The sequence below is a fragment of the Meriones unguiculatus genome, chromosome 7 (genome assembly GCF_030254825.1).
Source record: "Meriones unguiculatus strain TT.TT164.6M chromosome 7, Bangor_MerUng_6.1, whole genome shotgun sequence".
Taxonomy (NCBI): domain Eukaryota; kingdom Metazoa; phylum Chordata; class Mammalia; order Rodentia; family Muridae; genus Meriones; species Meriones unguiculatus.
The window spans coordinates 66,392,177-66,464,265 of NC_083355.1; the positions used below are offsets into that span (position 1 = coordinate 66,392,177).

The following is a 72,089-nucleotide window of genomic DNA, read 5'->3' on the forward strand; positions in this document are numbered from 1 at the left end:
CCTAGTTGATTATATTTTGCAAATTAGTTGTTACAGTGAATTGGTGGACCCTAACCAGAAAGAACTGACAAGTATCTTGAAGCCAGAGAACTTTGAATTTTAGCTGTTCTTAATCTAATTATTCAAAAGAGAGTCCTTTCTATTGTCTGTAACTTAGTATTCCATTTCTTGGTTTTTTCCCCCATTTTCTCCTTGAACTTTCTTGGAGAAGGCATGGAGAAGAGCCATCATCATTAAACATATTGCCACTGGATCCATGATTATGACAACCAAAACAAAGCCAAAAGGAATTAAAACACCGTCTGTCATGGCACTTTTTTTTTATTAATTTTTCATCAATTACACTTTATTCATTCTGCATCCCCCCATAAGCCCCTCCCTCCTCCTCTCCCAATCCCACCCTCCCTCTTCCCTCTGCATGCATGCCACTCCCCAAGTCCACTGATAGGGAGGTTCTCCTCTCCTTTCTGATCTTAGTCTATCAGTTCACATCAAAAGTGGCTGCATTGTCCTCTACTATGGCCTGGTAAGGCTGCTCCCCCCCAGGGGGAGGTGATCAAAGAGCAGGCCAATCAGATTATGTCAGAGGCAGTCCCTCTTCACATTACTATGTAACCCAATTGGACTCTGAACTGCCCTGGGCTACATCTGTGCAGGGGTTCTGGGTTATCTCCATGAATAGTCCTTGGTTGGAGTATGAGTCCCTGGGAAGTTCCCTGTGTTCAAATTTTCTTGTTCTGTTGCTCTCCTTGTGGAGACCCTGTCCTCTCCAGCTCTTACTATTTCCCAGTTCTTACATAAAATTTCCTTCACTCTGCCCAACAGTTGCCCATCAGGCTCAGCATCTGCATTGATAGTCTGCAGGGCAGAGGCTTTCAGAGGCCTTCTGTGGTAGGTTCCTAGGTTGTTTCCTGTTTTCCTCTTCTTCTGATGTCCATCCTCTTTGCCTTTCCGGATGGGGATTGGACATTTTAGTTAGGGTCTTCTCTCTTGCTTAGTTTCTTTAGATGCACAGGTTTTAGTGGGTTTGTCCTATGTTGTATGTCTATATGAGTGAGTATATACCATGTGTGTCTTTTTGCTTCTGGGACAACTCACTCAGGATGATCCTTTCCAGATCCCACCATTTACCTGCAAATTTCATGATTTCCTTATTTTTCATTGCTGAGTAATACTCCATTGTGTAGTTGTACCAAAATTTCTGCATCCATTCTTCAGTTGAGGGGCATCTGGGTTGTTTCCAGCTTCTGGCTATTACAAATAAAGCTGCTACAAACATGGTTGAGCAAATGTCCTTTTTGTGTACTTGAGCCTCTTTTGGGTATATGCCTAGGAGTGGTATGGCTGGATCTTGAGGAAGCACTATTCCTAGTTGTCTGAGAAAGTGCCAGATTGCTTTCCAGAGTGGTTGTACAAGTTTACATTCCCACCAGCAGTGGAGAAGGGTTCCCCGAAGTCAAAGACTTGTATGAAAAAAATTTCAAATCTCTGAAGAAAGAATTAGAAGAAGATATGAGAAGATGGAAAGATCTTCCATGCTCATGGCTTGGCAGGATTAACATAGTAAAAATGGCCATCGTACCAAAAGCAATCTACAGATTCAATGCAATGCCCATCAAATTACCAACACAATTCTTTTCAGACCTGGAAAGAAAAATTCTCAACTTCATATGCAATAACAAGAAACCCAGAATTGCTAAAACAATCCTCTACAATAAAAGATCTTCTGGAGGTATCTCCATCCCTGATCTTAAGCTGTACTATAGAGCAACAGTTTTAAAAACTGTATGGTACTGGCATAGAAACAGAATGGTGGATCAATGGAACCGAACAGAGGACCCAGAAATAAACCCACACACTTACGGACACCTGATCTTTGATAAAGACGCTAAAACCATTCAATGGAAAAAAGATAGCATCTTCAACAAATGGTGCTGGTCCAACTGGATGTCTACATGTAGAAAAATGAAAATAGATCCATACTTATCACCCTGCACAAAACTGAAGTCCAAGTGGATCAAAGACCTCAATATAAAACCAGACACATTAAATCGGCTTGAAAAAAACGCGGGAAATACCCTAGAACTCATTGGTACAGAAGAAAACTTCCTGAACAGAACACCAACAGCACAGGCTCTAAGAGCAACAATCAATAAATGGGACCTCATGAAACTGAAGAGCTTCTGCAAAGCAAAGGACACCGTCATCAAAACAAAGCGACCGCCTACAGATTGGGAAAGAATTTTCATCAACCCTTTATCTGACAGAGGACTCATATCCAGTATATATAAAGAACTAAAGAAGCTGAAAAGCAGCAAACCAAGTAATTCACTTAAAAAATGGGGAACAGAGCTAGACAGAGAATTCTCTGTAGAGGAATATCGAATGGCAGAGAAGCACTTAAAGAAATGCTCAACCTCACTAGCCATTAGGGAAATGCAAATCAAAACAACCCTGAGATTTCACCTTACACCCATGAGAATGGCCAAGATCAAAAACTCAAGTGAAAACACATGCTGGAGAGGTCATGGCACTTTTTTTAGATGCAGTTTTAGGCCAACCTGTGTCCAGAGTTCTGTCTGCCTCAAGTTCTTTTCTTTCCAGCCATGGCTGCTGACCTGAACCAGCCACAGTATAAGGAAGCCATGCCTATGTACCTCTCCTGTTAGACTGTGGTGGCAGCCAGTTTTGTTATGTTAAACTCAGGTCTGCCCACAGTAGGCTGTTTGCTCCTGGGCCTGTTTAAGTGTCTCCCTTAAAGAGACAGTAATTGGCCTGGGAGATTTTAGGTATTAAGTTTGGGTTGTTTAGGTTGTTTTACTGGGAGCTTATTTCCCCCACCAAATTATGATAAACTATGATTTAAAGGGTGTGGATACTTAGATTAGTTGGTTGCCATTTGTTGTAGGTTATTATTATTTATTATTGATTTATCTTTTAGTTAAGCAGAAGTCGTTCCTAAACAAGCTGTATACCCAAATTATCAGACAGAGACTCGGATTTATTTAATTAACCTAGAGCACAATGCTGGGCAATAGTTACTCCATCCTCAATCTTCACACCAGCATAGTTTTCTAACATTCAGATTTCACCCATTATATTTGCTTTTAGTCAAATCTCACGTCTGATTCATCTCTCTACGTGGTTCCAAAACCTCTTCTGCAGATTCTCCACCCTCCCTCTTGCTTCCTCTCTCTCCCTTCAGGACCAGTATGTCCCACCCTATACTCTCCATTGCTCGGCATTGGGCTAGTTGTTTAATTGACAATATGGAGAACAAATGGTGGCATGTTTACACAAATTTGAGACAGGTGATGCTTAGAATGATCATCACAATGCAATGTCCAGATTGAAACAAGATAGTGGGGCAGAGAAATCAGCATTTGAATGAACAAGGGCAAATTGTATACATTCCACAAGAACATTACATGAACAAAAGTCCTAACCTAAGGATATGTACATACAAGAAACATACAGAACAGCAAATAGATTGGATCAAAAAAGAAAGAATTCCAGCTACATAATAATCAAAACAATAAATGTACAGAACAAAGAAAGAATATTAAAAGCAGCAAGGAGGCCAAGTAACATATAAAGGCATATCTATCAGAATCACACCCACCTTCTCAACAGAGACTCTAAAAGGGAGACAGACCTGGGCATGTATATATTGCAGACTACTATTGCCAGAAAAACTTTCACCACAGATGGAGAAAACAAGATATTCCACAACAAAACAAAATGTAAACAATATCTATGTACAATCCCAGTCCTACAGAAGATACTAGAAAGAAAACTACAACTGAAGGAGTTTAACTACATCCAAGGAAACACAGAAAATAAGTAACCCTACACCAGCAATACCAATATACATGGGCGTGCGCGCGCGCGCACACACACACAGACACACACACACGCACACATACTTTACTACCACCAACATCAAAATAACAGGAATTAGGAAGCATTGGTCCTTAATATCTCTCAACATCATTGGACTCAATTCCCCGATAAAAAGACACAGGTTAACAGAATGGATGTCTAAACAGGATCCGTCATTTTGCTACATACAAGAAACACACCTCAGCAACAAGATAGACATTTCCTCAGAGGAAAGGACTGGAAAAAGGTTTTCAAGAAATGGACTCAAGAAACAAGCTGGAGTAGCCATTCTAATATCTAATAAAATAGACTTTCAACCAAAATTAATCAAAAAAGATTGGGAAGAACACTTCATACTCATTAAAGAAAAAATCCACTAAGATGATATCTCAATTCTGAATATCTATGCCCCAGTTGAAGGGGACCCAAATATTTATTTTCTGAGACAGGCTTTCTCTGTGTAGCCTTGGCTGTCTTGATCTTGCTTTGTAGACCAGGCTGGCCTTGAACTCACAGAGATCCATCAGCCCCTACCTCCCCGAGTGATAGAATTACATGCATGTGCTAGCACTTGCCTGGCTGGGCACCCCTATTTGTAAAAGAAACATTACTAAACTTAAATCACACATTGAACCCCACATATTAATAGTGGAAGATTCAACACTCCTTTCTCAGTAATGGGCAGGCCATCAAGACAGAAACTTAAAGGAGAAATAATGCAACTAACTATTGTTATGAATCAAAAGGACCTAACAGATATCTACAGAACAGTCTATCTGAACATAAAAGAATACATCATCTTCTCTACACCTCACAGAAGTTTCTCTAAAATTGACCAGGGTCAGTCACAAAACAAGCCTCAACAGGTACAAGAACATTGAAATACCTTCTTGTATCCTGCATCTGTGTTCATAAGAGGAATTGGTCTGAAATTATCTTTCAGTGTTCAGTCTTTGTGTATTTTAGGTATCAGGGTGACTGGCCCAACTTAAGACCTACTGCATGGAATAGAGCCAAACCCTATCAGTGTTAATGATACTCCCCTAGGCTCACAGAGAGGAGGCTAGCAATACTATCTTCTGAGAGGCTTCATCCAGCTGCTGATTGGAAACAGATGCAGCAACGCACTGTCAAACAATAGGAGGAGCTCAGGAAATCTTATGAAGGAAGGTCAAGAAGCATTGAATGAGCTAGAAGGGTCAAGACACCACAGGAAAACCTACACTGTCAATAAACCTGGATCCATGGGGCCCACAGAGACTGAAGCACCAACCAAAAAACATGTGTTTGCTGGACCTAGGCCCCCTTATGTAGCTGATGTACAGGTTGGTCATCTTGTGGGTCCCCTAACAATTGAAGTGGAGGCTGTCTCTGACTCTACTGCCTGACTCTGCATCTCTTTCCCTTAGCTGGGTTGATTGTCTAGCCTCAGTGGGAGAGGATAGGCTTAGTCCTACTGTGACTTGAGGTGCAGGGTGGGTTGGTACCAATGGGGGTGCTTCCCCTTCTCTGAGGAGAAAAGAAAGTGGACAGAGGGAGAAGGTGTGAGCATGCACATGGGCCTGGGAGGAGAGGAGGCAGGGGCATTGGTCAGGCTGTAAAGTGATTAAATTAATGAGAAAAGAAAATATATCTATCAATTATGCTAGAGCAAAACAAAACATTTATTTCATATAAAAATATGTAATATAAATATATATAGTATAGAGTATTGCAATATATGTATATATATATATATATGCATATAATGAATCTGGAAAAAGTTATGTACTTATATGTCCCCAAATAATTCTAGAAGATTTAAAATTCTATGTAACATAGATTATAGAACATTTGATATGTAAAGAAAATGTGTTTATGTTTATTATAGCTATAAACTATAGGACATACATTTGTGTACTTATGTGTGTGCATCTATATCAGAGAACATGATTTCTTTTTTTAGAATTTTGGTGTTCCTGGTATAGGAAAAAGAACAATCACTATAGAAGGTATGCTTAAGTCATTATAGAAATGCATTTTCTCTCAGATAAAAAATAATTGAGTATAATAAATTTGAATTCTACAATTGGATATTATATTTTAAGTAAAGTCTGTATGGTTCATATCTAGTAATATAACAGAACGGTATATGAATTGCAAGTGTCTTGGGATGATTCTACTGCCACTAAGAAATACAGACCTAGAAACTAGAAACCTGTTGGTCTCAGACATCTCTGTTGTAGTAAATTGCGATATTTATACCCACTAAGAGAACAGCCAAACTGCTCAAGTAATTTTCTTAGAACTCATTCAGTCAAGTCAAAACTACCCAAAACTAGGAATTGAGATGGAGGAAACAGTATTGTTTTACACTGAACACAGTCAGTATTGACAAGAGAGATGATGGTGGAGAGCATGATGAGTGGCCCCACTCAGGGAACGCCTCTGTTTTGATGCAGTCTCACAGGCTTGGAGGGTTAAACACAGAATCTGATGCCCAGTTCTATAGAAAAGTGAAAACATCAACTAGAAACAAAAGTCTGGGGAGCTGTGATACCTAGAAGACTTCAAACCATTAACCAAATTAGCAACAGTGTCCACAATGAGCTATGATTGGTATTCAGTTTTACTATCATGTTTATTGTATGACATCACAATTTAATATATTTTAATATCTAACTTAATTTGGATACCACATTTGAATACTTTCCTCACATACTTTATATATTATAACATAGAATGCCTTCCAGACATTTATAGAATAGTCTATCTTTATATGTGTTGACACTGTAAAAAATATTATGCTTTCTCTCACACATACATACACAATTCAGAAATATGTTGTTCTGAAAAAAATAAAAACTATGAAATTTGCAAATAAAATACAGTCTTTCTCTGGTATCCAAGAGGAATGAGATTTGGATTCCTTCTAAAAGTGGCAAACTATGATAATTTCTGTCCTGAGAAATGAAGGCATGGTTGAAAAGGATGACAAGTAAAGCTTCTATGCTCTCTACCTTGGATTATTCATTTATGAATTAAAGGTGAAAATAATAAGAATAAGCAGCCAAATGAAGTTGCTAAACTAAAGAACTCTGGTGGTAGGAAGTTGACCTTGCAAGTATTTTGGAAGTTGAGGTAGAAGATTTTATTTTTGCTGGAGGTTGTACTACAAAGATTGTTAAATATCCCACATAGAAGCAGTGAGAACACTTGTTTCTCTCCTTGGGAGGCTGACTTTAGATCTTTCCACCTAGTCCCAGGTGAGACTTGCTCTGAAGTCCCTCACAACAAAGTAAGTGACTGAAAACATGAGAGATGGAAGCATGTATGCTATTGATCTTGGTCACAGGAGAAAGTCTCGCAGTAGTTGCGAAGACACATGGTTCTCGCATTTCAATAGAACAGAAAAATCCCTTGTGGCAGGTGGATAAATTTGTATTGATTCCTAAGAGATTTGGATTTTGAGGACTTGGATTTGTGGGAACGGGCATGAGCATAGGCATGAGAATTTGCATAATAATTAATGCTGACATTGCTTCCTGCACAGATCCTATGTGAATAAATGCTAATCCATGGTAACAGCTCCACACAACAATTTCTCTATTTGCAAAATGAGCAAAACTATCTTATAATTTTGTAAGGCCATGAGAAGATAATGATCAGAAACATAGTTGTGACTATGAAATGAAACTACTGTGAAACATGGTACATGTAAATATGTAATAAATGCCATTTTAGTAAAATTAGACTCAAAACAGGGTGACAAACTGTGAGTTTGAACAAAATATAAACAATAAGTTATATAAATTTGTTTACTGAAAAGTGACTAAAAATAATTAAAACATTCATACAGTTATTATTAGCCTTTTATATCATTCCTACTCAAACTTCCCCACACTAGGAAACTAGGCTAATAAACATAATTATTTTCACGATAAAAATAAGATTTGAAGATGAAGACATCCAATAACTTTATGGCATTCTCTGCTCGTTATATTATAGACAACTGCATCTTTATATTATTCAGGATGTGAAGTACCTATGAATAGCATTGATCATTTCATTACAAATTGATAAAGAATATTTCTCGATCTGCTGAACACAGAAGGTTTATATACATGTGTACATGTATATATGTATATATATATATATTTATATAAAACAGAATGTTAGGAAAAGAAAGATTTGAGTGGAAAGTACATTGGAAACAGTGAAATCTCTGAGATTTATAAATCTTTATTTCCCTTAAAAGTGAAACAAAGCCTATGCTGTAGAAAAGATAAATTCTTATGGAGCTTATGCAAAAGAACCCCAGAAAGGAGGCATGTGCAATGCTGTCCATGTCCATGTGGCTTCTGTAGGCTTGCTACCATGAAAGATGCACACATTTGGAAGGACTTTGCATCATCCATGACTTGGAAGGCAACAAAATAAAGCATAGTCTGAAGCAGAGGATGCTCTAGACATGGCCAGTAAACTTATTGTAATTATATGGGTGCACCAAAAAGATCAGATGTGTGGAAAAAAATATTCCTGATTGCATATTGAAATCTCAAAGGCACTCAGATGGCTGAGACTTTAATTTTGTAACTACTAGACACTCTACCTAAAACTACTATTGGTAGTCAACTAATATCATATCCCTTTAGTAAAAAGAGAATGCTAGAGTATTAATAAAACATTCGGTCCTTACTATATACTGGGAATCCTTCTAATCCTTTTATGTGTGATAAACCATTTAGTTACTGTTCTAAAATTGTGTGTTCATATGTGGATGTGCGTATGTGTATGGGCATAGTGCATGTCTGTCTGTGCATATGTGCATGTCTGTGTATACCTGTGTGCATGTGCCTGTATGTGTGGGAGCATGTAGGCCACATGAGGACATTCCATCCCCTAAAGATAGATCTACAGGTGCTGCTTGATGTGGGTGCTGGAAACTGAATGCTGGTCCTCTGGAAGAGCAGGAAGAGTGCTTAACCTCTGTGCCATCTCTCTAGACCTTCGATTTCCATCTTGGTGTAAATACTATTACTTTCTGAAGTTGCCAGATAAGAAAAGTGAGGCATGGTGCAGCTGTGTCTTGTCTAAGAAATTTTGAGCCTGTCAATGATTGTCACAGCCACAGCCCGCAGCTGACAGTAACCTAGTGTGGATAGCCTCACTTTCCTGACTCTTAGAATTTGCGAAGGAGGCTAGCAATGGTTACATTATAGATTATATTTTATAGAACCTATTTTTCCCATTTAAGGTTGGTACCTTTTCATAGCATCTAATCTGTTATTTATCAAAGTTAAGCAATGACAGCTAGGACATCAGTTATTTCATTTCTGTTGTTCTATCTCCAGTCTTGCTCCTCATGAGCCCTCTGCCATGTTGCTGCCACAGTGGTTTTCCTTACAAACATTCATAAACAGCATCTGCGCTGTATCTCTAGTTTCACATCATTCCCCCTCATAATCAACTCTAGCCCAATCTTACAATGTTATAGGAGACCCTGTGGGCTGTGTCATTTCCTGTGCTTATAGGCAATGATTCCACAAGGAGAAAATGTTCCCTTCATTTATGGTTTTTAATACCCCAGAGCTTCAGGCAGACTGCAACTTTGATGCTCACTTTGGATGAAAAATTCAGTTTCACACCTTTGGCTTTATGGAAAGTCTGGGCTTGTCTCTTTATTGTGGGGCTTGTCTGTTTACTAGAATTTCTGGCATATGTCCAACAGATCTTACTATCATTCTTCAATGGTACCTCATTGCACAAGAGAGTTTTGCTACCTAAAACTATTCCCGTCACTTTCAAATCTTCCCACAGATACAAAATCACCTTGAATTCAGAGGTTCTTAAATAAGTTAAGAACATACAAAGATTGTTAAGATACGCATCATAAAATAATGTTGAGGCTTTGAAACCGCTCCATTCATCCAAATCAATGATTTAGGGTTTCTTGACATGAGTCCTGAGCCATGGCAGTTTTTCCTGTGTTCCTGCAGATGGATCCAATATGCAGCCCGCTGGAGAAACCCTGTTCCAGAGGATTAAACTCTCAATGAGCCTTATTAGGTTTTAAATAGAGAACCTTCCTCCCAACAGTCCTAGCTACAGATGGAAGTGCCTTCCCAGGATCATTCTTTTTGGAGCAAAGGATTATTATATTTGCTGTTTCTTTGGATTTGTTTTTCACTAAAGGCCAAAGTTAGAACAGCACATATAGTTGTATTTTATTAACATTTTCAGACAAGATAAAAATGTTAGATAATATGCAAATCAAAATTAGACATCTTCTAAACCAAGGAAAGAGGCATCAAGGTTGGTGGCTTGACTGCTTGCTTTTAGAGGCAGAAAGGGATCGACATTCCAGATGATACATGAGAGCAGGTGTAAAAATGTTTTGTGTCTCCCACAGAATCAACCTGGAAGTTTATGCACAGGTCATGTTTATATTTCACTAAGCTGTGATATTTCAGACATGTTCATTTCAATAATAATCATTTTACTTTCTTTTTTTAATTTTAAGTTTTCTTTTTATGCTAATTATATTTTATTCACTTTGTATCCCAGTGGTAGTGCCTTCCTGCATTCCCTCCCAACCCCACCCTCCCTTCCTCATCTCCTCTGATGCCCCTCTCCAAGTCCACTGATATGGGAGGTCTTCCTCTCCTTCCATCTGACCTTAGCCTATCTAGTTTCATCAGAACTGGCTGCACTGTCTTCTTCTGTGGTCTGGTAAGGCAGCTCCCAGATCATGGGAAGGTGATCAAAGAGCCAGACAGTGAGTTCATGTCACAGACAGTCCCTGTTACCATTACTAGAGAACTCACTTGGAGACTGACCTGCCATGGGCTACACCTGTGCAGGGGTTCTAGGTTATCTCCATGCATGGTCCTTGGTTGGAATATCAGTCTTAGAAAAGACCTCTGTGCCCAGATTTGTTTTGGTTCTGTTGCTCTGCTTGTGGAGCTCCTGTTCCCTACAGGTCTTTCTATCTCCCCCTTCTTTCATAAGATTCTCTGCACTGTGCCCGAAGTTTGGCTATGAGCATCAGCATCTGCTTTGATACCCTGCTGGGTAGAGTCTTTCAGAGTCCCTCTGTGGTAGGCTCCTGTCCTGTTCCCTGTTTTCTCCCTCTATTGATTTCTCTCCTGTTTGCCTTTCTGAGTGAGGATTGATCATCTTACCCAGGGTCTTCCTTCTTGCTTAGCTTCTTTAGGTGTGCAGATTTTGTATGTTTATCCTATATTATATGTCTAATATCCACTTATAAGTGAATATATATCATGTGTGTCTTTCTGCTTCAGGGATACCTCACTCAGGTTGATCTTTTCTGGATCCCAAAATTTGCCTGAATATTTCATGATTTCCTTGTTTTTAATTGCTGAGTAGTATTCCATTGTGTAAATGTACCACAATTTCTGAATCCATTCCTCTGTAGAGGGTCATCTGGGTTGTTTCTAGATTTTTGCTATTATGAATAAAGTTACTACAAACACGGTTGAGCAAATCAATTCTCTAAGAGTATGTATTTTTTTGTTTTGTAAATTCAGTAATTAAACCCATTTAACTGGGGTTCTCTATTCAAGTTTTATACAGTAAAATATTGATTAGCAGTAAATTATAAAACAGTTTCTGAGTAATCACCATTTGTAAGGAAAACATTTTGGAAGGCCATTTATGAACATATGATTTTATTACAATGCCTCAAGAACCAACACATTGCAGCATAGTACATTGAAATATGTCTGTTTATTGAGTTGAGAGAAATAGAGCAGACAGAGTCTTGACCACAATATTACATAAGCAGAGGAATGAAATAAGCCACTAGGACAGGCCTTCACTATTTCTATCTCAAATACCACTTTAAGCAAAAATTTTGACAGATTATTCAAGGAAACCTTATCTTAAAAGGACTAAATTTTATTATTGTACAGATAAAATGAGGCTGGTAATTGAGTTAAGATAGAACATGTTCTGACATTTTGTCTTGCTCCTATGTCTTTTGGACTTTTTTTTTTTCTTGCCTTGGTAAATTGTAATTCTGACTTGATACGGCTCAACTTTGAGAGGACTATAAGTATATGGCTGGGTATGCTTGTGCTACTACAAATGAATACCATGGGCTGCATGTTTTACAGAGGATATAAGGGAATATTTCTTACAGGGTGGCGCACTGAGAAACCAGAGGTCAAATTGCCTGTGGAATTGGTGCATGTCCAGGGTTCACTTCCTGTTTCTAGCTGGTGGAAACCTTCTGTTTCTATTTTGGTGGAAGAGAAGGGCTGATCTCTGTTGTCCCTTGTATAAGGTTATTTAGCCAACTCAAGATGATGTTGCCCTTATGACCTAATCACTTTCCAAGGCCTTACTTTTAGTGTTATTGTTGTGAGGAATAGCATTTTAACACTCTATTTTGAGTGGGCAAGAAACACCAAGGCCACCACACTGCATAAGCTTAAAAAATTATGTTTCTAGAAGAGATTTATGTCTATAATCATGGTGATTTCAGGAATAGTCACATTTTTCTATTTATTGTTGAAAATATCTACCCTTTAGGCAAAACTGGCCAATAATCTACCATCTTTGATTTTGTTTGATAACTCTATTAGCCTATGATTTTCCTGGCAAGTGAGCTACTGTATAACTCTAGTTTTCACTGGGATGTATAATGAAAAATGATTTAACAAAAATATGTCCCCTTTTTCATTAATAAAATGAAAATTAATGACAGACATATTTGAATGAATCACATTTTATTTTTACCATGTTCATGTGACATTTACAGGTACTGTGAGACTCAACTTGAAGAAAACTTTTAATCTGAAGCTATTGAAAAAGTAAATCAGGAATCAGAATCATGATGTTGTTTGCTCAGGGAACAGTTGAGATACACTTACCTGAATGACACAGCTGTGAACTAGCTGGAGATTGGTAGGTGTCCACAAAGCAAGCTCTGATTGGAAGGTAACTTAAACAAGGAAATTGGAATCTACTTCTTAGCTTCTGATGTTCACCTGGCATTTATTTCTGGAATCCTATGAGAACCAAGTGAGAAAGGCCTAATAAATTCCAGAGGAAAGCTTGTTTTGTGTCTGAGCAAAATGTTCTTTTAACTCCTAGATATGTTACTCATTATTTTCCAGTTGTAAATTGTCAAGTTGAACTCAAAAACAGCTGCTGTACTACAAAATAGATAGAATGGATCAACTCTTAAGTGCTCTGTAACTTTATGGCATTTTATCTAGACTCTCCTCCAACATAACAATCATCAGTCCAACAGAGTGAACCACAGAGAGTATGGCATGACTGTATTTGAAGAGCCTTAGCATGCATTATAAGAGTAAATACGTTTTTAATTTTATTTTTTAAAATATTTATTTTTTATATTAATTACAGTTTATTTACTTTGTATCCCAGCTGTAGCCCCTCCCTTACTCCCTTCCAATCCCACCCTCCCTCTCTCATTTCCTCTCATGCCCCTCCCAAGTCCATTGATAGGGGAGGTCCTCCTTCTTTTCCATCTGACCTTAGCTTATCAGGTCTCATCAGGACTGGCTGCATTGTCCTCCTCTGTGGCCTGGCTAGGCTGCTCCCACCTCCAGGAGAGGTGATCAAAGAGCCAGTCACTGAGTTCATGTCACAGACAGTCCCTGTTCCCATTACTAAGAAACACACTTGAAGACTGAGCTGCCATGGGCTACATCTGTGCGGGGGTTCTAGGTTATCTCCATGCATGGTCCTTGGTTGGAGAATCAGTCTTAGAAAAGATATCTGGGCCCAGATTTGTTTTGGTTCTGTTGCTCTGTTTGTGGAGCTCCTGTTCCCTACAGGTCTTTCTTTTTCCTCCTTCTTTCCTAAGATTCCCTGCACTCTGCCCAAAGTTTGGCTATGAGCCTCAGCATCTGTTTTGATACACTGCTGGGCAAAGTCTTTCAGAGGCCCTCTGTGGTAAATACGTTTTGAAAATAAATTATTTGCAAAGGTAGTTACTTATAAGTAGGCAGGAACTGTTTTTTGGAAGAATTTTACTTTCTAATGCTTCTAACAAGATTTCAGGGTAATCTTCTTTTTTAAAATTTAATTATTTAGGGTCCAAGGATTGTTCAAGGTTCCTGAATAAACTGCATTGAAAATAAAAAAAATAATTATTTATTTATTTTTCTATCTTATTTATTTATTTATTTGTTTGTTTGTTTATTTCAGTTTATTCACTTTGTATTCCAGCTGTAGCTTCCTCCTTGTCTCTTCCCAATTCCACCCTCCCTCCTTCCTTCTTCTTCTCCTATGACCCTTTCCAGTCCAGTAATAAGGAAGGTCCTCCTCCCCTTTCATCTGACCCTAGTTTATCAGATTTCATCAGGACTGGCTGAATTGTCTTCTGTGGTCTGGTAAAGCTCCTTCCTGCTCAGGGGTAGGTGATCAAAGAGCCAGCCACTGAGTCCATGTCACAGGCAGTCCCTGTTTCCATTACTAGGGAACCCTCTTGGAACCTGATTTAACATAGCCTACATCTGTGCAGGGGTTCTAGGTCTCAGAAAAGACACCTGGACCCAGAATTTTTGTTTCTGTTGCTCTGCTTGTGGAGCTTCTGTCCCTTCCAGGTCTTTCTGTTTTGCCCTTCTTTCATAATATTTCCTTCACTCTGCCCAAAGTTTGGTTATGAGTATGAACATGTGTTTGATACACTGCTATGTGGAGACTTTCAGAGTCCCTCTGTGGTAGCTCCTATCCTGTTCCCTGTTTTTCCCCTCTTCCGATGTTCCATCCTTTGCCTTTGTGAATGAGGATTGATCATCTGACCCAGGGTCCTCCTCCTTGCTTTTTTAGGTGTGTAGATTTTAGTATGATTATCCTATATTATATGTCTAATATGCACTTATAAGGGAGTATGTACCGTCTGTGTCTTTCTGTTTCTGGGATACCTCATTCAGGATGATCTTTTCTAGTTCCCACCATTTGCATGCAAATTTTATGATTTCCTTGTTTTTAATTGCTGAGTAGTATTCCATTGTGTAAATATTGTAAAATTTTTGTATCCCTCCAGTTGAGGGACATCTGGGTTGTTTCCTAACTATTACAAATACAGCTGCTACGAACATGGTTGAGCAGATGTCCTTTTTGTGTACTTGAGCCTCTTTTGGATATATGCCTAGGAGTGGTATGGCTGGATCTTGAGGTGGCATTCTGCCTGATTGTCTGAGAAAGTGCCATCTTATAAGCAGGGAGAACACAGTAGAAAACTATATATAACATTATCATTTCCCATAAGCTTTCTCTTTAAAAGATTTAGTAAAGATGCAAATAATTTATTGTACTTTTTAATAGGAGAACTGAAATTGTTAAAATAGCAATATTCACAGGAAACTACAGATCACTACCTCATTTATGCCACACAGCAGTACATTACAAACAGTTCTGCCTCTGCACAGATTGCTGATACCCTTAGCTTGCCCTTTATTGTTGACAAATCACTGAGTAACTAGTTAGACCAAGCCTTGGACCTCAGTGCACACTTGTCCGAAAATTGATTTTAAATTGCTTTGAAAGATCTGATAAACTTTCAAACTTACCAAGGCTTGGATTAACATGTGGTATAAATTAGCTTAGAATTCTGTATTCTAACAGAAGCAGTGAATATGGTAATGTAAAAATAGGATACAGCAAAAATTTCTGAGCTCATCAGTCACTTTGATAAATTTCGGAAAGGTGGCAGATTTTCACATTGCAAACCTGTGGCTTTAAGACGTAAGAGGACAATAAACTGCAAGGTGTTTGCCAAGTCTCGTTTTCAGAAGAAATGGAGATCGTCCTGTTGAAATAACGTTTAGCTTGTTACATGAATTAAAAGCACTTAATAGAATTCTTCTACATTGTAGCATTCTTACAAAGATCATTTTTTTTGAGATTATAACTATATCATTTACTCTCTTATATACCTGTCTTTGCTCTCCTTCAAATTCATGGCCTCTTTCCCATTAATATTTGTAACAAGCATATATATATATATGAACTTATTTCTAAATACATAAATACACTCAATAGCAATATTCATGATGATTCTTTAAGGTATCCAAGGAGAGCTTTCTAGCTTTGCTTTCATCTGATGCGGGGAGACTTTCTTTTTTAAAAAATTATTATTATTATTATTGCTTATTACAATTTATTCACTTTGTATCCTGGCTGTGGCCCCCTCCCTTGTCTCCTCTCAATCCCACCTTCCCTTCCTCTGTTCCAACTGTGCCCCTCCCCTAGTCTACTGATAGGGAGGTCCTCCTCCCCTTTTATCTGATCTTAGACTATCAGGTCTCATCAGGACTGGTTTCATTGTCTTCCTCTGTGGCCTGGCAAGGCTCCATTGCCCAGTGGAAAGTGATCAGAAAGCCAGTCACTGATTTCATGCCAGACAAAATACTCATACTCCAGTTTTAGGTTGGGAAGACAAGTGATGGTAGAAAGCATGGTATGTTATGATCAGTGATTAACTGGGTCACATAAAGCCCATGGAGGCTTTGATTAAATGTGAGTAAACTGGAGTAAAGTGAGTAGAATGAAGCAAAGGAAGAAAAAAAAAAAAAAAACCCACACAATTACTTTAAATGAGAATCAGCAGACATAGTTTGAAGGGACTAATGACTAAACAATGAGATGTAAAGGAAGCCGGGCAACAAGTTAAAGGTAAACACATGACATTGGTGGGGGCAGCCAGAAACATTACAGTTTCAAAAACAAGAAAGTTTGCCAAAGTTTCTGAATATACTGAGCTCTAGATTTTAATGTATCCACACATATAAGTAGTGGTCATAATAAATATTCTTAGTTTTGAAACTGACAAATAATATTTCTAAACTTTTCTATGCTAAAATTTACTACAGTTGAGATTGAGGTTTTACCTGGCTTGATCCTTGTGTTTCAGCCTTAATAGCTTATTTACTTAGCTGATGTCTGTAGCTCTTGGGTCTCTGCTAGGAAATAAGAGTATTCAGTTAATAGGAGAACCTGCCCATGTGGTTATTTTCTTTTTATTTTATTTTTTCCCTTTACTTTTCTGTTGTCTCTGAAGATAATTGTTAGGATTTAAATACCTCATTGATAGACTAATATGAACCAATGGAAATGGTTAAGTAGAACTCCAGGTTGTAAAAGGAGTATTAGCATATTTACAGTTGAATAATGGGCTTACCACTGAAGGCTGTAGTCAGGTAACCAACTTCACATTATATACTCACTGTATATGATTACTTTAAAGTTATCTAAGTGCTCACTCATTTTTAGAAGTTTCTTTTCTTTTTTCTTTGTGAGAATGAGTCTCCATGACTCATAATTAGATCACTTTCTTTCAACCTGTATTAGTTTAATCATTTCTTTTTCTCAAATCATCTTCTGGTAAATTACACTAATTGAAAATAACCTAAAGAACTGGAAAGAATGTGAATTTAGTCATGAGAGGTTAAAAAAAATTAAGCACACATCTGTTCCTACTGATTAAAAACAAAACAAAACAAAACATTTTCTATAGTGCTAACAGCAACATTGGTACAAGCCACAGTGAACACTTTCTGAAGGCAATGGGTCAGTGTGGAAAGCAGGAGAACACTTACAATCTGTGAAACTGAGCTGTGACCTTGGGCATCTGTTTTCTCACAACCAAAATGAATATTACTTTATGGTTATGTTGGTATCTCCCTTGAATGAGCGTTTACAGCCTTAGAAATACAGGGTCTTTTTTTCTTTTTTTTTTTTTCAGATTGCTGGTTTAATAATTTAAATACATGGGCATAGCAGAATCTTTCCTACTTGATCGTTATCTTTCCCCCTGGGGAAGATTAAAGCCTCTTTGTTAAAAATTATCATCTCTTTTTATTATAGCTAGTTCTTAAAATGCTGCTCAAGGACATGCCCTTAGGATGAATATAGCTCAGATACAATTCTTTAGAAGCAAATGATGCTTGAGTTCATTGGTCACTTGCTTTGCTGAAACACTCTTGTTTATGAGGCATTTTTCATGTACTTCATGCCTGTAACTTGTGTCTTTTTCATTTAATGAGCTATATATCTCATTGAGATACATGTGCTGAAGGCATTTGTCTTTTGCATGAACAACTAGAATATATAGTAAATCTTGATGCTACCACTTTCTACCAGTATGAACTCACTGAATAAAAATGAATTCTCTTTAGCCTTTCTTAAAATTATATAAAACACTATTGTGAATGCATACATGTGTGTTTCTTTCTGAAAAGAGAATCCAGAGTGTTTATCTTATTTAAAACAAGCACACAAATAAACAAATAAACAAACAAACCAATATGGTTGTCTAAACAAGACTTGAGCAATGGTAACAGCAGTGGACATGTCCAAGTATATGGAGAAAATTCACGAGGCCCTATTCCTATGTGATGGCCTGCAGGTAATTAATGGCTGTTGAGAGAGGGATAATTAGTTTTTCCTAGGTATGAGCCCCCCAATTGGTTTTGTAACACCTAGTGTTCAGCTCTAAAATTATGTACATATGAGAAACATTAAATAGACTCAGCAGGTTGTATTTACAGATATATTCAACATACACACACATACAGACAAACACACTAACAATTAAAAAGAAAGAAGCCATAAATTGGGAGGCAGGGAGTAGGGAGAACAGGAGGTGCTAGAGAAAAGAGGAAGAGGAGAGAATAATATTATAATACACATACATGAAAACAAAAAATTAAAAAATAGTCTCCTTATAATTTCAGATATTTATAAACATTGATATATAAGAACTAATAAGAGACAGCAATTAAATAATAAAAAATATTAACCGAATATTATTTTTATATTAGTATTATTAATAATTTCTGTTTAGTATTAATTTTGTTTTCCTTTGAAATTTTGTTATACACACATCTACATATCTATCTATCATCTATCTATCTATTTATCATCTATCTATCTATCTATCTATCTATCTATCTATCTATCTACATTCTTTCCATAAAAAAATGAGACAAAGACACAAAACTTCGGCTAGTATTTGGTAAATGCACATGTTTGCAAGGCTTAGAGGAGGTGGCAGTCTTGCTGTAAATATCAGTGGGGCTCATGGAGAAGTGAGCACACTCACACTAGAGTATTTACCAGCAGTTAGAAAGGAGTAACAGGGAGCTTGGAACAATCCATTCCAGCTTAATCTAAAAGGTTCGCAGACACCGCCATAAGAGGGACTCTTTTTATAGCTAAGCACAACAGAATGTGTTTCTACATGTCATAGCTTTATTGGCTGGATTTAAAAACACAGGGTAGAATACTGAAGTATCAGCAATGGTAACAGCTGGCGCATGAACTTAAATTAAATATAGGTCATTGGTTAGCATGTAACACAATAAGGACTCCCAGGTGAGAAATTTCTATACAAAGACACAGAACCCTGAAGTTAGTTCAGTCAATGCCCACATAGGCACAGATTATATGAGACAAGGAAACAACTGTGTTGATTGTCACATGTCTAAAACAATTCTAGGCAGTATTTTATGTGTGAGAAAATTTTGCCTCTAAGATTTTAATGCAGCTATATCAATATGTAGTTGAATTTATATACTCTATTGTTTGATATTTGGTTATATGATCAACAACCATATTTGAAGTATAGCTCTACTTATGAAGTACCTCATGAATGGTATCTTTCTCTCTTTCTGTACACCTCAGAATAGCAAGGCTCCTCTTACATGTTTTCAGTCCTTTTAGTCACCCTACTGGAGGACTAGAAATAATTAGAGACAATGTTTACTTAATTCTTTGTTTGTGTATGTAATTATAGCTTTGCCAGTATTATTTAGTTTATTGCTCATCATGATCTTCTCAGGCAGGTATTATCATTATTTCATTATTTTCTGTATCATAGATGAGGAAACCTCATTTTAAAAAGAGCAGTTGTTTGGCTTAAACTCTCGTAGTGAGAGATACAGCCAGAAGCCAAACTTGTGCATGATCCTAGAGTGCGTATGCTAGAAAACATTAACCTCAGGAGGGAAGGTAGCACTCACTGGCTGCAGAACCTGCTGTCAGTGAAAGTTCCTGCACCTGTGTCCCTAAAGCCATTCCCGAGATGATCTTACCAAAAGCTAATAAGAATACTCTCTGAACACTATGTTCTTAGTAAATCATACCAAATTTTCTCCGAGCACAGAAGAAGTGGAATTACTGCATTTATTTCACTTTGGTTGAATGTACATAGAGCCAGGCAACGAGCCCTGCAAAACACCTAAATTAAAGTATGAGAGATAAGGAAACAATCTCTTGGAATAATATTGTGTCAACATAAGGAAGCGGACAACACGTGAGTAAAATGGTGAACAGATAAGAACGAAACAAAAACCGACAATCATCTAATGAGTATTAATCATAGTTCATTTCTTAAAAGTAATGGGCTCTGAAGACAAATATTGCTGGGTTAGTTTCAGCCTTCTACTTTTTAAAGTAATTTTATTTTATTTTTATTAATTACAGTTTATTCACTTTGTATTCCAGCTGTAGCACCCTCCCCATCCTCTCCCAATCCCACCTTCTCTCTCTTCTTCTCCTATGTCCCTCCCCAAGTCCAATGATAGGGGAGGTCCTCCTGACCTTCCATCTGACTCTAGCCTATCAGGTCTCATCAGGACTGGTTTTATTGTCTTCCTCTGTGGAATGGTAAGGCTGCTCCCCCCTCAGATGGAGGTGATCAAAGAGCCAGACACTGAGTTCATGTCAGAGACAGTCCCTGTTCCCATCTCTAGGGAACCCTATTGGACATTGAGCTGCCATGGGCTACGATAAATTGGACCTCATGAAAGTAAAAAAACTGTAAAGCAAAGGACACTGTCATCAGAACAAAACGACAGCCTACAGATTGAGAAAGGATCTTTACTGACAGAGGGCTGATACCCAGAATATATAAAGAACTTCAGAAGTTAAACAGCAATAAATCAAGTGATCCAATTAAAAAATGGGGTACCGAGCTAAACAGAGAATTCTCAATAGAGGAATATAGAAAGGCAGAGAAACACTTAAAGAAATGCTCAACATCCTTAGTCATCAGGGAAATGCAAATCATAACGATCCTGAGATTTCATCTTCCACCCATCAGAATGGCTAAAAACTCAAGTGACAACACATACTGGAGAGGTTTTGGAGAAAAGGGAACCCTACTTCATTGGGGAATGTAAACTTGTACAGCAACTTCGGAAATCAATCTGGTGCTTTCTCAGACAATTAGGAATAGCGCTACCTCAAGATCCAGCTATAGCACTGATCCTTCTACTTTTTACAGATTAAATTTTGTCTTTCAATTCCCCTCCCCCCAGGTTTTATTTTGTTACTCATTTGCTAGGAAAACGAAGAAGAAAATTTTACTTCCAAACTTTCTTTTTTCTTATTTCTTCTTTAGTTTCCCGTATTCTGATGTTATTATATTTTTGGTGTTGAAAATTTGAGACACTAAGTAATTAATCCTGTTGGTTCCAGATGTTCATCAATGCTTCTTCTACATGGATACTACATGAATACATGTGTAAATACTAGATACCAAAAGACATGAATGTACATAAAAAGATTACTCCATATCTTACAGGTACTAGTATCCTCCTATACTCTACACCACCTGTCATGTCTGTGTTTTTTTTTTTTTTTGTGGTGATATTAGAGGACTAAAACATGGAGGGGTATGAGAAACTTCTCAGTGGGAGGAGTTCTTGTACTAACATAACTTGGTCAAGTTGACCTTCCACTGATGGTTAGCATCCTCCATAAGTTTATGTAGTTATGACAAATGCATAGGAGTTTAGCTCTTTTATTTGGATGAGTAATAATAATAATTGTTCTTTCAATGTTGTATTTTCTATAATTTTCAAATATTCTGCCTTGCAATGGATAGCTTGATTATTATAACAATGAAAGGCCACGGTGTTATGGCTCTTAGAAGGAGAATAATGAGCACTAACACTGTAATACTTTTGAACTCCATTCTGTTGAGACTCTACACATATAATCCTTTGAAGACCCTTTGTTGCACTTGTAAAATGACTCATTCTGTTTCATCAATCCCTCAAATGCTTTATTACAAACTCAGCAAATTCCTAGGTGTATAACCAGCATCATGAGGTACTGAGTCATCTTTTCACTTCTGTTTAATGAACTCTACTGGTAAGGCTGTGTGAGGTCTGGTTTTAAGTTCAAAACATTATAACTTAAAAATATAGAGGCTAAGGGAAAATATAAGAAAGCAGATTCTAGAAAGACAGTGTCAGCAAGATAAATGGTTCTAAAATACAAAATGATATAGCTGTGATGAGTAAGAGAGAAAACACAAACCAGTGGGTTTATGTCATCTTGCGAATTTTGTACTAAATACATGGCACTTCCTAGAAATGATTTAAATAAATATTACTACTCAATACTATAAAAATTTAATACCTTCACCTAATATATGAAAAGCTATGTATTTCATACATATTAAATAATTAGTGATGTTAACTCAAACATCTAGGAGTTAGGCACTAGTATTGTCCCCAGTTACATTGTGTACATGATGGATAGCATAGTCCAAATGCAGAGCTTATACTCCTTACTACTCAACACAACATCCCCTAGGAGTTTGGCTGTTCATATTTGCCTTCAAATGTTTTCATACAAACTCAGCAAAATCTTAGGTGTATATCCAGCATCATGAGGTACTGAGTCAACTTTTCACTTCTGTTTAATGAACCCGACTATTCTGGTGAGGCTGTGTGAGGTCTGGTTTTTCATCAATAGCCTATGCCAATACCTACACTGTGTATTGCCATATTGAAAATACTTATTTAATAGTATTTGATAAAATGTCACAGAAAGAACCTGTAGGTTAATTCATATGTGTATTCTGGTGAAGGGTAGTATATGAGGGGATTTGGTAATAGCTTTTGTATTTAACAAGAAACTCCAAGTTTTTGCACTAGGAGAGTAAGTTACCTGGCCATTTTCTACACCATCAATTCTTTTTGAAAATAGTTTCAGTTATTATTAGTTCATAGATTATTATCATCTTGGAAAACATTTTTCTCAAGACATAAACTTAGAAATTTTGCTGGAGCAAGAGAAGGAAACTTTGAGTGTTTTCAAACAGTATTTACTTATGGAATTAGAAAGTCTATATGAGGAACAGATGTTCTTTGAAGACATAGAAACTGATGCAGTGGATTCAAATCTCATTCTTTGAAAGAAATTTTATGAATTGAAAAAGCAATGGAAAGCCTTACAGAGCTTGTATTTTCAGTATGATCATGGCATCATGATCACTGGGAAAGCAGATTCTACGGGTCCAATTAGATCTGCTGGGTTGGTCAGCTTTCTGGCATTGTAATGAAATACCGGAAATATTCAAGTTAAAAGGAGGAAAGGCTTATTTCAGTTATAGTTTCAGATGTTTCAGTCCACAGTCATTTGTCTTTTGCTTTGGGCCTGAGGCAGACTTGTACATCATGACAAAAGCATTGTTGGAAGAGGCTTGTTCACCTCACAGTGGCTGACTAAAAAGTTGTGCTTCCCAATTTCATGTAAGGTTGACACAAGCTAAGGTCATCAGGGAGGAGGGAACCACAATTAAGAAAATACTTCCATAAGATCAGGCTATAGACAAGCTTGTAGGTCATTTTCTTAATGATTAATGGGGGAGGGCCCAACCCATTGTGGTGGTGCCATCCCTGGCTGGTGGTCCTGGGTTCTATAATAAAGCATGCTAAGCAAGCCATGAGGTGCAAGGCAGTAAGAAGCAAACCCTGTCACTCTGCTATGGTCTCTGAGTCAGCCTGGATCAGGCTCCTGCCATGTTTGAGTTCCTATCCTTTGATGATGAACATTGTCAGCGAAGTATAAGTCAAATAAACGCTTTCCTCCCTAACTTGCTTTGTTCATGGTGTTTCATCAAGAAAATACTAATCCTCCTCTAAAATGTTTCATTTTCTCCCAGTGGCACAATTTACTAGGTGCCCTTGAACACATATCTTTAGGAAACATCAAGATCTAAAATATGCCACTCACTAGATTCACACCTGTAACAAGCTTCCTGGGCAATTCTTTCTGTCCTAAATGATGAGCATTCTAATAGAAGGTAGAATATAAATTTTAGGTTTCTTCTCTGTTTTGAAGGACAAAAGACCCCAGTGACATTTTGCCATAAATCCCATGTCTCTTCAAGAGCGTTCTGTCTATCTGAATTATTTTGTTTGCATGTGAAAGTTCTAACAGTTTCCTTCCCTTAATATTAATGATGTTAAACTCAATATTTTCTGATTATATACCATGTCCCAGCCCATGTTCTTCTTTATGTTAATCCCATTTTTAGCAGTTAACCAATAGCGTTGATACTTTCATTTATCTGCACTTATAGACAAGGAAACAGTGGAATACAGGATTAACATTTTAATGTATCATGTTTTTGTTTCTGTGATATGATTTAAATTATGGGCAACACTGCCCTAAGTGCTGATGGGGAAAGAGCTAGCAGTTTGATGTACAACTGGAGAATCATTCTGAATGAAACTTCAGGAGACCGAGTTCAGAATATGAGTGTGCTGAGCCTTTGAATGAAGGTGTTCTGTGGAATGATAACCGGCTCTCCTGATGGCTGGCAGCATGTGCGCTGATCTTGTTTCGTCTTGATTAGTATGTTCCAAATTATTCAGCTTAGTGAAGGGCATTCTACTCTTTTTTAGATAGTGGGTTTTTCTTCCTCAAAAGGCAAAGCAAGATCTGTCCTTTCTTAATAGCGACAATCCTTTCCCTATTTTATTTGTTTTCCAATATATAGACAATGCTTCATCATGTATGTTTTACTTATGCTATCCTGACTTAGTTAAAGCAGAACATACCTTACTTAGCCTTGTGCATTAAGGATATAATCAATAAATTAAAATGAGGTTAACCTTGGGGTGATACCTTACTTTCTATTATAACTAAAGTCTGTGAATCTTTTCATGTTAGTGCCCACACACCCAATCACATTCTCCTATGTAAAGACCTTGGAACATTAAACAAGTTACTTCCTCATCTGCAGTCAGTTGCATTCATTTATTCATAAATGGTTAGTTCAAGTTCTTCCTTTCACTCATGCTTTTGATTGATGCATCCTGGGGGCTATTTTCCTCTTTGAATACCTTAAGATAGCTGAGACATTCCAAATAGCCTTTTAATACAAAGGCTTATTTTGTGCATGGTTATTTCTGTGATCATTTGTGCATGACTGAGCTTAACTGCTTTGTAGACCTTGTGGATGGATTATGGAACAAGCAATGAACTGGCAATGTACTCTTAAAGGATTAAGTCCTTTTGTATTGGAGTGAAATATATGTTTTGCTCTTCATTTCACTCTTGCTTAGGTGCTGTTTTGGTTATTAATTTCATGGCATATAATTTGAATTTCCCTGGATGAGCTGCACAGACATACAGTATCCTGAACTGAAAATGGTGTTCTTGTCCATTGGTGATGTACCTGGGTTGGAAAATGGTATGCTGTGTGCATTTCCATGAAGAAAACTTCAAAGCTCAGCTACAGAAGGGAAAGCCTCAAGACCTTCGGTCATTAGCAGGTCCATGGAGGAACACAGAGCCATGCAACTCTTTTTAGCTTGAGCTAACCAAGCAGTGGCTAAACCTTAGCAACAGGCACCATTTGTTTTACTGACTTGTCCAATTGACAGTATTTTGTTGCTCTATTCTGAGGGCAAAACAGTTAAAGGTTTGTAGAAGTGATTGCAGTCTGAGGTATAGACTTTCAACAATAGACACCACTGGTCAGGAGGGAATTCAACCTTTAATCTCATTGCCAGAAAGATAAGATTTTTAATCATGAGGGAAGCCCATCCTACTTCTTCTAAAGAAACAACCAGTTTTTCTTAAGTTAACAGTCTTAGTTTTCAAATTTAGTAAGGAGACTAAGGTGGGGAATAATAAAGAGTCATAATAAAGGTCTGTGTTGTAATAATGAGCAAAGCCATTTACTCTGTGAGTTTTGTTACATAACATCATCATCAACTTTGGGAATCTGTCTCCGTGCTGTGAAAGCTGAGGTTAGTTACAACTGTTAGAATTTTCACAAAATAAAGATAATAGGGTGATCCAAGATGGTGGCAACCGGTGTGCACCGTATCTGAGGTGTACAGGATCTGAAACTCCGCAATTGGTGAGTGGAGGGGCAGCTGAAGCCAGAATATCCACATTGAGACTTCCAGGGCGAAAGGGGACAACCTGTGAGCTGGGATAGTTTGGATCCAGGTCACCTGTGGATGTCTCCTGTGACTGAGAGTGGAGAGTATCAACCCCTGCCCTTCCCCTTTCCCTAAGCATGAGTATCCCTGTTTGGCAAGGTAGCCAGCAGTGGCCTCTACCCAAGCACTGAGACTGCCTGGCTGAGACTGCAGTGATTGCCCCAAGCTCAAGCCTCCACACTCAGTGACTGGAAAGACATAGGCTGGCCTCCCAGAGCTGCCACTGGGGCTGGACAGCGGCTAGCACAAGCAGGATCCTCTGCACACTCTGTGACTGAGGCTACAGGGGCATACCTGCACAATGGCCAAACAGTGGAACCACTGAGCTCATGAATCTCCTGCACTCTCATTTATCTCTGTGGGTCCAAACCTGAGAGAAGAGAATGGAAGGATCACCTATGGGTTCTGATTAGGCCTGCTACCAAGTGAGTGTGCCTTCAAGTGAGTGCTTGCAGAGACTCAGAACAAGGTTCCCACTATGATAGAAGCCAGACATCTGATCCCTTCCAACCACACCCCTACTGTGGGAAACATAGGGTTCCTTGGGACAGTGTTCTCAACATTGAAGCCCATGTTTGTGGGTCTTCCAGTGGAGTCCAGGAAAACAATTCCTGGAGCCCAGACAGATCTGAATACCAGGAGGACAGTAAAACAGGCCTGTAGGCCACTGATGCCTTTCAGGCATCAGCACACACGCATTGCACATGCACACAGCTTCAGCACCTGCACCCCCTCCAGTGCTTAAGCTCCACCCTTCAAGCATCTACAAGCTCTAGCATTCTCTCTCAAGAAACACCTGCCAAGCACATGCCCATGCTTGTGCATGTGCCTAGACCTTCCTTCCTTAGCTACCACTGAAACATCAACCTCCACTCTCAAGCTAGTAGACCTCTCTCATTTGGCTGAGGAATACTCCAGACACCAGAGACAGACAGACACAGTCTGAAGTACAGACTCCAGGAACAAACAGTGAAGATTACAGATAAGCAGATGGCTAGAGATCGGCATAAGAATACATCCAACAAAAATCACAACATCTTGGCTTCAACAATAACCCCTAAAATAAACAGATATTTTAATCCATTGCAAACACAAGAAAATTATTTTAAAGCTATATATATCCAGTTATTAGAGGCACATAAAGAGGAGAAGAACAAAACTCTCAAAGAAAGACAGGCAAATAAAGCCAAATAAATAGAGGCACAGGCAGAGGCAAAATTGGTGGAATATAGAGAAGAAAACAAACAAACAAACAAAAAACAAAGATTCCCTGCACTCTGCCCAAAGTTTGGCTGAGTCTTAGCATGTGCCTCAATACCCTGCAGGGTAGAGCCTTTCAGAGGCCCTCTGTGGTAGGTTTCTGTCCTGTTTCCTGTTTTCTCCCTTCTCTGATGTCCATCCTCTTTGCCTTTCTGAATGGGGATTAAACATCTTATCTAGAGTCTTCCTTCCTGATTATCTTCCTTAGGTGTACAGATTTTAGTATGTTTATCATATATTATATGTCTAATATCCACTTATAAATGAGTATATACCCTATGTGTCTTTCTGCTTCTGTGATACCTCACTCAGGATGATCTTAGTAAGACCTGGAGAAGACAGGAGTTTCACAAGAACAGCAACAGATCCAAAAAGTCTGGGCATAGGGGTCTTTTCCAAGACTGATACTTCAACCAAGGACCACTCATGGAGATGGCCTGGAACTCCTGCACTGAGGTAGCCCATGGAAGTTCAGTGTCCAAGTGGCCCCATAGTAATGGGGACAGGGACTGTTCTCTGACATGAACTGATTGGCCTGCTCTTTGATCACCTCCCCCTGAGGGGGAGCAGCCTTACCAGACCACAGAAGAAGACAGTGCAGCCACTCCTGATGAGACCTGATAGACTAGGATCAGAGGAAAGGAGGGGAGGACGACCTCCCTTATCAGTGGACTGGGAGAGCTACACAGGTGGGGAAGAGGGAGGGTGGGATTCTGATGAGAGGACAGAGGGAGGTACAGGGCATAAAGGGGATACAAAGTGAATAAACTGTAATAATAAAAATAATTAAAAAAACAAAAACAAAAAAAAAAAATAGAAGCCATCATGGAAAGACAGGAATCCACATTCAAACAGATGAAGGAAATGGTGCAAGACATGAAAACAGAATTAGAATCAATAAAGAAAACACAAACAGAGAAAACCCTGAGCTGGAGAACTTAATGAAAAGATCAGGAACCACAAAGGTAAACATCACCAATAGAATACAAGAGATGAAAGAGAGAATCTCAGGTGCTGAGTATAGAATTACAGAAACGGATACATCTCTCAAAGAAAAAATAAAATCCTATTGGAGTAATATTATAGGAGAGTGTGCTTTGAGGTGTAATATGCCAGTGGAAGTGACCAGACAGAATGGAGTTTCTGTCTCTCTGTCTTTGTTTCTGTCTGTCTCTGTCTCTCTCTGCCTGCCTCTTGTGGTTCAGTATAGAAAGCTCAGCTCTGCTGAAGAATGACAAGATGACTGCTTACTGACAAGACATCAGGGATGAGCTGTGTAAAACTATAAGCAAGGAATGATTAAATGCTTTTTGTTCAAAGTGTTGCCTTGGTCATGGGGCATTTTCACAGAAAGTACTTCACTGACTAAGGACATATCTGTACATTTAACAAATCCTAATGAAATCCCTGATAATGTAAAAGTCATTTTTCAGTGACACAGGACTTTATTAATGACCACCTGAAAGAAATATGGGACACTTTTCCTGAACTAAGAGTCTTGTAAACAGGAACTGTCATCTGTGGGTTGTGTGCTTTCAGCTGCCCAGATTGAGGCATGTAGGGCTGCTCAGCCTTTCTCTCAAGCAGGGTGTCCCACTTGTCCCTTTTAATACATGTCTCCTGAAACTATTACTGGCTTTTACCTATTTCATAACATCATTCTCCCTCTCAGCCAATCAGCACCTGATAGAATCTCGAGGTTTCCATGGAGACGAGTAAACAAACTCCTCAGTGTCCAGTATCTCTGATCCTGTGCACACGCGATTTTTTCTTGTGAAACCCAACAAACCTTTATCTCATCCCTTTATCCAGACCCTATCCCTTTGCTCCTATTTACCTCTGTGACAATGTCAGGTAGGAAATGGATCTTTAATGTTTATTTAATTGGACATCTTCCCAAGTTGGGAAGCTTCAAAATGATGTGGGATAAAGGGGAATGTACAGAATGACAAGATGGTCTCCTTCTGTGGTCTTGGATTTGAAATTCCCTAAGGTTGTGACTTTCAACTGAGCAGTTACTCATGTACTCACTAAATGAACCTTCACATTCTTTTTGATAAAATAGGCTGGCAGGGTCTAGGGTTCCTTGGGGTATTGAGTCCTTAAGAACAGTGAAAAGAGAAGGAAACTAGAGAATTCCTGGCATTGTTTTGACTGAAACAGAAAGAGAGAGAGAGAGAAAGAGAGAGAAAGAGAGACACAGAGAGAGAGAAGACAGAGAGAGAGATGAGAGAGAGAGTGAGCTATATATAAAAGGAGAACTGAGGGGCAGGATACTTTCTGACAGCCGGTGCCATTCCACACTAGTGTTGCCAATCCTCTCTAAGCAGGGATGCCTTGGCTGACTGGTTGGATTGGCAACTGTGTCCTCCTCAGATGTCAGTGAGCAACCCTTCTGGTCCTGGTGTTTACAGTTAAAACTGAGCCTTCAGGACAGAGAAATGGGTCCATGTTACATGTCTAGGACACAAGAGCAGCTATGTTTCCTGCTCTGATCCTCCAGATAAACTCTCTAAAAGTAGTGCTAGTGCCAGGAATGCTTGTTCAGAGATGCCACCTGAGCTCATGTTGGTCTGAGGTAGCTGGGTAACCACTAGTTCATGGTTAGAATACTCTGATCCATAATGAGTTCCTGTAAATCATGCCTTACAAAGTAAAACTCAGCCCTCCTTGAGAAGAATCTTTTCTCACTGTGATAAGTCATTGTAAAAAATTGTCAACATATTATTTTTATTGATTATGTGGGAATTTCATACAATCTACATTACACTCCTTTTCCATTGTTCTCAGGTTCACATTCCTACCCATTTGTCACACTCAAAGTAAATTAAAAAAAAATACATCAATTCAAGTATGTGTTGTTAATACACTGATTGGAAGATGGTCAAAGTCTCAGTGCCAAGGCCCTTAAAGAGAACTGCGTTCCTTTTTGCCCTACCCTGGCCCAACTGAAGCAGAAGCCATCAATCCTGAAGGGCTTTATACTTTATCACCTTGATCGCAATTTTTTATTTATTCATTGATTGATTACAATTTGCTCACTTTGTATCCCCTCTGCAGCCCCCTCTTATCCTCCCAGTCCCAACCACCCTCCTTCTTCTACCCCTATGCCCTTTCTCTAGTTCCCTGATAGGGAAGGACTCCTCCCCTTCTATCTAACCCTAGCTCATCAGGTCTTATCAAAGCTGGCTGCATCATCTTCCTCTGTGGCCTGATTCAGAAGGTTGTGTTCTCATTGTGTCCTCCATCCCCTCAACATCTGACACTCTTCCTGCCTCTTCTTCTGCAGGGTTCCCAGTGCTCTGAGGGGAGGGAGAATTTCATAGGGAAACCCCATTTAGAGCTGTGTGTTTTATATCTCTTTCTGCATAATAGCTGACTGTGGGTCTCTGTATATAATCCCACTTGCCACAGAAGGAAGGATCTCAGTGGATGGAAGAATATGGCACTGATCTCTCAGTTGGCAGAGAGCAATATATTTTAATAACAAAAGCCTGGTTTCTTTGGAAATCTCCACTGGATACCCTGGAACAACAACTCAATTAACTGCAACCCAATCACACAATTGGAAGACTGGTTTGATCACAATAGATGGCTTATTGGGACTTTATCACCCATTATTAGGAGACCTTCTTAGGATCTCCTTCTTAGGATGTTTCCGACTCAGTAGGTTTCTATATCATCTCTCAGATGGCCCTCTATTCAAGCTGTATCTTTCAGGATTCACTTCCTCTACCCTATCTCCTTGCCACTCCTCACCTCATCCACCCATTCCCTTCCCCTACAGGTCCCAATTCCACCTGTAAAATCTATTTTATTTCTCCATCTCAGGGAGATCCAAGAGTCCCCTACTAGTTTATTCCTCTATAGCTAACCTCTCTTGGTGTATGGAATGTACCATTGTGATTATTTATTTAATGAGTAATATTCCCCGATAAGTGAATACACACCATATTTATCTTTCTCTATTTTAGTTACTTCACCCAGGAGTTTTTACCTGAAAACCATCCATTTATCCATTTTATCCATTTGCCTGAAAATATCATGATATCATTTTTTAACTGAATAATACTCCATTATGTAAATAATCTACATTTTCCCCAAAGGAGATTGTCAGTACTGTCCTTTGGTTCTTGAAAGTTGCTGTGACTTTAATCATTACATGGAATTACAAACTATCAGGATGACTATCTTCATTCAGCCTAGAAGTTTCCTTTCATCTTCTATCACTTTCTGGTGATTTGAATTGGAATATCCCCATGAAGCTCATATATTTAAATGTTTATTCTCCAATAAAGAATTGTCTGGGAATGGTTAGCAGGTATGAACTTGTAAGATAATAAAATTCTGATAGTGAAACCCAAAGAAATCATGACTCACAGGTTGAGAACCACTTTTGTAGATGGTACACGCTCAAAGAACTATAATATCTCTGCAGTCTACTAGATAGAGCCAAAATTACAATTAGGACATGGGAACAAAAATAATTTTTTGGTTAGTAATCACTACAACATGGGGAACTATATTAAAGGGTCACAGCATTAAGAAAGTTGAGAACCACTGCTCTAGAAAAAGATTCTATTGTTTATGCATCTTTTAGATCTAACATGACTTTTTTTTTTGAGGAAGATATAGGATGCAACAAACTGGTGGGTACCGATTCTAAGTCTTTGAGTTTTAGGAGGCCTCATTTGTCTAGTGTTAGTCTAGGAACACTTTTGCCACCATGTGAACAAGCTTGGGTCACCCAGTTGGAGGAAGTGAGGCACAGGTTTCTTACTTGAGACATTCAGTAAACACAGACAGCAACATCCCAGGCTAGAAGTATTATCCCACTGAGCTGAGCTCAAATTTCTCACTCACAAAATTATAAACAAAATGATATGGTGGTTTTTTGATGTCATGGAATCCTGGAACAGTTTTCTACATAGCAACAGATACATGATACTTCAGAGCTCATTCACTGAGTTGGAGGTTTACCAGTGGGAGCTATAATTGATTATCTGCTCACTTTTTCCCCCTAACAACTGCATAATATGTGTAACTCAATGCAGAGGACCGGATTATTGGATGTGATTCTCACTCTACCAGGGACTCACATCACAGTCTAGGTAACTTGTAATTCTTCTTATATAATGCAGAATGACTCTTCTTGTGCCTTGGCTTTGAGCATGGCAATATGGTTACTTTTATGAGAGCAGATGTGATGGCTTGCCAGCTCTAAATCCAGCAATTAGGAACCTGGCATGTTTCTCTTGTTTCTTTCTGACACCATTGAAATCTTCCTCCGAGTCACTGCTGCCACTTCAGAATGAATGGTAGAATTGTTTTGTGTAGTTGAGATTTAGGGGTTGTTTGTTATACAGCTAACCGACACATACCACTTTACTTTTACTTAACAAACATGCCTGATCCTTTTTAGAAAAAAGTAGGAAGCTTATGGATTATTTTAGGCTTGGATTCTAAGATTCTGGGCTCAAGGATCCTTTTCTACAAAGTAGTGATTGGATGATAATTAGAAAAAGACTTCTGAAGCCAAGGCGTGGTCAATCAAAGAAAAGGATGCAATCAAAACATTAGGGAGAATACGATGCACAGAAAGACAAATGTCCAGCAAAAAACCCTCAAAATAAAAGCTTGAAGTCACTGAAATAAAGGCATTTCTTGAATAAAAGCCAGAGGAGGTGAGATCTGAAAAGATTTCTGGTTTTATGCTGTGACACCTACAAGAGAAGGAATTGCCAGCCTAGTTCACCAAAAGAGGCATCAGTGGGGAATAAATCTTGATCTTCAACCCATATCTTCTTTCTGGGTCACTGGGATGTAGGGTGTGTCTGGAGCTCAAGTGCTTATGCTTGTCAGTACATAGCTCAGTCCTCTGTGGATACAGAGGGGTGCAGGTGTATCCCCGTTGCCGAGAATGCATTATTGCTCCTCAGTACACACTTGAATCATATCTAGGTAGGTGTGTGTGTGTGTGATTCACTTGTACTGTGGGACATTCTGTAATACCCATATGGTCTACACTGTGCTGTTCAGTGCTGTAGCCACAGATCATATTTGCTGATGAGCACCTGAAGTGTAACTTGAATGACCAAAGAGCTCAGTTTTAAATTCCATTTGGTTTTCATTCATTTAAATTTGGATGGCCATGTGCAGCTAGTGTCTACCACTTTGGACAACATAATTCTTCAGGTCATTATGAATTCTAATAAATGCAATAAATGTAATACTGAGCTATTGGAAGGTTGTTTTAGAGGTTCTCACCCCAGAACAAACACGCTGGGTACTGACAATTGGTGCATCAAGTTCCCAAATGTCGAGGGCCACTGTGGAAAAATACTTTATGGTGTGAAATAAGATAACATCAAAATAAATAGATGTCAGCAAAAAAAAAAAAAAAAAAAAAGATAAAAGATAAAAAGATAAAAAAATTCCTCTTAGATTTGTATTATAGGAGGTTGTGGTTTGAGGTTTAATATGCCAGTGGAAGTGACCAGACAGAATGGGGTCTCTGTATCTCTGTCTTTGTCTGTTTCTATCTTTGTTTATCTGTCTCTGTCTCTGTCTCTGTCTCTGTCTCTGTCTCTGTCTCTCTCTGCCTGCCTCTTGTGGTTCAGTATGAAAAGCTCAGCTCTGCTAAAGAATGACAACAAGATGAACTGCTTACTGACAAGACATCAGAGATGAGCTGTGTAAAACTATAAGCAAGGAATGATTAAACGCTTTTTGTTCAAGTGTTGCCTTGGTCGTGGGGCATTTTCACAGTAAGTACTTGACTAAGGATATAGCTGTGCATTTAAGAAATCCTAATGAACTCTCTGATAATGTGAAAGTCATTTTTCAGTGACACAGGACTTTATTAATGACCACCTGAAAAGAAATATGGGACACTTTTCCTGAACTAAGAGTCTTGTAAACAGGAACTGTCATCTGTGAGTTGTGTGCTTTCAGCTGCCCAGATTGAGGCATGTAGGTCTGCTCAGCCTTTCTCTCAAGCAGGGTGTCCACTTGGCCCTTTTAATACATGGCTCATGAAACTGTTACTGGCTTTTACCTATTTCATGACATCATTCTCCCTCTCAGCCAATCAGCACCTGATAGAATCTCGAGGTTTCCATGGAGACGAGTAAACAAACTCCTCAGTGTCCAGTATCTCTGATCCTGTGCACACGCGATTTTTTCTTGTGAAACCCAACAAACCTTTATCTCATCCCTTTATCCAGACCCTATCCCTTTGCTCCTATTTACCTCTGTGACAATGTCAGGTAGGAAATGGATCTTTAATGTTTATTTAATTGGACATCTTCCCAAGTTGGGAAGCTTCAAAATGATGTGGGATAAAGGGGAATCTACAGAATGACAAGATGGTCTTCTTCTGTGGTCTTGGATTTGAAATTCCCTAGGGTTGTGACTTTCGACTGAGCAGTTACTCATGAACTCACTAAATGTACCTTCACATTCTTTTTGATAAAATAGGCTGGCAGGGTCTAGGGTTCCCTGGGGTATTGAGTCTTTAAGAGCAAAGAAAAGAGAAGGAAACCAGAGAATTCCTGGCACTGTTTTGGCTGAAACACATGGGGGAGGGGAGAGGTGTATGTAAAAGGTGAACGGAGGGGCAAGATACTATTTGAAAGCTGGTGCAGTTCTACACCAGTGTTGCCAACCCTCTAGGAGGAGGAGGGTTACCTTGCTGACCTGGCTAGATAGGCAGCTGTGTTCTACTCAGTGGTCAGTGAGTAACCCTCCTGGTCCTGGTGTTTACAGTTAAAACTGGGCCTTCAGGATGGAGAAATGGGTCTGTGTTCCAGGTCTAGGACACAAGAGCAGCTGTGTTTCCTGCTCTGATCCTCCAGACAAACCCTCTAAAAGTAGTGTTAGTGCCAGGACTGCTTGTTCAGAGGTGCCACCTGAGCTTGTGGGGGTCTGAGGTAGCTGGGTAACCACTAGTTCATGGTTAGAATTTTCTGCTCCTTAATGAGTTCCTGGAAAGCATGTCATACAAAGTAAAACTTGCCTCACCCTGACCCCATCCCCAAGCAGACGCCATCAATCCTGAAGAGTTCTATACTTCATTACCTTGATCACATTTTTTTTCTTATTGATTTTTTGGGTGATTGATTACAATTTATTCACTTTGTATCCCCTCTGCAGCCCCCTCCCTCTTCTCCTCCCAGTCTCTCCCACCCTCCCTCTTCTAACCCTATGCCCTTTCCCTATTACCCTATAGGGAAAGACTGTTTCACTTCTATCTGACTCTAGCTGATCAGGTCTTATCAAGGTTGGCTGCATCATCTCCCTCTGTGTCCTCGCATGCCTGCACCTCACAGAGGAGGTGATCAAAGAGCTAGCCACTGAGATCATGTCATAGGCATCTCCTATAGCCTTAGTAGGGAACCTACCTGGAAACTGAACAGCACATGGACTTCGTTTGAACAAGTGTTCTAGATCCACTCCATGCATCGTCTTTGGTTGGAATACTGGTCTCTGCATACCTCCCCCCGCCACCCCGGGCTCAGGTTTTTTGGCTCTGTTGTTCACCTTGTGGAGTTCCTGTCCATTCCACTTCTTTCAATTACCCTCTTCTTCCATAAGGATTCCAGCACACTGCCCCAAGTTTGGCTATGAGTCTCAGCATCTGCTTCAATACTCTGGTGGGTAGAGATTTTCAGAGGTCCACTATGGAAGGCTTCTGTTCTTTTCCTTGTCTTCTCCTATTTCTGATGTCCATTCTATTTGTCCTTTTGAATGTGGATTATGCATCTTCCCTAGGATCCTCCTTGTTCAGATTTTTTTAAAATTCTTTATTAATTACACTTTATTCATTTTGTATCCCCCCTGTGGTTCCCTCCCTCCTCCCATCCCAATCCCTCCCTTCCTCCACCCTCTGCATGCATGCCCTTCTCCAAGTCCGCTGATAGGGGAGGTCTTCTTTTCTTTCCTTCTGATCCTAGTCAATGAGGTCTCATCAGGAGTGGCTGCATTGTCTTCTTCTGTGGCCTGATAATGCTGCTTCCCCCTCAGGGGGAGGTAATTAAAGAGCAGGCCAATCAGTTCATGTCAGGGGCAGTCCCTGTTCCTATTAAATGGAACCCACTTGGATATTGAACTGCCATGGGCTACATCTGTGCATGGGATTTAGGTTATCTCCATGCATACTCCTTGGTTGGAGTATCAGTCTCAGGAAAGACCCCTGTGCTCAGATTTTTTGGTTTTGTTGCTCTCCTTGTGGATTTTTTAAGACTATAGATTTTAATATGTTTTCCTATAATATATGGCAAATTTCCACTAAATGGTAATGTGGTGGGAATGTAACCTTGTACAACCACTTTGGAAATCAATCTGACCCTTTCTCAGAAAATTAGAAATACTGCTACTTCAAGCTCCAGCTATACCACTACCCATAACATGTGCCATCATTCAATAAGGATATTTGCTCAACTATGTTCATTGAAGCTTTATTTGTAATGGCCAGAATCTGGAAAAAACCTAGATGTCCCTCAGTGGAGGAATGGATACAGTAAGTGTGGCACATTTACACAATGGAATAACTCAGGAATTAAAAAGAAGGAAAACATGAAATTTGCAGACAAATGGTGGGAACTAGAAAAGATCATCTTGAATGAAGAAACTCAGAAAGACACATATTGTATATACTCACTTGATCACAATTTTTAAGAACTCACTTCAATGGCATCCTTCCTAAACTGTATTTTTCTTTTGGTGTAGAGGCTAAGAAAACATGCACTGCCACATGGTTTCTGGATGAGGCAAGCACCACTGGCACCACCATGGCCTCCTGCTATAATACTGAGAGTGGAGGTCTTTTGAAGAGGCCCTTTCCAGAAAATGAACCCTTATCCATCTTCCACCAGTGCCATCTCCTGTGGCTGTAGATTCACTTTTCTTTTCCCCATGCATGGGACTCTGCTCAGTCATCTTTATTTTCTCTATTTTCATGTGACTACTTTTTCAAAACATAATCTCCAAAAACATGGCATTTTTAGTTGTTCTGAAGATAGTGTGTTCTCTGTAAACTTGTAATCTGCTGCAGTGTATTTCCTCTGAGCCTTCATGGGTCTCTTAGGCTTCTTCTGGCTCCTCCAAAGTCCTTAGGATGCATGTAGCTGCTGCCATCTTGAATCCAATTCCATTATTTTGAAAAGCAATGACTTAATCCTGTTTTTTTCAATTAAAATTGTTTTTAAGTGTTCACTCTTCAATGGAGGTTGTGACTACCATCCTGCCTCAGTCAATGAACTGCAGGATAAAAAAACCTGTATTTTCATGGCTATAGTTGTCATTACTTCAACAAGTTAGATGTAGTTTAATGTATATTAACATTAACTCCCAGAGAAGCAAAGGTCTCCTTTCCTAAAATCTTTTTCATCTGTTGACAGGAGGAAACTTTGTGATACCTAGACAATCAGACCACCAGAGCTGTCTAGATAATAAAGGACCTGTCACTACTGGAACAACAAATGTGGTAAGTCTCATTGCATTTTACCATGAAGATACTTTATATGAAATCATATTTGGCAACTTTAAAATCCTAGTGTCTCTGTTTTTAAACTAAAGAGCTAGAATGAGAATATATCACCTTTTCTTTACACTGTCAGTGGGATAGAGAAAGGAGGTCAATACTGTATATACGTAGTCTTTAGAGTACTTTGCATTTCTGCTCTGAAACACCCTGACTCCCCTGAACTCATTCAGTATAGGATTGTGAAATGCTGTGGTCCAAGGTGTTGTCAGTTCTCAAAGGTTTGTTTCTTTCTGCTGCTTCTCAGCCTTGGTTCCCAAAGTCCTTCAACAGCAGGAACTGAGTTTTCATTCCTCATTGTCACTCAGATGTTCTTGAAGATTTGAGCATCACAAATACTAATTAAATTACAGGGAACACCCAATCCCCAAACCTTGTGTTTCTAGCTGGGATTGACTTATGGAATACATGGATATGGGTTCCTCCAAGCTCAGGTGCTCCCTAATTGCTTGGTAATATCAGGAGAAGTCTCTGTGGTGAGTGATGGTTTTATGTGTATGCACAATCCTCCAATGTGTGCACAACCACTCATAGCTATGTGTTGTAGGTATTTAATATTTACTATTGATATATATTTTGGTTAAGCAGTGGTTATTCCTAAACCTTCTATATACCCAAATCACCACACAGAGACTAAAATTCATTTAATTAACCTACAACACAATGCTGGACAATGGTTTCTCCATCCTAAATCTCCAAACCGGCATAGTTTCCTACCACTCAGATTTTACCCATTATACTTGCTTTTAGTCATATTTTAGGTCTGTTCATCTCTCCACGTGGTTCAAAGTTCTCTCCTGCTCACCTCTGCCCCTACCCTCCTGCTTCCTTCCTCTGCCCTCTGGACCAGGGTGTCTCACCCTATTCTCCCCATTGTACTACAATGGCTGGTTGTTTTATTGACAACACAGAGTACATGGTGGCATGGTTACACAAACTTGAGAGAGGTGAATATTACAATGTGGTGTCCCTACTGATTGAAACCAGATAGTGGGGTAGAGAAATCAGCATTTGACTGAACAAGGGTAAATGATATACATTCCAAAAGAACATTATAGCAACATCTATGTAAAGTCATGGTGCAAATCTCAATAAAGAGGCTGTTTGTAAGGACCCGTTTTTGAGTTACATGCTACCTTTACATTGTGTTTTCAAGGGGCACAGAGATCCCAGGTCTGGAATCTGTCACTTTACTACCATATTAAGGGGATCCCATGCTATGTCTGTTTACTAAATTTATTGAGGTGAATTAAAACAAATGATGTTTTATTTGCTCTAATTTCTTTAGGGAGAGGTTTGTCACACAAGCTGGCACACATGCATGTGGCACACACACACACACAGAAGCACACACAAGCAAACATTGTGTACTACCTAGCTGGAACAGCAGGAGGATGAATGGCAGGAGATGGGTTTTGATGTTTCCTGTCTTCTCTTTTGTCTTAGACCATCCTCAGACACGATGATGTCAGTCTACCTCCCCAAGAGCGGTTCCAGATCTTAAGCGCTCTAGGGCAGGACATCAAAATCAACAAAAAATTTTCCAAGGCTTCTTACATGAGCCTGAGAGATGACTTCTTCCAAATGGCGGCTGACCTGGATGAATGTGGAAAAGAAGAAGCAGCCTTCATTCTCTATCATAAATTCCTCACGTGAGAACCTGCAGTTTCTATCTCCTTTTCTGGGACTGTTGTCTAATTTATGCTCCTCTCCTGTTTATGTTTGTCACATTTGCTGACAGTTACTGAATTTGACAATGTCAGGTTTTAATCATATTTCTGGCAGTTCATACACAATTGCTTCCTCCTTATTCAAAGACACAAAGACGAAAGGTTCTGTGGTCAGAAATAAAGAACTTCATGAGTAGGAGTTCTTTAATTTTTTTATTTTTTTTACTATTAATTACACTTTAATCATTTTGTATTCCCCCATAAACCCTTCCCTCCTCCCCACCCTATCCCACCCTCCCTCCCCCTTCTTCACACATGCCCCTCCCCAAGACCACTGATAGGGGAGGTCCTCTTCTCCTTCCTTCTGATCTTAGTCTATCAGGAGTGGCTGTATTGTCATCTTTTTATTAATTACATTTTATTTACTTTGATTCCCAGTTATAGCCCCCTCTATGGTCCCTTTCCAATCTCACCCTCCTTTCCTCTTCTCCACCCATGCCCCTCCCCCAGTCCACTGATTGGAGAGGTTCTCCTCCCCTTCCATTTAGTCCAAGTCTATTAGGTCTCATCAGGAGTAGCTGCATTGGCTTCCTCTGTGGCCTGGTAAGGCTGCATCCCCCTCATGGGGAGGTCATCAAAGGCCAGCCACTGAGTTCATGTCAGAGACAGTCCCTGTTCCCATGACAAGGGAAGCCACTTAGTCCCTGAGCTGCCACAGTCTACATCTGGACAGGGGTTGTTGGTTATCTCCATGAATGGTCCTTGGTTGGTGTATCACTCTTAACAAAGATACATATGCCCAGATATTTTTTTTCTCTCCTTGAGGAGCTCCTGTTTCCACTTGGATCTTTCTATCTCCCCCTTCTTTTGTAATATTTCCTACACTCCGCCCAAGGTTTGGCTACTAGCCTCAGCCTCTTCTTTGACACCGTGTAGGGTAGAGTCTTTCAGAGTCCTTCTGTGGTAGGCTCCTGTCCTGTTCCCTGTTTTTTTCCCACTTCCAATGCCCATTCTGTTTGCTTTTCTGAATGAGGATTGATCATCTTACCCAGGGTCCTCCTTCTTGATTAGCACCTTTAGGTGTATAGTTTTTGTGATAGTATGATTATCCTATATTATATGTCTTATATGCACTTACAAGTGAGTATATACCATCTGTGTCTTTCTGCTTCTGGGATGGATACAGAAATTGTGGTATATTTACACAATGGGATACCACTCAGCAATCAAAAACAAGGAAATGATGAAATTTGCAGGCAAATTGTGGGACCTAGAAAAGATCATCCTGAGAGGAGTTCTTGATCCTGTGCCCACATGGCCAGATCTTCGAAATTAACAGTTGGCAGGGAAGCAGGCCATATCTGAATTGGTGAGTGGATTGATCCACAAATGGCTTCTGAGGTACAGGATTATCTCTGATGTGTAGCCAAACCCAGATCCCTCTTCTCTTCATCCTGTAGCCTCTTGAGTTGTATAGGAAAGAGGGTAGCCTTTCCTGTAGCTACAGTTACCAGAGGACTGTAGAGCACCTGGAGTCAGTGGGGTTCAGTATAGTAAAGACTCTTCATCATTCTTACACAGGCAGATTAAATACAAAATTGCGGACTATTGCCAAGTCATGACTCTTATAGGCTCTGTGACAAGAGTGCTATCTTTGATGAAGTCAATAATGTTAAAATCTCATCAGTCATGTCTAACCCTGAATTTGGTGAAGCAGAACCTAAGGAGATACATAGGACTCTGAGGAGCTCAGGCAATGGGGTTGGGTTTTCTAGCCATGACTTCCTTGATCTTCAGAAGACTGTGTGTGCTGAGTAGAGACATCACCTTCTTGTTCCACAGAGGAGGAGAAAGCTCAGGTTTAGAAATGAGTTCAGCAGGACAGTTTGCATTTCCCTGCACTTACACCTGCTAGAACAAGGGTTCTTCTGTTCGTTTTCCACTGTTGGTATTCTGTAACATGGTGATATTTTCTTGAGCTCATGTTATGTCTCCCTCTCATTTTCTTACACTTCCAAAGACAAATCAGTCTTACAAAGGGCTCGTGTGTCTTCTGAGATATCAGCTTTTCATATGGTGATGTAAAGCACATATGCACATAAAATGATTCTGATCATACCCTCCTCTCAAGTAGCATTTCTGAAAGGGTCATGGATTGTTCTTGATTTTTGGACTGATGTGAGGGCTGAGGCAGGTGAGCTGCATCTTTGGGATCAGCATCCCACCAGGTAACCACATCACATGCACTCCTAACTCTGAGCACCCTCAGTGTCTCCTTTTATTACCTAATGGTCTCTCTGGTGAGTTTATGCTCTGCTTGGAAACATACACGAAGGTGCTCTATGAGCATCAATCCATATTGTGATTGGGAATGGAAGAAAGAGACCACTGTCTTTATTTCCTGTTTTGAAGTTCAGGGTTAATGCCCTGTTTCCTCAAGGATCTGGGAGTCTATTAACCCTAATTATATGCTGTCTCCTGAATGCTAGGATGACAAACATGCACCTTAACAGTTTAGCTATGCTTCTCAAGAGCTGATGTTTGTTGAATGTGCCAGTTTAATATTACAGTAATGACACATATCTTTCCAGACACTGGGATGGAAACTGATGCTGGATTTAAGGGTGCGCTTCTATGAACTCTAGGATCTTCTGAAATCCTGCATGCAGAGGTCAAATTTCCTCTGGGCCTAATTTAAACATGTCAACATTTTCTGTACATCTCATTCACTCTCTTTAGATTATATTTGGAAAAACTGAACATTGGCCCAAAACTCCGAAAAAAAGATGCCCATGGTAGAAGATCAAACTTCAACAAGGTGGGTCTTTGTTGCCTAAGCTGACTAACAAATATTGCCAGAGCAACCTGAAGCTACTCAAAGAAATTCCACAGATCCTGACACTTGGTGGAAAGGGGTCAGATGCTGCCTCAGATGAGCCGTAAAGAGGAGAGGGATGGCTGGGAATAAGGTTCAAGCTGTGCATGAGTTACTGCTGCTTTTCCCAACTTGTTTTATTCCCCTTTTTTCTCACATTATAACTTTTGTAATTCTCCATTTTGGTTTTGTATTTCAGATTCTAAAGATCGTTTTTGACAGGGCCGAGGCTCTAAAGAGGAAACTACTAAACAAATATAATAGGGAATACGAAAAATACCTAATGGAGATGGTCAGTATGAGTAGCATGAGACAGTGGGAGTATATGGCAGCTATTCAGCTTTTTGGATTGTCTTGTTATTTTCTATTGGAGTCTGAGAGTCAATGAATAGGCTCCACAATCACTTGCACATAAATGCACTTGCATCCATACCAGCCAACACACACACACACACACACACACACACACACACACACACACACACAAAGATGGGCGGAGTGTAGAGAAGACTGAGACTTAGCTATTACTAGAGACAGCCATACAGGAACTGATTAGGGGGGTGCTGGATGATTTCCACCACACCAGATTTATTCATCTGATTCTGAGATATCAGACATGAACAGACCTAGGTTTTGTTCATCTCTGTGATGACAAGACTTCTGAGATTTCAAGTATTTACCTAAATCCTTTTCCTGTAGAAGAATAAAGAAGAGGAAGCAGCAGAGTGGACTTTCTTCTGGGAGGACATAAATTCAGAATATTCCACTTCTTGCACTATTCCGTTTGATCCATTGTATGGATCTAAAGAAAACAAAAGTGGAGAAGTGGGACCTGGAATAACATCAACAGCAGAGGAAGCTCAACCTTCCTCAGTACCAATCAAAACCTCCAGCCCACCACAGCAGTGTGCAGTAGAGGAAAACACTAAGTTTGTCACCCCAAGCACATCATCATCTGCCAAGGGGCCTGGGGAAAATGACCCAGAGAAAAGCATAGGTAAGTGACTGGCTCTTTGAACTTCCCCCATCCCCCACCTCGAGGGAAGAGCAGCCTTGCTAGAACAGAGGAGGACATTGCAGTCAGTCCTGATGAGACCTGATAAGCTAGGTCACATGGAAGGGAGGAGGCCCTCCCCTATAGTGGACTTAGAGAGGGGCAGGGTTCAGATAAGGGAGTGAGGGTAGGACTGGGAAGAAATAAGAGAGGCTACAGCTGGGATATAAATTAAATAAACTGTAATTAATCTTAAAAATAATAAATAAGTAAATGAATAAATAAATAAATAAATAAATAAATAAATAAATCAGGATGTTCCAGTTGGTGTTCTATTCCATCTGAGCCATTGCATGGACCTAAAGAAAACAGAAGTTGGGAAGAAGGACCTGGAGCAACAGTAACATCAAAGGAAGCTCAACCTTCCTCAGTACCAACTGAAACCTCCAGCCCATCACATCAGTGTTCAACAGAGGAGATCTTGAAGGTCATCTCCCCAAGCACATCATCATCTGCAGAGCAGCCTGGGAAAAACGACACAGACGTAAGCACAGGTAAGTAACCACAGGTTTCTGACTTGGAGAAGACTTGTGTAGAATTGGTTCCCCATTTAAACACAGGAATGAGCTAATTGCAAGATGAAGTTATAGTATAGAAATGCAGATTTATTGGGAGAAGCTCTTGGCTGCAATACTAGGGAATAAGGGAGAGAATGAAGAAAGAGTGAGGAGAAGGGGAGGAATGATACAAAGAGAGTAGAGCGAGAGGAGAAAGAGAGATAAGGGAACCTAAATGTCTGGTTTATATAATGAGGGGAAGCCCCTGTCTCTGGGCTGGGAAGCACAAAGTAGTTGGTGAGAGCTTGTCCTAGCCATGCCTGGCAGCAGGTAGGGACCAAGGGATGCTGGGAAAACCTGGAGGGCAGGTGCACTTCTGTATGGTCTGAAACCTAACTGTCCACATTACATCTGGCTCAACCACACAGGAGTGAGTCTAGGGCTCACTAGTAAAGTAAGCACATGCTGGTGGACAGGTATCTGAAGTCTGGAGCACTGAGCACCACCACAGAAAATGTTGCATTTCCTTGTCCATGTCCTCAGTCTTTGGCTTCTGTGGTCCACTTACACTCATCTCACAGTCACATTCAAACTATTGCTCCATCCACTCAAGCTGGCTATAAAGTCCGTGGTCCAAGCTCCCAGTCAGCTGTACCCAGAGCTATGAGAACTCAAACCTGGCTCACTTTGTGATTCCATCATGGGGAAGGACTCATGGAGAGAATCCCAATGACATTTCCTTTCTCTCCCAGGCTCTCAAGATGAATTCTGCTAATGAACAGCAGGCCCTGTTGCCTAAGACTTTTCTCTCTTTTCCATTGCAGTTCAGAAAGTCAAAAGTCTACGTCCTGTAATCCTCCCTCACGATTTATGTGAGAAATTTCTAAAGTCTGCGAGGAAGAACACTAAGAAGAAAATTGAGACCTGTGGTGTTTTGTGCGGATCCATGGTAAAAATATGAAAGGTCCTTCCTGATCTGAGGTTGTTTTTTCCCCTTGTCTTCCCATGACTGTCAGAGAACATATCCAGGGAATGTGTCCATAGACTTCACCAGAGAGTAGGAACTGTGGGTGACAAGGCCTGGAAACTTTGAATTTGATGACTTTTTATTTGGTTGCTTTTCAGAATCCCTTGAACCATTTGCTTCAATGTTATAGTTAGAAATTTTCATTGTAGTGGTAGCTAATGCTGTTAATTCCTGTTACTGCCAAACTGACGCTGGAGGCTTTCTACAAGTTCAAACCAGCTTCATAAGGAGAATGAGACACTGTCTTGTAGGCCATGGAAACATGCCAGCAGGCAGACAAGCAGATAGGCAGGAATGAGGCATATAGACATTCATGTTGACTAATTCTAAAAGGAAAAGGAGGGCTTAATTCCTTTTGGTCCCTGCTCTGAGCACTTACTCTGGTAAGCCTTGGAATGTAAATTATAAACACCTCAGCTTCCTGAGCAGACCTGCTGGCTGCTGCAGGGAGGTGTCTAGGCCTAGGATGCGCCAAGAGGGACATCTCAGGGTCATCTTAGAATCTGTTCCTTTATACAGAATCTACAAGAGCTTCCAAGGGTATGAAACACTGAGGGGAAAGAGAACAGTAAGGGTCATTCACTTGGGTGGGAAACTCAGTTTTTTGTTATGAACAAGTGGGACTGAGACATCTGAAGAATATTAATAAGTTATTTTCTCTTGGCAGGTAGGAGAGGAATACCATATCACGCACATAGTCATACCACTCCAGGAAGGAGGCCCTGACTATTGCTATGCCACCAATGAAGAGGAACTGTTTTTTATCCAAGAAGAACTGGGGCTTCTCACCTTAGGGTGGATTCATGTAAGCAAATAACCTCCCTGATGGCAGGGTTCTCTTTTTTCTCTCCTCAAATCATCCTACCTAAATCTTTCTATGCACATAGTCTATCCACTCCATTTCATTCTTGTCTTTAAACATGCAGTCAATAGTGTTCAGGGTGTGTCACAGGACTATTTCCTATTTATTGCTTTTACATTTTTTTTTTTAAATTTACTTTTTAATCAAAGCAATTCTGCAAAGTTCCTATGCCTTGAGAGTCTGGGTCAAGAACAGCACCTTGCCTAGGATGTAAGGGAACATGGTATAGGGATCATGTCCCCCAAAATGTTATAAATTACACTATTTTAAATAATACAAGAGACTTATAACAATTGTATTTTGTATTTATGAAGAAGTATTTTCTTTTTGCACACCCAAAGATATCCTACCTCTGAGGTTTTCAAGTGTTTGCACATGCTGAACATACTTCTGTTGATTTTCAAATAAACACAGCAACTTTCCTAGAGATTTCTTCGGAATGATTCTCTCGTTATCAAGTACTGAAACTCACAGAACAAAAAGCTTTTCTTGGAATATTGACAGGTGTAAACCACAATCACATGGTTTATTTCTAGGTTTTAAGATATCATACATACTTATACTCAGAATGTGAGAAGTTGAGATTTTTGAAGCAGTCTCCTGTGACTTCATGATTTTCAGTTCAATACAAATTTCTTACTGTTTTGCCTAAATCAATAACATAATATGTAATAATAAAAATTTGGCCCTTTGTGTCTAGTAACACAAATGGTTGATCACACATAACCTTGTACCAATTCAGATGAGGCATTTTGGACTACATTTTTCAGAATGTAAATCTGGGTCCCTGTGAGTTTCAGAGAAGAGGGGACACAGTTGAAGTGACTTATGATGACTTGTAAACATTGGCCAGAAGGGGTTCATGGGAGAGGGGTCAACATTGGATATCTAAACTGTACTCCTGCATCAGTGAGCAGTTCTGTTGGTTGGGATTGGTGTTTGGTATCAGAAAAGGATGACATATATTTGTTGATATGACCTATCAAATACATGGTCTCTGTTGACTCGTGTGGGCAGAAAAAATAGTGGTGATTTTGAGTAGAAAGAGAACTATTTGGATTATTCTGGGTAAAACCATTTCTTGACTAAAGCCATAGTCCAGAAGTTAAAGTGAAGAAGATACAAGGCTGATTCAGATGTGAAGATCAGTTAAGGTTTGGGAACTGCTAACATCCAATGAGAGGATAGTACCAGTCTGTTGAGGAGAAGTGAGATTTCAGAGATCCAAGTAATGAGGACCAGAGGCTGATGAGTCTGGGACAGAGCAGCCTTTCAGCTGGGCTCATGGTGATAGTAGTGATCCTCTCATAAGGATGAGTAAGGCTTCTAGAGAAGGACAGAGATTGGAAGTGGAGTTAATTCTTACTGTGTGGAATTTAAGGTATATGTGAGATATCAAATCTATATGGCCATTGGAAGGAAGTTTTGGGAAGCCAGGGGGAACCAAGAGAGGGACCTGGAGGCTTCTGCATGGAGTTGGCCTAGGAAATGTGGAAAACGGGGGGAGCTGGCTGCAAGAGAATCCATTCCCTGGCAGCTGAGGTGTAGGTCTAATAAGGAGAACATGGAACACAGTGGGTGATGAAACAGCAACAATGCTGCAGGAGTACTGGTTAGGAGGTTCTCAGAAACCATACAGCAAGGAGAGTTGAAGAATTAATTCAGCATGTGACTAACAGACAGGCTCCAGCAGGGAGAGTATTCATATCTCTTGCTGAGGTTCTGAGGATATTGGCTAAATGATTTTAGGCCATGGTGGGTAGAGACTTCAAGGCTTAGCAGACTCTTAGAAATCCAAGTACAATGGCACCCTCATGGAATTTTACCACTCAAGAGGATGAGGCTGCTGGATGGTGACTTCAAAACCAACCTGGTCTAAGAGTAAGATTGTGCCTCAAAACAAAAGCCATCTGATGACGTTTATGGCTATTTTTGGAATCTGTCATTAATGTCATACTAAGGCTTGTATCTAATTCCTAGATTCTTGGAAAAGGAAGAATTATGAGTCCGTTCTTGATGGAAATTGGTTAAGAGAGTAACTGACACTTGAGGGAACTCTCAGATGGCATGAACATGGTTTTATCTTGTTGATGTTGATTTTCTTGATTTTACTTTTTGTTTGAATTCTCTTTAGATTTTCAAATGAGTGATATTTAAAATATAGCTAACTTGTGAGTGTACATACATGAATAGTACAGTTTAATAGCTCATTGAATAAATATGATGTACATACACAAAGTAGAGAAGGAAACAGGAACCTACCAGGAGCCTAGTCCAAATGCCTTCCTTCCTTCCTCCATATTGTGTTTTGCTTAAACCATCTATTCCTGGATTTCATTAGTGATCACATCCTTCATGTGCCTCCATCCATGCTAATAGTACTTGAAGTGCAATGGCTAGATATGTAACATTTACTTCTGCCTTTCTTGGTTTAACATCTGCAGGATTCATTCCCACGCTGGCATGCAGTTGTCTGATGTATTTTTACACTGTTGATCCAGTTAAAATGGGGAGGGAAGAAAAGGAAAGAGGGGTAAATCAAGTGACAATAGTACAGTATCACATCTATAGTTCAGACAGGTCTCCTCTTTACAGAGGGACTAATCACATGGATTTCAAAGGCAGGAGTGAAGGCAGATAACTGAAGATCCAGAGAAATTGTTGAACCAATATTTGTAGTGGTCACCCAAAAGGTTGATGAGGAAAGACTCAGTCTGCTGTTTGCAGCAGGGAAGCAGATGTGGATTAGAATCTGACTGTCAAAACTTGAAATGGTTATCGTTTAGACATTAGGTATAAATAAGCATGGATGAATAAAAGTCTTGTTTTCAGTGAGGGAGAAGCTAAAAGTGATAGAGAGAAACTTAGCTTCTTTTGGCTTTTATGTGTTAGGAGGACAAAGCAGATTGTCCCCTCTTCCTTCTCCACCTAGCAGTTGAGTGTTTCCCTTGAATGATATGAGGAATTGTGGTAGGGGCCAATTGTTGAAGCTGGTTGGGCTTGCTTTTCTTGGTGGATCAGACCTGACTGGCTATGCTCACTTGCAATTCTTGTCTTCTTTTGTTTTCATAGACCCATCCAACCCAGAGAGCATTCTTATCAAGTGTGGACCTCCACACCCATTTTTGCTACCAGCAGATGCTGCCTGAGTCCATCGCAGTGGTGTGTGCCCCCAAATACAAAGAGTGAGTGTGTAAGATTCAGATCTGGAAGGCACAAGAGCAAAATGCTTTCATGGCTGAAAATTATTTAAAATATATCTATAGAGTGTCTTAACTGATTGTTATTAAAGCATTCAGTTAAGAGCAACCTTGTAACTAATACTAGGTGCTCTTAAAAAATATGTTGACATCACTGCTTACTTTCTAGGACAAACTATCAGGAAGTAACCTCAAGAGACAGAGGTTGAAATTCTACACCAAACACTCTACATGATTGTCCTTGCTTTCATTCCTAATGTCAAGTTATTGTGAATTCCTCAGCAGATATAGTATTGGAAAAGCAATGAATTATTCTGCTTCCCATAGTAAAAAATAAAATGTACCCTGTATGTTGTCCCACAGTGACAAGAAGACTTCGAATTTAGCATTTTCGTCCCTTGTTCCTCACATTATTGATCTCAATAGACCTAATACTTTATTTGGTTATTCTTCCTACTCATTTCTACTGTTGAATCCCTCTGCCCACTTTGGTTATGGTAAAATATATTCTCAATGAGAGATAGATAGATAGAGGGGGATGTAGACATACAAAGGCAAGAGTAGAAGTATGAGAACTAGGGGGAGAAAGAAAAAGAAAAAAGAAAGAAAGGGAGGAAGAGGAAAGGAGAAAGGAAAAAGAAAGAGGAAGAAAAGTATAATGATTAAGAATAGCACCAGGAAGACAATGTCTAGGAGAAGGATAAAGATGACAGTGATGACTACGAATAGGAGTAGGAGGAGGGTTACAGGTTCTAAAAATGGGAAGAAGAGTTGTGCAGAGAAAAGAGATAGAAGGAGGGGTGAGAAGAGAGTGAAAGAGTAAAAGGGAGAGAGATCTGAGAGAGAGGAAACAGGAAACAAGGAAGAAAAATGAGAGAAAGGTGGACAGGAGAGAGGGAAGAGACCTAGGGTCATATCTGCTTGACTGAATCTGCTTATTTATTTCAGGACTGGAATTTTCTCACTGACACCTACTGGGATAAATGAAATTTGCTGCTGCTCCATGAGGGGGTTCCATCCTCATAGAGACGACACTCCTCTCTTCTGCGTATGTATCTTTGTACAATAGATCAAGACCTTGTATGTCTAGCCAGGACATAGAGCTGATAAGCTTTCTCATCTTTTCTGATCTAATTGGAAGTTCAGCATCATTGGCTACATTCCTAAAAATCCATAATAACTATATAATTACAAAACATTGGGCAGTGTATATAAGTTTTCTCTCATTTACAACCTGGTCATTTATGGTCTTTGAGGGTATTGATCCTTTTACCTAATATCTGTTGATTTTAATACAATGTACTTTCCAGGGCTGTTGAGAGAATAATAGAACTAGGACTGGGGTGTACATCAGGGTCAGAGTGTGAGCTCAGCATGCTTGAGAACTTGGATTCCATTTCCAGAATCATGGGGAAAAGAAGTAACAGACAGAGTATGGAACCCACTAACTTTTTTAAGGTTTATTACATGTTACCTTGTTCTTCACCAGTATCAGTTACTAAGTTTCACTTACATATCTGAATAAAGAAAAGGCCATGTAAGATAGGTAAATTAAGCATCTTTTATCCTGGGATTCTGCCTAGGAATTAGGGTTCTCACCTGCCTAGGAAGGTGGTTTCTTCTTCCATGTTGTGTTTAGTGATAACACACTTAGTATGATCAGATTGATCTCCATGTCAGATCAGCCTCAAGTCAATGAGATTCTGGCACTTTGTATCAGCCTGGACCCTTTCACCGAGTTTACATTAAGAGAAAATGCAGCAACATAATGAAAGGACTAGAATCTGCCCCATAAAGTATATAGGATCCAGAGCTGAAACCACAGAGATCCAATGATGTATAAAATCCTGGGGTCAGATTGATTAATCCTTGTGAATTTGTTTTACATATGTATACCCTCAAGAACTATTCATATAGTTATCATCACAGCTCCAAGATTACTTGTTTCATTTAATAAATATTTCATAAGTGGCTCTGGAAAACATGTCTAAAGATATATGGGTAGACACTGACTCTGTCTATGAGGAGTACTAGGTAGGAGTGCTGGGTCTCAGACCTTTGTTGATGTATATCACTGACCTCACAATCTCACCTCTAAGCTAAGAACTACTGGCCTTCAGAGAGCTTCTTACATTAGAGGTTTATGTGCGGGGACATGGCTCAATTGGGGAAGAGCTGGTGTTTTAAGCACAAGGTCCTGGAGTCAACTTGTAGCACTCCTGAAATATGCCATGAAGGCACAACACTGGGAGTTAATGGCAGGAGGATAAATTCAAGATTCTCCAGGACTATGTAGGTTACATGGTCTAGACTAGGTCACCATCGTCATTCTTTTGGTATAAAATTAGAAGTATAAGTTGTTTCAAACAGGACTTTTCCATGCTTTGACCCTATTTACTTTTCTTCATTTGCAGGACTGTGGCCATGTCACCACCCAGAACACCAAAGTGATGATCACTGATTTACGATGAGTATAATCCCACTAACCAACATCTGAGGGAATCTGTGTGTGTGTCTGTGTGTGCATGTATTTTGTGTATGTGAGGGACACACACATATTTGTGCATAGAGTGGTGACATATCTGTGTGTATGTTCAATTTATGTCATATATGTTTCTTGTATGTCAGGTATGTTACATCTGTGTCATGTATGTTCACAATGTGTGTATGGATGAACACTGCTCATTCTTTGTTCTGTAGATTTAGTGTTTTGACTATTATATGACATGAGGAGCTTCTTTTCTGGTCTAGTTTATTTGGTGTTCTGTAGGCCTCTTGTGTGTTTATGGACATCTCTTTCTTAAGTTGGGAAATTTTTCTTCTATGATTTTCTTGAAAATATTTTCTGGACCTTGGAGCCCGGAATCTTCTTTTTCATCTACTCCTATTTTTCTTAGATTTTGTCTTTTCATGGCATCCTTGATTTCTTGGATGTTTTGTGTTTGGAACTTTTCCAATTTTATCTTTTCTTTGAGAGAAGTATCAATTTCTGCAAGTGTATCTTTCGCACCTAAGATTCTCTTCCATCCCTTGTATTCTGTTGGTGATGCTCACCTTTGTGGTTCCTGATCTTTTCTCTGAGTTCTCTAGCTCCAGGGTTTTCTCAGTTTATGTTTTCTTTATTGATTCTAATTCTGTTTTCATGTCTTCACTATTTCCTTCGTCTGTTTGAATGCAGATCTTTGCCTTTTCATGATGGCTTCTATTTTGTTGTTGTTGTTCTTCATTTCCTCTCTATATGTCACTACTTGTGCCTCTATTTGTTTGGCTGTATTTGCCTGTATTTCTTTCAGAGCTTTGTTCATTTCCTCTCTATATGACTCTAGTTGTGCCTCTCCTTGTTTGGATGTGTTTGCTTGTATTTCTTTGAGAGCTTCATTCATTTCCTCTTTATGTGCCTCTAATAACTGGATAAGGGTAGATTTGAGATCATTTTCCTGTATTTCTAATAAATTAGCATATTCTTTGACTTTTGGTGTTCCTGTTGAAACCATGATGTCATGATATTTGTTGGATGTGTTCTTATACTGGCCTGTAGCCATCTGCTTATCTGGCAACTTCCCTGTTTCTTCCTGGAGTCTGTACTTCAGACTGGGTTCATATGTTCCTGATGTCTGGAATATTACTCAGGAAGATGAGAGAGGTTCACCTTTTAATAGTGGATGATGATGTTTCAGCTATACCTAAGGGAAGATTGTTGCTGGTGCATGTGTGCAAGTGCAGGTATGTGCATGGAAATGTGCCCTGAAGAACAGGGTTTTAGGGCGGGTAGATGCCTGGAAGGGTGGGGCTTTAGTGCAGGAAGGGGTGCATGTGCTGGCACTGCTCACAGGCTCAACACACATGGGCAGGTATTCTGAATACCTCAATGGCCTACAGGCCTGTCTTACTGTCCTCCTGGTATTCAGATGTGTCTGGGCTCAAGGAATCATTTGCCGGGACTCCACTGGTAGACCCACAGCACAGAGGCTTCAATGGTGAGAATGCTGTCCCAAGGATCTTTCTGTTGCCCACAGTGTGGGTGTGGGTGGGAGGGATCCCATGTCTGGCTTCTAGCGTGTAGGGACATTGGATCTAGGGCTCTGCATTCACTCACTTAAAGGCATAATTGGAAAGCACAGTTGTTCCCCCCATTCTCTACTCTCATATTTAGGCTTGTATGGGCAAATGAGATTATAGAAGATCTGTCAGTTCAGTGGTGTCCACTGTTTGGCCTCCAGGCAGGGAGATCCATAATTAGTGTAGCCACCTCTGTGTTATCAGCCAATTAGCATGGAGGCACCTGCTTGGGCACCCACTGCTGCCTCTGCCAAACAGGGAGGCCTGTGCTTGGGGCAAGGGGAAATGCAGGGGGGTTGAATATTCACCACTCTCAGTCCCCTGAGACATCCATGTGTGACTGGATACAAACTGTCCCAGCTCAAGTGTTGTCCTTTCTCTCCCTGGAAGCTTCAATGTTGATGTTCTGACTTCAGTTGCTCCTCCACTCACCAATTTCTGTTTTTGGGATCCTGTGATGGCAGGTTCTGCAGTCAGTTGTACAGTCTATATGGAGTCCCCTTGCAGAAGACTGTAACAGCCTCCCAATTCTGCTGCAAGGCAGGCCGTTGTGCGGGCCTCCCAGTGGACACTGTAAGGGCCTACCTGGTCTTCAGCAGAGGTAGGAGTATGGCATCTAGCCCTCCAGTGACCTCCATGCTCTGTGCCTGAGACAACAGAAGTGGCTGTAACAAGTAAGGGTCTCCTTTACCAGCGGACAAACAGTGGACACCACTGAGCTGAAAGATCTGCTGCACTCTCATTTGACCCAACAGGCCCAAATCTGAGAGTAGAGAACAGGGGGAAGACCTGTGCTTTCCCATTAGGCCTGTGAGTGAGTGAATACACCTTCAAGTGAGTGCATGCAGGGCCCCAAATTCAGCGACCCTTTATGCTATCTGCCAGACATTGAATCCCTCTTACCCACACCACCACTTTTGGCAAGAGAGGGATTCTTGGGACAGCATTCTCACCATTGAAGCCCCTGTTTGGGAGTCTATCAGTGGAGTCCAGACAAATAATTCCTGGAGCCCAGACAGATCTGAATACCAGGAGGACAGTAAGACAGGCCTGTAGGCCACTGAGATATTCGGGGCACCTGTCAAAGTGCATTGCACCTGTGAACAGCACCCACACCTGCACCCCCTCCTGTGCTTAAGTCCAGCATTCTAGGCATCTACATGCTTTAGCACCCTGTACTTCAAGGCACACTTCCAAGCACACAGCCTCTCTTCCTCCCCATCACTTTTGTACTCATGCCTGTGTCCTTCCTTTCTTAGCTACACCAGAAAAACCCAACATCCCCTCTCATACTAGTAAACTGCTCTCAGCTTCCTGAGGAATACTCCAGACACCAACATAAAGACTGACCCTGTCTGAAGTACAGACTCCAGGAACAAACAGCAAAGGTTACAGATAAGAAGATGGCTAGAGGTTGGCATAAGAAAACATTCAACAAACCTCAAATCAATGGACATGCTAATTCAGCATAAACAAAGGAAAATTTTCTCAATTCTGGGCTTATCCAGATATTAGAGGCACATAAAGAGGAAATGAGCAAACCTCTCAGAGAAATACAGGCAAATACAGCCAAACAAATAGAGGCACAAGTAGAGGCATAAAGAGAGGAAATGAACAACAACAATAAAATAGGCCATCATAGAAAGACAGGAATCTACATTCAAACAGATGAAGGAAATGGTGAAGACATGAAAACAGAATTAGAATCAATAAAGAAAACATAAATTGAGAAAACCCTGGAGCTGGAGAACTTAGAGAAAAGATGAGGAACCACAAAGGTGAGCATCACCAACAGAATACAAGGGATGGAAGAGAGAATCTTAGGTGCGAAAGATACACTTGCAGAAATTGATACTTCTCTCAAAGAAAAGGTAAAATTGGAAACGTTCCAAACACAAAACATTCAAGAAATCAAGGATGCCATGAAAAGACAAAATCTAAGAAAAATAGGAGTAGATGAAAAAGAAGATTCCGGGCTCCAAGGTCCAGAAAATATTTTCAAGAAAATCATAGAAGAAAAATTTCCCAACTTAAGAAAGAGATGTCCATAAACACACAAGAGGCCTACAGAACACCAAATAAACTAGACCAGAAAAGAAGCTCCTCATGTCATATAATAGTAAAAACACTAAATCAACCTAACCAAAGAGAAATATTAAAAACAGCAAGAGAAAATGTCCAAGTAACATATAACAGCAGACCTACCCTTATCACATCAGACTTGTCAGCAGAAACTGTGAAAGACAGTAGAACCTGCTCAGATGCCACGCAGATTCTGAGATACCACAGATGCCAACCCAGACTACTATACCCAGCAAAGCTTTCAGTCAGCATAGATGGAGAAAACAAAATATTCCATGACAAAACTAAACTTAAACTATATCTACAGAGCAAACCATCACTACAGAAGCTACTAGAAGGAAAACTACAATCCAACAAAAACAACTATATGGAAGGAAACACACGGTATAGATAACTTTACAACAAAACATTAAAAGAAAACAAGCCTTGAAACAGAGTAACACCACCAGCTTCCACAATAAAAGGAACTAACATTGGTCACTATTATCTATCAACAAGGGACTCAACTCTCCAATAAGAAGACACAGACTAACAGAATAGTTGCAGAAAAAGGACCCAAATTTCTGCTGTATCCAAGAAACACACCTCTGCAACAAAGATAAACACCAACTCAGAGTAAAGGGCTGGAAAATGTTTTTCAAGCAAATGGATCTAGAAAATAAGCTGGAGTAGCTATCCTAATATGTAATAAAATAGACTTTCAATCAAAATTAAACAAGATAAGGACGGGCACTTCATTCTCATCAAAGGAAAAATCCACCAGGAGGACATCAAAGTTCTGAACATCTATCCCCCAAATACAAGACTACCTACATTAGTAAATGAAACAGTATTAAAGTTTAAATCACATATCGATCCCAACAACTTAATTTTGGGAGACTTCAACAGTGCACTCTCACCAATGGACAGATCATCTAGGCAGAAGCTAACTAGGACATAATGATACTTGCAGAAATCCTAAATAAAATGGATCTAATAGATGTCTACAGAACTTTTCACCCAAACTCAAAAGAGTATAACTTTTTTTAGCACCTCATGGAACCTTCTCAAAATTTGACCATATAGTCTGGCACAAAGGAAGTATCAACAGATAGAAGAAGATCAAAATAATCCCTTGTATCCTATCAGACCACCATGGCCTAAAACTAGACATTAAAAACAACAGAAATAACAAAAAGCCTACATTCACATGGAAAGTAAACAACTCTCTATTCAATGACAGCAGGGTCAGAGATAAAATGAAAAAATAAATTAGAGACTTCCTAAAATTCAATGAAATGAAGGCACAACTTACCCAAACTTATGAGACACAATGAAAGCAGTGCTAAGAGGAAACTTCATAACACTAAGTGTTTCCAGAAAGAAGTTCGAGACATCTCATACAAGCAATTTAATGGCACATCTAAAAGTTCCCCACCCATAAAAAAGAAGTAGACACACCCAAGTGCAGTAGATGACTGGGAGAGATCAAACTCAGAGTCAAAAATCAATGAATTAGAACCAAAGGATCAATGAGATTAAGAATTTTTTTTTTTGAGAAAACAAGATCGACAAACCCTTCTCCAAACTAAAAGGCAGAGAGAAAGTATCCAAATCAGCAAAATCAGAAATGAAAAGGGGTCTTTTCTGATACTACAACCAAGGACCACGCATAGAGATAACCTAGAACCCCAAGAACTCCTGCACAGATGTAGTCAATGGCAGCTCATTCTCCAAGTGGGTTCCCTAGTAATGGGAACAAGAACTGTCTCTGACATGAACTCAGTGGCTGGCTCTTTGATCATCTCCCCCTGAGTGGGGAACAGCCTAGGTACACCACAGAGGATGAGAATTCAGCCAGTCTTAATGAGACCTGATAGGCTAGGGTTAGATGGAAGGGAGGACCTTCCCTATCAGAGGACTTTGGGAGGGGCATGGAAGGAAATGAGGAAGGGAGGGTGGAATTGGGAGGATATGAGGGACATGGCTGCAGAGGACATACAAAGTGAATAAACTATAATATATAAAAATATAAATAAAATTTTAAAAATGAAAAAAAAATAAAGATCATAACATCCCTACCTCATGTACTCGTGGGACTTTGATGTATTGAAATGAAATGACTCAAGGAGATAACAGTATTGCACAGGAGACAACTTCCTGAACAGAACACCAACAACACAGGCTCTAAGATCAACAATAAATGGGACCTTATGAAAATGAAACGCTTCTGTAAAGCAAAGGACACTGTCATCAGAACAAAACAACAGCCTACAGACTGAGAAAAGATGTTCACGAACCATGTATCTGACAGAGGGCTAATATCCAGAATATATAAAGAACTGAAAAAGTTAAACAGCAACAAATGAAGTAAGCCAAATAAAAAATGGGGTACAAAGCTAAACAGAGAGTTCTCAACATAGGACTATCAAATGGCAGAGAAACATTTAATGAAATGTTCAACATCCCTATTTTTTTGGGATGTGCAAGTCAAAAAGACCCCGAGATTTCACCTACACCCATCAGAATGGCTAAGATCAAACACTGAAGGGATGATGAATGCTGAAGAGAATGTGGACAAAGAGGAACCCTCCTCTGTTGTTGATGGGAATTTAACCTCGTACAACCTCTTTTGAAATCAGTCTGGTGCTTCCTCAGAAAATTAGGAATCGTGCTGCCTCAAATATCCAGCTCTACCACTCCTAGGCATATACCCCAAATAAGGAAATTTGCCCAACCATGTTCATAGCAGCTCTATTTGTAAGAGCCAGAATCTGGAAATGACCTAGATGTCTCTCAATGGAAAATGGCTAGAGAAATTCTAGTAGTATTCCACAGTTACACAGTACTGAATGAAAATCGAGGAAATCATGAAATTTGCAGGTAAATGGTGGGATCTAGAAAAGATCATCCTGAGTAAGGTAACACAGCATCAGAAAGACACAAATGATATGTACTGACTTATAAGTGGATATTAGCCAGATACTATAGTATAAACATACTAAAATCAATAGCCTTAAAGAAGCTAAACAACAAGGAGGACCCTAGGGTAAACGCTTGCTTAATTCTCATTCAGAAGGGCAAACAGGATAGACATCAGAAGTAGGGGAACGCAAGGAACAGGACAGGAGCCTTCCACAGAGGACCTCTACCCATCAGGATGTCGAAGGAGATTCTGAGACTCAAATCCAAACTTTGTGCAGAGTACAGGCGTCTATATGGAAGAAGAGAAATACAGAAAGACCTGAAGGGGACAGGAACTCCACAAGAAGAACAGAGCCCAAAATCCTGGGCCCAGGGAGGGCAGAGACTGATACTTCAATTAAGGACCATGCAAAAGAGGACCTAGGCCCCCTGTGCAAAGGAAGCCCATTGACTGCTCAGTTTCCAAGTGGGTTCCCTAGTAAGGGGATCAGGGGCTGTTTCTGACATGAACTCATTGGCTGGCTCTTTGATCACCTCCTCCTGGGGGGGTGCAGCATTGACAGGCCACAGAAGAAAAAGATGCAGCCAGCCTTGATGAGACCTGATAAGCTAGGGTCAGATAGAAGGGGAGGAGGTCCTCCCCTATCATGGGACTAGGGAAAGGGCATAGGGGGAGAAGAGGGAGAGTGGGTGGGACTGGGAGGAGACAAGGGAGGGGACTGTAGCCAGGATACAAAGTGAATAAATTATAATAAAGAAATATTTAAATAAAATTAAAGAAAAAAAATGTTGGTCACTATTACATGTGTCCAAGGCCATGCCTCCAAGCACATAGTGCCTGTGATGATTTTCTCATTTTTCAAGTAGATGTAAATGCAAACAAGCCCGAGGAATTTGGTTAAGTAAAATATATGTTACGGCAAATAGAATCAGGTTACATCCCATCAAAATAGCATATCTCAACTTCATTTCTGTTGTCTGTGCTTAATATAAATTCAAGTGTATCATTCCTTAATCTTAGCAGGCAACTGAGGATCTTGTGTCTGAAGTAAGTGAGAGCTCCTCCTTTATTAAGTCACAGGAACTATATGTGGATATTCTGCTCAGACTCCGGAGGTTCACCTGATTCTCAGAATGTCATGCCAACCTGTGGTACTTGGTTCAGGGCTATGTGTGTAGGAAATATTTTATGCAAGTTTCTGATCCTTTTTAAAATTATCTGCACTCATTAATGCTTCTAGTTATGACAAGAAAAATCAAGGGTTAAGAACATGTGCAAAATGTTAAAGATGCAACTAGAGAATCACTGAAAGGCTGCAACTAAAACTGTTGAAATATAAACTACCAACCAGGAAATTAAATAACAACTCTAATGTTTTGCTGAGGTAGAAATAGTGCAGATGTTTGGAGAAAAGACTAATGATTTCTTTGCTTATTGTTAGAGTCTGAATGAATATGGCTGGTTTGGAACTCTAATGTAGATTAGGCTGGCCTCAGACTGTGGCCATCCTCCCACCCTTCTCTCCTGACTATCATGATACCTGGCAGAGTGTGTAGATATCTACCTAAGAGAAATGAAAATGTGTGATCAAATAATGCCTGCATAGCACGTGGTTAGTGGGGGCCATTCACACTGAATAAATTCATAAAATGTGGTTGTTCATAAATATAAAGCAGATAAACTGAATTGTGGTTATGATAGAATGATATTTAGCAATAAAAATATATGGACCACTACTATATGTGGTTACATAGATGACTATTAAAAAAAACACAGTGTGAATAAGGTCTTATATAAAGGAGAACTGATTGATTCTGTTGCCTGATTTTCTCCTTTTTAAATTTAGTTTTTAAATGTTTTTTAATTTCATACTCCTCATGTCTTTCTGTACTTCTGTTTCTTCTCAAATTCATGACCTCTTTTTAATTACAATTGTTACATATGTACATATTATATATAATATATAAATATTATATATATATATAACATTTATACAACCTGTTGAGACCCTTTAGTGTTGCTTATATGTGTAGGACTGACTACTGGTTATTAGATAACCTATCAGAGATTTTTTCCCACAGAGAATATTGATCCCTTCTTTCTTAATAGTCAGTGATTGCTATGGCTATTCATTTAGCGAAGGATCCTACTGAGATTTCCCCATCTATGTTGGTATGTCAACTGGCATGCAGGTCTTGTTTAAGTGACAATATTGTTGAGATTCATGAGCGCAGCCTCCCTGTCATATGTAGACAACACTACTGCACAGCTCCTGACATCTTGGTTTTCTGTATCTTAGAATCTTCCCAACTTCTCTTCCATAATACATAGGAGTTGCACTGAAGATGTAGCAATCCAAGCTGGGTATCTCATGGTCAGATGTGTACATTTTGAGTAGCTGTGTCTTTTAATAATCTCCATCTGATACAGAAAGAAGCTTCTTGGGTTATGAGAAAGAGCTACGTTTCTTTGTGGATATAAGAATAAGTTAGCAATTATGCTGATTTAGGGAAGTGGCAGGAATATGTTCTCCTCTAGGGGAGGTTTACAGTGCCAGGCATGAATTCACTTCTAATTGGTTGGTCATAAGTCCAGTTAGACGATCTCACCATGCTGATTGTTGTGGTGATTCATAAGCTTTACAGCTAGAAAAAAAAAGATCATTTTTAACCCTTGGAAGCTGGCATAGCACCTCCCAGGACAGTATGAGAGTTAGTCCTGAGGTCAGTTACAGAGGCATCCTTTCACATTCTATGTCTGAAAGGTGCGGTGTCTTAAGCAATAGCATCTTATCTTCAATGTCTGGAACAAACCTAGGGCAACAATAGTCTATAGAGTCCCAGACTCTCTGTTCAACAGCTTGATGGGAAGTTTAGTATGCTTGAGGCTTTGTTAGATAGTCTATGGCTCTTGGAGGCAACATTATCACCCCAGATGGTAATATAAGTATGTATATGAATTGTAAAATATTAAATAGTATGTTTCCAATGGCTCTCTCAATTATCCTGTGTTATTTATCTCTTCTATTTTCCTCTCCTTCCATGGTTCCTTCCCCCCTCCACCCCACTTAAAATCTTCCTGCCCATTTTTCCTAGCTCTTTTCATAGCAACCTGTGTTCCACTATCCTTCTCACTAGAGGTGTTTCTGTCCCTGTCTCAATAATCCCTTTTATTATTTCTGGTTTCTTCAGTTATTTCAGGTTATATACTCATATCTAAAAATCTGGAGCTAGGATCTACAGATAAGAGAGAACATTCAATATGTTTGTTATTGTAGGTCTGGGTTACCTCTAAATTGGCATTCTATTTCCACCCATTTACCTACAAATTTTGTAATTTCATTTTTCTTTTCTTTGTTTAAAAATACTATGCATTTATCTCTATATTTTCAGAGTTCTCATTTTTTATTTTTGAGTTGTAATATAATTGTATCATTTACCCCCTTTCCTCCCTCCAAAGCTTCCCATATATCCCCATTCTCGTTTAAAATTCATGATTTCTTTTTCCATTAATTGTTGTTACATTCATTGTGTATATGTATGTACATATATATTCCTAAAATATAACCAGCTTAGTGTGAATATTACTTCTATATATGTCTGCAAGTATTGGATAACCAATTGCTATGTTCTTCTCTAAATATCATTTCACCCACTTTTAAAATTTCTTTTTTTAATTTTTTTTATTTTTATAGTTATTAATTACAGTTTATTCACTTTGTATCCACTTGTGGTTCCCTCCTTCCTCCCTTCCCAATTCCACCATCCCCATCCCCCTCCTCCACCCATGCCCCTCTCCAAGTCCACTGATCGGGGAGGTCTTCTTCTCCTTCCTTCTGATCCTAGTCTATCAGGTCTCATCAGGAGTGGCTACATTGGCTTCCTCTGTGGCCTGGTAAGGCTGCTCCCCTCTCGGGGGAAAGTAATCAAAGAGCAGGCCAATCAGGTCATGTCAGAGACAGTCCCTGTTCACATTACTCTGGAACCTTCTTGGACACTGAACTGCCATGGGCAACATCTGTGCAGTGCAGGGGCTCAAATTTATCTCTATCAATGGTCCTTGGTTGGTGTATCAGTCTCAGAAAAAACCTCTGTGTCCAGATTTTTTGGTGCTCTCCTTGTGGAGCTCCTGTCCTCTCCAGGTCTTACTATTTCCTACTTCTTTCATGAAATTCCCTGCACTCTGCCCAAAGGTTGGCCATAATTCTCAACATCTGCTTTGATACCCTGATAGCTTAGCAGTTAAGAACCCTGACTGCTCTTCCATAGGACCTGGGTTCAATTTTCAGCACCCACATGGTAGTATAGCAATTTTTACTTTGCACCTATGGCAAACAACCAAAACAATAGCAATAGGCTGGGTTTTTTTTTTTTGTTTTGTTTTGTTTTGTTTTGTTTTTTTCTTTTTTGGTCTTTGGCTCTCAGTGGGAGCATTGTCATCCCAGATGAGAAAAGTTCACATAAACTGTATGTGTATATTTATGCTCAGAATTAGATATATCATAGGTTTTTTTTTCTTTTTTCTTTTTTTTTTCTCAAGGCTAGGTTTCTCTGTGTAGCCTTGGCTGTCATGGACTCACTTTGTCAAACAGGCCAACCTCAAACTCACAGCAATTCTCTGCCTCGCTCTTTCCTGGTATAAAATGTGTGAGGCACCAAACCTCAATCTTCATAGATTTTTGTAGAGACAACCAGTTAGTAGTAATGTTTCTCATGACCTTCAGGTATACTTTCACTATTTTATCCTCCTTCCTTCTTCTGAAATTACCTCCTTCCCTCCTCCTAAGATGACCCTCTTTTAACCATTTTCCCATCCAGGTCATGTGTACCCTGCTATTTCCTCTATTGCTCCCCACACCCATTACCCTGGAAATGGTCCCTTTTCCAGGTCTGATTTTTGCAGTTCTTCTAGGATATTACTCAAATCTGAATATTTGGAGCTAGAACTGCAGAAGGATGTTTAGATTGCTTCTGCTTTCCAGCTATATTGTGAGTAGAGCAGCAAAGAATACGGCAGAGTAGGTATCTAAATTAGGATGATGTCAAGATCTTTCGGTATATTCCAAAAACTAGTATAACTGGGTCATAGTGTAGATGTACTTTTAGATTTTTTGAGAGCTCTCTGCACTGATTGTTTTAGTGGCTCTACTAGTTTGCAATCCCACCAACAGTGAGTGATGGTTCTGTTTTCCCCATATTCCCTTCATGAAACTAAAATTTTTTGATACAGTTGAGGAAACAATCAATTGAGGAAAAAAAAAAGAACCCTAAAGAGTGGGAGAGAATCCTTGCCTGCTATACACAGGATAGAAGATTAATATTCAAATATAAAAATATCCCCAAAGAAAAGAATCAATACCAAAAATGGTACATTAATAATTGGATTACAGATCTAAACATAGAGCTTTCAGAAGTAAAAAATGGCTAAGAAATATTTTAGAACATGCTTAGCAATTAAAGAAACAAATTATAAAATTACTGTGAGAATTAAATTTCAGCCCAATGAGAAAGCCCAACATCATCAAAACACCTCATGACGGGATGGTGAGGATGGGGGAAAGAAGAATCTCATTTACTGTTTGGGGCAGTTGCAAACTGGTGAAATCACTCCAGTAGAGCAAATACCCAGAAAGTTACAACTACTCCATCCCTCCCTCCCTCATTTCTTCTAGCCCTCCATTCCTCCCTCTCTTTCTCATGAGAGCTGTTTCCAATAAACCTGCCTTTCTATAGAACTTTGTCTTACCATTAGCTCATTCCTTATTTCAGTCATGTGGAGCTGTGATTAAGAGGAAGTTGAGTCCCACCCAGGTCTGCAACCCAGGACAAGCTGGACACATGAAGCCACTCTATTTCCCTTACCTTTCTCCTGATCTGCCTGGAAACACAGGAAGAGTTATTCAGAAATATATTTGAGGTCAGGCTAAGAAGTGATGTAGTTAATTAGAAGATTAAGCTTTACCTAGTTTCTTGTTTTATGTTTTCAGGGTTAAGCCTAGGATGGGTAACTGAAAACAGGCAACTTGTTTAGCTCAGCTATATTTAATAGATTATGGTTCTCAATCCTGTCAGAGAATCTACATAATATAGCATTTAAATGTTTAATTAAAAAAGCTATTATGACAGAGACCCCAGCTTCTAGCAATGACCCCAAGGCCTCTAAGAAGATTTGGGGACAATGACAGGACTCCACCTAGATTGTGATGCTGGGCAAGCCTGTCCCAGTCCCTGCTTGCTGCTCAGGCCCTGCCCAAACTGTGCACAAACAGGACACCCAGAAAGTTGACTGCCCCATTTTGGTAGACAAAATAAAGTCAGTCATTCTCCCAAGTTTCTTCTCTACAGAAAGCTCTCTCAGATTTGCCAGGCTTTGCAGCCAAAGACTGATACTTGCCTAAGATCTGTGTCCACAACAAAGCCATTGACACCACAGAAACCTAGTGGGAAGGTGGTCTGGATAATGGGTTAGCCTCTGTCATATTAATCTATACCTAGGCTGCTTAGATTATGCTTCATGTGGTAATTTATCCATCACATATCTCTGATGTGTTTGAAGCTCAGTTTAATAGCAGAAACCAAGACTTCAGCTGCCTTCTCAAAAAAGCATAAAGACTATGTAAGGTCTAAGGATCTAAGAAAGTGTTTGAGGGTCTGAGAACATGTTTTGGAGTTGGTAAATGCAGGTTATAAAGGTTGGAGGTGATGCTAACATTTAAAATTTGTCTCTTTTTGTAAACTTAAAAATATTCTTGTAAACTTAAGGGAACACACATCTCAAAGGACAAATAGACTCCAGATAAGTACTGTCAGCCAATAGCCTGTTTGGCTTATTGGTGGATCTATTTCCATTTTCTTGGTCTGGGAACCCACCCTTCTCTAACTACCAAAATTGTGGGTCTAAAAGTCTCAAATGCATATTCTACCCCTACATATATATATTATATTTCAGCATCCAGTCAGATTAGATGTTTCCTCAAGAACATCCAGAAAACAGGGTACTCTGGCCTCAACTTGACAGATTGCTTCAGCTAGGCCTGCAGTTTCCTTACCCCAGATTGTCTCACAGATCCTCGTCAGCAAATAGAATAGTCTGCTCTTTCCAGACTTGGCCAACATTCCAGCATTGACATACCCCCACCCCCACCCCACATACAATATTGATACCCTCAGTGTCATCAGGAAGCAGCCAAAGATGATAATCTTATCTATTATCAACAGAAGGTTGGCTCAGGCATCTCTGAGCCCCTATCTGCTGCAGGGCTGCTGCAGGGTGTGGCTGGCATGCCCTGCCCTCTACTCTGAATTCCCTCTCCCAGAGGCCCTTCATTGTTTAATTTTGGTTTTCTTCTCTCTTTCTCTTCTGCTCTTCTCTCTCTGTATCTCTCCTTATCTTTCTTTTCTCTAAGTGCACTTCTCTCTCTTTGTTTTTGTCTCTCTGTCTCTGTTTCTGTCTCTTTCTGTCCCTCTGTCTCTGTCTCTGTTTTTCTCTCTCTCTCTCCTCAGTGGCCAAGAGCTACTTCCAATAAACCTGCATTTATACACAAATTCATCTTACCATTAGCTCATTCTGCTATTTCAATCAATATGTTTAATATAGTAACAGCACTCTCATGCTTCTAAAGAGGGATGGGCCAGATGAATAGGAGGTAGTTTGGGTTTTATAAGGGCAGCACAGTGCTAAATATACCTGAAATGCTAATAATGGAAGTAGGGCTTGTTTGTTCTTATTCCAGGAGGAGACATTATCTGTGTCTTTCAAGACTGTTTATGATATAAATATCCTCACATAGGTAGACTGTGAAAAAACAAAAAGAGTAGCCACAGCACACAGGGTATACAACAGTGTGAGGGTTCCCAGAGACTTAGCTCTGACAGCAGTGACCTAACATACAACTTCATGGTTCCATGACTGGCTTACCATTTTACATTTCTCTTTTATGAGCACCTTGAACCTGTCCTCACCTGGAAGTTTTTCTAGAAGACCTCAAAACCCAGAAGTCTCAGATTGACTCAAATCTCTAACCTCTCTTTCGTTAAGCCTAAACATCTTCAGAAGTTGTATCAGATTTTCTTTCTTTGCAACCTGGAATCCCTGACTTTTGTGGTCTCTCATTTCCCCTAGGCATCACATCTTTCCTGGTTCTGTCAGAGCTTCAGCTCCTGTCTCTGATGCTGCCTCTCTCTCCTCCCCTGTGCCTTCTTTTGTTCTTGCTTTCCATGTGAACTGCCCTTGGGTTTTCTACTGCTTGCTTTCTGTGTTGTTATGTCCCCCACCCCCACCAAGCTTTCAAACAAATGTGAAAAGCAGAAATCGTCCTAATTGATGGAGGCATTAAACATAATAATTGCCAATTTTAGTAATTTCAGTCCATCTTCCTAGTTCACATTTCTCACTTATAAAATATCTTAGTGGTAAACACCACAGCAATGAAAACTGAAACGGGCCTCAGATAATGGTCACAATAAAATGCTCATTATAATGCTGATGGTAAATATAAGAGTTATATTATTTCTGTCTTACCTCTCCCAGGGTAATGTACTTAGAGCATTTTAAGTTTCAAGAGTAAAAATAATTAATCCTTTAAGTCAGATTAAAATAGAATATACTCAACAGGTTACATTGTGGTCATTTTTATTCAGTTTCATTCCAAGTTGAGCAAAGGGGCTTTGCAAGGTGACTTGCAATTTGTCTCGTTTTTTATTTTCCGTTAGACTGCTAAACACATTGCTGGGTGTCAAAAGCTTTTGCCATTAGGATAGTGAAGAGACTATGCAGGCAGCAGGGACACCGCCTATGGTTTTAGTTTATGATGCATTTCCAGCTGTGCCTCTCCAACAGTTAAATCTTAGCACTTTCAGTGGGATGAACCATCAAGTGTGTTGGAAACCTTAAGCACCTTTGTTTCAAAGAGAAAAAAGTCCAGTCCAGTCTGGGAAGGCCCAGTGTCTGTTGTTCTTCAAGGAGAAAACCTGAAATTGAACCATGTTATGAAATGGCATGTTGTGATTGTCTCGCTTTCTGATGTTTTTCTCCTCTAGGAGAAGTTCTTATGTAAAGTCAAATTTGCATAAACACCAATTACTAATCATCCGGTATTTACATTTGGAGCTAATAACTGAGAAGAAACTGATAACATAGACACTTCCAGTTAAGAGAGTTAAAAAAAAAGGAGGAGGGCTTTAGTTAGACAGACCTACAGAAAATGCATTATCACACAAGAATGAAGCCAGCACTTGTTTGTTGATAAGTTTCCTTGAAAAGTAAGTGTTTTTTTCCTATAAAACAATGCTAAATACAGTAGATCCGAGTCTTGAAAACAAAAGCCTGCTTCAGTTGGTAAGACTCTGAAGCATAGAAGTGACAGTGTGGCCAGCTTAATGACAGACTTTAAGTAAAGAAGGTGTGGCCTCCAGGTGTGTGTGTGGGTGGTGGTTTTGATTGCTGTTCCTGGCTTCCTTATTACCTGAGATGAGTGCCTAATCTCCTTGAGCTTCTTGATATAAGTGGATGACATCATGTCTTTAAATCTGCTTTTAGTTCTGAAATGTTTTTGTATCCTCAACCCTATTAACTATTTTCCTGCCCCTTTAAAATTAAGGAGACTGGAAAGAAGTCTTTGGAAGCAGTTCTTTTTATCAATCTGGCATTAAGAAAGCTTCTCTCTCTTTTCCTCCCCCCTCCCCTTGTTCATCAGAATACTCTATGTTCTCATTTGGGGGCTCTTAAGTATTGGGGCAGTATTTACTTTCTCTGGAAATAGCAACGTGCCATATTTATGCTTGCTTCCTTTTGATAAAGAGAAGAGCAGATTATAGGGTACCACAATAATTTTAGTGACAGTCCCTTAATTTTTTTTTTCAGTAATTTATTTCAGAAAAGCTCTGTGGTTTAATGTACACGAGCTCACTGATGCTGATAAGGGCCTGGCTGAGGAGTTGGAAAGGATGCATTTTACAAGTATGTGTTCTATGCAGTCACACAGCAGCTAGTGCAGTGAAATGAAGTTATTGCAATCTGAAAAAAAGGTGCTGTGCTGTGCTGTGCTCTGAGGAAGGGCGGTGGGAAGAGAATCACCAGGGCCTCCCACACTTGGCTTGCATTACTTGTTTATGGTCCTTTCTTATCCAGTGAGCTGGGAGGTGTTTGAGGACATCGACATGCAGCGAAGCCTGCAGTGATGTTTCTCCAAATGCCATGATGCTACACAGTGTGACACAGACACCTTATTGCACCCAGGCCATATTTGCCAAGGCAGCTTTGTCAGATCCTTGGTATTTACATGAGGGAGATGCCTGAGACCTTGCAAATGCCCAAAGTTCACAGCATGGGTGTATTTGCACAAGTAATTGACTTTCTCTAGAACCACATTTCTGTAAATCTTGAGCTGTGAATCACAGTTTCAGACTTGATTAAGTGAAGCTTTCTTTCTTCCTTGATGCCTGTTTTTCTCAGAGTCACAAAATTTTATCACATCATGAGGGAATCAGGGGAAAACGTCAGGTTGAGATATGGGCTATATGGATGAGAGCTGAAGTTCCTGCGAGGATGCTGTTGCTGGGGTAGGGTACTTCTCAGGGCTGCGATGCAGATTTCTTGTCACTTGTGAGATCTTATACCTCTGATTTTCAGCCTCAGAAGCCACATCAGTTCCATTCTTTAGGTTAAAATGACAGAAACTTAGTAGATTTTTTTCAAAAGGAAAATCAACAGCCAGATAGAGGCAGGAACCCTCTACTTGGATTCTCTTCATTTAGAAACTGTGCTTTTAATAGCTTCTTGGATAAAAATTAATTTTTTAAAAATTTCATTTTAAACAATTTTACTGGAGGAAAGTAATAAAATTTTATTAAAGCCATCAGATTTTGTTAACTGCTAAATCTTTGATAAGAATCTTAAGTAGGTAGAAGTTTAATTGTAGATTGCTATTTTACATGGCTACCTTAGCATCTTCTAGGGACCCTTCATATCTTTTCTAAGTATTAATGCTCACTTCTATATAAACCATCCTTGAGTCCAGTGCTCAGGAGCTGTAAGGGAGGAAACACAGCTTCTCAAGTGGTGTTACTTTAGTCACTCTTTGTTGAGAGTCCTACATAGCAGTTGTATTTCATGTCAAGAGAGAACAAGATTGAAATACTATGTGGATAGAAGCCAAAAAAGCTGAACTCAAAGGAAATTAGTGATTACTAGGAGCTGAAAAGAGGAGCTGGGGATCTGGATAGAATTGTATATTGGATACCAAACCACAGCTAGAGAAGATGGATGTTCTCTACCATCCCATTTCACAATTGGACAACTCTAGCCAAAAACAACCCAGTGTATATGTGTGAATGCATATATTTTATCTGTCTGTTCATTTAAGTTTGCACATGTCTGAACACATGTGTATGAATGTGGGAATGTGCATGTGGAGACTGAAAGCTGCTATCTGCTGACATCCACAATCATTTTCCATGCTTTTAATTGAGTCACAGTCCCTCACAGCACCCAAAACTTGCCATACCAGCTAGTGTAGAGAGCCAGATGCCTCTGGTATCCTGTCTCTGCCTTCCAACTGCTGGGATTACAGGTCATGTGCTTGCCTGGCATTTTCATGGTTCTGAGAATATGAGCCATGGTCCTCATGCTTGCCCAGCAAGCACTTTATAAACTGAGTCATCTCCCAGCCTTCTTTTGCATACTTTATGAGCAACTAAAAGAGTTTGAAAAGAGTTTAAAAGAGTTCCAAACCCAAAGAAAGAGACAGATAGGCTGATTATTCAGATTTGGTAATTACACATCAAACATAGTTAATGAGCACAGTGTTCACCACTGTAGTAATCTGTTTGCCAGTGAAAAGAAATAAATATTTTAAAAAAGATAAAAAGATGAATATTGCACAGGCCAGGAAGGCATGACTAGTAAGAACTAATGTGTTTTATAAAAAAATCTATAGGCTTGTCTTCAAGGGTCTCTGAAAGAAATGTCAGAAGAAAAGATGAATTCAGGGATGCCAAAAACATGCCATTCCAATCCTCTGTTTAGACTCTTAAAGTTTATAGTTTCTGGGTTTAATTTACCAGCCCTGGGTCATTCTCGTTTGCCGGGGCCAGCCGGGCAGAGTCGAACGGTTTTTGAGTTGGGTGAGAGGATTAAAATTAATAAAATAAACACACAGCACACAGGAAACTTTTTTTTTTCCACAGGAAACTTTTTAAAGGTCCAGACTCGACAGCTTTTGCAAAAGGCAGACTGCTGCAGCAAGCAGCAAGTCTCAAGTGCTGCCTCATCCTCTGCCTCCAGCCTTCTGACCACTTTATTGTTTGAGGAGTTCCTTTTTGTCAGTCAAACATCTCAGAACAATAGGTTAATTTGCACAAGGAGCCAGAGGAAGAGGTGTAACCCTCACAAGCTATCCCACCTGTTGTCACAAACAAAAGGAGATGGACTTGCAAGTTCTCCTCTGCCATTAGTAAAGGCCTGCTAAAAACCATCTCTCCGCTGAGATTTAAATAACAAAGCAGGCTGCTGAGTCACGGCTCCCGACACTCGTTGTAGGTCACGTTTTCTGGTGCGATTGTTGACCCTGACAGAAAGCTTGACTGACCTTGACCCTGGCCCTGATTCTGAAGTAATTTGAGTAAAAGTTATAGACACTGAATTCTAAAACAAGAAACTGTTGCCAGAGATACAGTTACTTTCTTTGCCTCTTGATTGTGAACTTTAAAATAGTTACCGCAGGCATATGAGAAGAAAGGCTGTCTAAGAATGGGTCTAAATCAGGAAAGCTGAGCTTGGCAAAGTAAGAGAAACTGAGCCTTAGCAGTTTTGGTAAGACAGGACCAACCCAAAGATCTTTTTCACTCAATAGTTTTTCAGTGATTTGAATTGAACTTTTCACTTTTGGTTTAAGCCATGGTGTGTTAGAAAAATAGACTGAGTTTTCTTGAGTTGATATAAAGTTGGAATCCCAGAAATGGTAAATGAGTGAGCCAGCATTGCTGACCATCTCTGCTTATTTCTTTTTGACTGGAAAAAGAACAGGTTTAACTTTAAAAAATGAATACAAATGACATTTCTAATGAGTGTTTTATTAAATGGTAAATATGACTCCAACTTTGAGAGTAAAGACAAAAATATAATTTAATAAGAATATACAGGGAAAAGTTAACTGTTGGCCTGAAAGTTTGGCATCTTTGGTTGGATTGATCTTCCATTACATTACTCAATAATTAATTACCTAACAAATACTTTGTGCACAAGATTAAAAAAAACTAAAAAGGCCTTTAAGCTTTAGAGAGCAGAAACAAGAGGCTGGGGAATGTCTCAGCAGGTAAAATGTTTGCTGTGAAAGCAGTACGACCTGAGTTCAGACCCTTAGAAAAGCAAGATGAGAGGCAGAGCGAGGCAAAGCCAGCTTCCAGATGTTTGGAAGCTGGAGGTGCAGTCAGTGGTGAGTAAGAGTGACTTTGTCTCAAACACCACAGAAGGAAAAGCAGATGCTTGAAGTTGTCCTCGGACTGCCACAAGTGTCAGTGACATATGGTGGTCCTCACAAACATAAATGCAGAAATCACACACACACACACACACACACACACACACACACACACTGCATGGCACAGATTGGGGGGCAGAGGGAGGAAGATAAGGGACAAGGAGAGCAGATTAAGTTAATTCATTAGACATTCACCCAAAGCATAGGAGACCCAGGACTTAGCCTTTACTGTTTGAGAGGCTATGTAAGAACACAGCTGGGGAGTGGTGTTTAAACCTCCCCACACTGGAGGAGGGATCAGAACTACTAGGACATACAGTTCTGGAGACTGAGGAGTTTGTGGAGCTCGTACCATGTAGCCAATGCGGTTGAGAGATAAGACTTTACCATCACAGGGATTGTACTTTGAAGGTCTCTGGACTGTGTCTCTAATCTTGTCTGGCCCCTCTGTAGTGGCTCTG

The 72,089-nt window shown here is 39.7% G+C and overlaps 1 protein-coding gene across 1 annotated transcript; it reads left to right on the forward strand.

The window, feature by feature from the left end:
* Nucleotides 1-18,193: 18,193 nt before the first annotated feature.
* Nucleotides 18,194-51,576, forward strand: LOC110540138 (STAM-binding protein-like). Its single transcript, XM_060388339.1, has 11 exons — nucleotides 18,194-18,268; nucleotides 39,367-39,572; nucleotides 42,330-42,408; nucleotides 42,665-42,757; nucleotides 43,165-43,462; nucleotides 43,891-44,013; nucleotides 44,841-44,965; nucleotides 45,711-45,848; nucleotides 48,978-49,090; nucleotides 50,054-50,153; nucleotides 51,520-51,576. The coding sequence occupies exons 1-11, from the start codon at nucleotides 18,194-18,196 to the stop codon at nucleotides 51,574-51,576; spliced, it is 1,407 nt and encodes a 468-aa protein (XP_060244322.1).
* The last annotated feature ends 20,513 nt before the right edge of the window (nucleotides 51,577-72,089 follow it).

Excerpts from the sequence above, each read along its gene's own strand:
- LOC110540138 (XM_060388339.1), top strand. The coding sequence starts at position 18,194 with ATGGTAACAGCAGTGGACATGTCCAAGTATATGGAGAAAATTCACGAG. Across the intron at positions 44,966-45,710 it reads GTGTTTTGTGCGGATCCATG|GTAGGAGAGGAATACCATAT; the intron begins GTAAAAATATGA and ends TTCTCTTGGCAG. Across the intron at positions 45,849-48,977 it reads TCACCTTAGGGTGGATTCAT|ACCCATCCAACCCAGAGAGC; the intron begins GTAAGCAAATAA and ends TTGTTTTCATAG.